This window comes from Lytechinus pictus, chromosome 9 (genome assembly GCF_037042905.1).
Source record: "Lytechinus pictus isolate F3 Inbred chromosome 9, Lp3.0, whole genome shotgun sequence".
In the NCBI taxonomy this organism is placed as follows: domain Eukaryota; kingdom Metazoa; phylum Echinodermata; class Echinoidea; order Temnopleuroida; family Toxopneustidae; genus Lytechinus; species Lytechinus pictus.
This window is the reverse complement of record NC_087253.1, coordinates 26,619,931-26,692,019: the sequence shown is the minus strand read 5'-3', so window position 1 is coordinate 26,692,019 and position 72,089 is coordinate 26,619,931. Positions and strand designations below refer to the sequence as shown.

Sequence of the window (72,089 nt, the reverse complement as noted above, 5' to 3'; positions counted from 1 at the left end):
TATTGAGCTGGAATATGGTGAATGTTGAAAAAATAATGAGTGTTGAAATATGACAACATTTTAGTACATATCTAGTCACAAGAATGTGCACATTTTTTTCTAAGCTTTAATATGTTCATGATGAAGTTCATTCAAACAGAGTTCTTCCTGCATTCTCTAAAAAGATGGTTGAGGAGGAGCAATGAAAAGAAATGTTTGCGGTATTCCTGTGTGAATAGTATATTTTATAGCAATCTTTATTCTGTTCTTCTACAGATCTTCCAGCAGGATGGCAAGAAGGCTCCACTCCTGATGGTCAAGTATATTTTGTCAAGTGAGTATTAAAAACATTTATTCCACTGAAAAAAAAAACAACCATGACAGTTGCGTATTTCTCTTGTTTCAACGGATAATTGAGTAAATTTTAAATGATTTATGATGGAAAATGACAATGATCCTGGATCTGCTGATCTGGGCCCTGTTGCATAAAAGTTACTATTATGATTACATTGTCATCCAATGGTAACTACCATGGTAACAATGCTCATCAGCCAATCAGAGAGCACTGGATGGTGAAGTTACCTTTATAATTAACTTTTATGCAATGGAGCTCGGGATCCATGTTGGAGAAAATCAAGAGAGTTGAAAAAAAAATCAGTGTAGTCTTAGGAATTGAATGCATGTTATAGATTCATTTTTGTCTCACCTGCATAGCAGAGTGAGACTATAGGCGCCGCTTTTCCGACGGCGACGACGGCGACGGCGGCGTCAACACCAAATCTTAACCGAAGGTTAAGTTTTTGAAATGACAGCATAACTTAGAAAGTATATGGACCTAGTTCATGAAACTTGGCCATAAGGTTAATCAAGTATTACTGAACATCCTGCCTGAGTTTCATGTCACATGACCAAGGTCAAAGGTCATTTAGGGTCAATGAACTTAGACCATGTTGGGGGAATCAACATCAAAATCTTAACCTAAGGTTAAGTTTTTGAAATGTCATCATAACTTAGAAAATATATGGACCTAGTTCATGAAACTTGGACATAAGGTTAATCAAGTATCACTGAACATCCTGCATGAGTTTCACATCACATGACCAAGGTCAAAGGTCATTTAGGGTCAATGAACTTTGGCCGAATTGGGGGTATCTGTTGAATTACCATCATAACTTTGAAAGTTTATGGATCTGATTCATGAAACTTGGACATAATAGTAATCAAGTATCACTGAACATCCTGTGCGCATTTTAGGTCACATGACCAAGGTCAAAGGTCAATGAACTTTGGCCATAATGGGGGTATATGTTGAATTACCATCATTACTTTGAAAGTTTATGGATCAGACTCGTGAAACTTGGACATACGAGTAATCAAGTATCACTGAACATCCTGTGCGAGTTTCAGGTCACATGATCAAGGTCAAAGGTCATGTAAGGTCAATGAACTTTGGTCACCTTGGGGGTATTTGTTGAATTACCATTATATCTCTGTAAGTGTATTGGTCTAGTTCATAAAACGTGGACATAAGAGTAACCAAGTATCACTGAACATCTTGTGCGAGATATAGTAGTTTTCAAAGTCAGCACTGCTGCTATATTGAATCGCGTGATGCAGGTGAGACAGCCAGAGGCATTCCACTTGTGTATATTATTTATTGATTTAGAATGACTGATTTATTTGTTTAAATTATATTGATTTACATAATTGACTTCTAAATCCATTTATTGTTTGATTAGCTTAATATTCATTTGATAGCTAGATCCCTTGTTCCTTTGTTTGCTTATTTGCTCTATCGTTTGGTAGTTAATTCAATCGTTCGTTTGTTCATTTGTTTGTCCATCGATGTATCTATCCATTTATTTAATGATTTTCAAAGATGCATTTCTCTGCAAATTACATTTCCAACTCTGGTTCAAAATAGGCCTTTATGTAAAGTCTGTCAAGGTAAAAAGACAGATGCATCAAAATTTCCCCTTGCCCAAATTGTCCTCTGGAGGGAGAAATAAAAGAATACTTTTAGCTTTCTCACACAGCTATAAATCATAAAATTAATGGCTTTATTCAAGAATATGCAATGTACCAACTTGTTCAAATCATTTTCCATGGTGATTTTATATCACACCAGGTGTGAGAGTAATTGAGTTGTAATCAGCGAGTGAATTTCACGAATTATGACAGTGATTGCTTAACCAGCCGAATCGCTATAAACGAGCAACGATTATTGACAGATTGCATCGGGTACAACAGTCAATGGTTCGACTCATGCATAAAATGGTATTGCAATGGCAGACACACTTGGTTAGGATTTGAACTACAAATGTAATCTGAGCAAGGATTGTTTGATCAATCAAAAGTCAATTCCATTAAGATTGCATTTGTAGGCAAATTTATCAAGTCAAGTTTTTGCTGTGAGCAGGTTATTTTCATGAATTTTTAAACGTCCTCCATGAAAATGATCTTTTCAATATACATGTAGATGCATATAATTGACACATCTGGTTTGAAAGATAATGAATATGCTAAATAGTGAAAGGAATCTTACAGATTCATGGAAATAGAATAGACCTTCATGTACTGTATAATCTGATGGAATAACACATTTTTATGGCACTCTGCAGGATTATATTATACATGTAGGCCCTACTATACATATGAGACAGTTTTGAACAGGTGAAAAGATAGTAAACCATGTAAACTTTCATGAATTCATGCATGAAATAGAAGAATGGTTTCCCATGTTACATTATGAAACCAATCATATGAACTTCTACCATATTTAGTGATGTACACAGTAAAATGTAAATGTAGGCCTAGCAGTAAATTGCCAATCCGTCTGTTGACAACTCATTCACTCATCACATGGTCTATTAAACTTCATTTACACATGTATTCTAATTCCATTCCGCCCATCACCATTTCGTCTAACAACCGTTTAGTCTCCATCATGATCATCATCACTTCGTCTAATCATCTGTTCGTCTATGACCATTTTGCCTCATAACCAGTTGGTCTAATACCCATTTTTATTTCCATTCATTTCATCCATTTAACACTTACATGTACATACATGGTATGGACTAAATGGCATTTAGACCATGTGGATAGTGGACGAACTTATGGTAAACGAGTTGGTAATTGGATGAATTGGCATTAGACCAATTGAAAATAAACTGGCCTAGCATCTGTGCAATCAAGGAGCTCCTTGGTGCAATTGCAGATAACTGTACCTACATGTACAGTATATCTATGAAGAAAATACACATGGAAGGACTGAACCCTCCAGAACTTCAACCACATTTTAACAACACAACGGTTTCCAATGTACATGTACATGTATCACATGAGATTGAAGGTGAATGTTATGGGAGCATTAAGGATCTGATTTCAAGCTGTCTACCTGACATCAGTATGACCTTCAGATTAAGATGGATCGGTATCATAGACCCTGTTCATACTTAATTTTGATACCCTTTCTTAGTTAACCATTGACTTCCCTAACCCCATACTACATGTACAATTTACATACATGTACAATTTCGGCGCTTTGTAACTTTTGAAGAAGCGCTTAATATTAAAGAAGTAATTATTATAATTGTACATGTATATTTCTCTTGCACGCACTGACCAAATTTTCCATCTTTACTCAGTAAAGGAAATACTTGCTGTTCTCGTATTCAGCTCTGACTGGACAACAGGGCTGGCTCTGTTTTTTTTTTGCCTTGGGTATAGGCCTGCATGGGTTACTGCCCTTGACTTGGCTGGATTTCTGTTCTCACGATAACTCTTAACCCTGAACTTTCAGGCTTACCACCGCAATCACCAAATACAGGGCCAGAGAGTCCCGACTATTGGTGCCTTTGTAGGGGTTAATGCACTTTGCAAAAACGTTATGAGAAGAAAAAATGGACTAATCTGAACCCTGGTAGTAACTTGCCATTTTCATTTGGGCACCTGTAGTACAAAATGAGAAAAATCATGCTTGTGAGAAAAGGGTAGTAATGTGAATACCCTGCATGTAGTTTAGATTTATTATTCACATGTGAACAGGGAAGTCTCTCATACTCTGAGTAGGAGATATATCAAGCAGACCCAGAATACCCATAGATTTATAAGACTTTGGTTGGGATTTGAACCCACAAACTTATTGAAAGATGAGAGTCATAACCACTAGACTTGTTCTCTAGTTTAGATTTAATTTACCTGTGTGAACAGGGTCATGACTCCTCTGAGGGTTGTTACATCACAACTCTCATAGTCTGATACCCCTTTCATAAACCCAATAAAACCTATCCTCCAATTAGCCGCCTAAGAGTAATGCGGATAATTCAATAAAAATTGCGTTCACAAACTCCGAAAATTATCCGCATTATTTTTTACGAGCGCCCGTCCTGAAAAAGGCGGATAATCGTCATGACAACTGGACACGCCCCCTCCGATGCGGTTGTGTTGGAAAAGGGTGACCTTGTGACTGCACCATTGCAATTATCTGCATTATTTGGAAATACGTTCATAAACTCAAAATCTTGTCCCGATGCTGCTATTATGCGGATAATAGCAGCATCAGAATAATGCGGATAACTCTTGTCCTCCTCTGATTTTACGACCAAATTATGCTGCTATTAGCCGCATAATTGTGTTTTATTGGGTTTTATGAAAGGGGTATGAGTGGAAGATCAGATAATGAACATTGACAGTGATAGCTTAATACACATGTGCTGATACATCCAAACAAATACATGTACATGTACTTCCATCTCTAGTCAAAAACATTGATACCGTAATTCTTTGCTTTTAATATCTCTCTATTACTATTTCAATTTAAAAATGAATAATTTGAACTGTGTTATTTTGGTTTAGAATCATGTTGCAACACTCCTGTCAAAAAAAAAAATCAGAATGGGAGTATAATTTTATACTCAAATTTTATACTCATGTACAATGTACATGTACAGTCGTATACACCTGTGCATGACTTTGTTACAGCATATCAACATGACTCATGAACAGTACATTGCCTACATATAGGTTTTCTGTACATTTGTTTTGAATGACATTTTTTTGATGTGGGAGTTGATATCCTCATACATCAATCCACACATCTTACTCATCAAGTTTACTCAATTACTACATAACCATCAGTGGGCGAGACGTAAACAAAAGAAATATGCATTTGAGCGTGGGTGTCATTCATTCCGAGAAAGAATTCCTCAGTTCAAGTATATTTCACTTCATGTCAAAAGGGCAGTTTTTCATGCCATAAATGATCACTGAGATGTTTGAGGTTTCAAGAACGGTATTCATACCCATCCAATCACAGAAATACAAGTAAATTGTTACAAGGAACTTTATGTTCGGGCATCAAAATTACCCCTCACTTTATAATTTTTTTCTAATAAGTTTCATGATTATGACTTTATCAGTTGATAAAACATACTTGAAGAAGATTACATTTACAGTTGAAATTAAAATTATGACCCTGTTGTAGGTACACAAAAATAACAGAAAAAACAAAGAGAGAAATACAATGATAGCATGGTATTGCTGTTCTTGTTTGAATGAAATAAAAACCATTCAAGTTTAAAGTTCAGCATCGTACAGGTGTAAATTACACTTTGTGAGGCTTTGTAAATATTCATTAATGCATAAAAAAATCACTCATTGCACATGTACATATAGGTCTACTGGCAGTTGTAGCAAAGTACATGTAAGCTTACACACCAAATAATACTTTGATTGATATCATGATAGATGGGTGAGCAAATATTATAAGAGCATGAATTTTCAGATAAATAAACACTCATAAACACCCATAACAGTATTGAGAATGTTCAGTGATTCATTTTCTTGGGAGCACTTTGCAGTTTGATCTGCATTTTTCATGACTGCTATACAAAGTATGTGTAACAAAGATAGTTGTTGATCTTTTTTTTTCTAATGACCCCAAATCCATTTAATAGATATCAATGGTAAGGGGGGGGGGGGCTCCTCCATTCCTCACCTGTACACATTATTTCATATTTAAGGTATAGACTTTACTTGGTACTTAAAGGACAAGTCCACCTCAACAAAAAATTGATTTGAATAAAAAGAGAAAAATCCAAGAAGCATTACATCGAAAATTTGATCAAATTGGATGTAAAATAAGAAATTTATGACATTTTAAAGTTTCACTCGATTCCACAAACAGTTAAATGCACATCCCAGTTGGTATGCAAATGAGCAGACTGATGACGTCATCCACTCACTATTTCTTTTGTATTTTGATATGTGAAATATGAAATATTCTAATTTTCTCATTGTCAAGTGAAACAATGATGAATTCCTCCCTGAACACGTGGAATTTGCATTGTTTAATACTATATGTATATGGTTCAGTCAAGTTGGTCCTTGTCAACTTGGTAAAAAATGAAATATTGTATAATTCAAACAATAAAAAAACTAAAGAGATAGTGAGTGATGGACATCATCGACTGACTAATTTGCATGTCACTGAGTTGTGCATATCACTGTTTTGTGAAAAATAAGCGAAACTTTAAAATGTCATAACTTTCTTATTTTACATCCGATTTTGATGAAATTTTCAGCATTATGCTAGTTTGATTTTTCTCTTTTGATTCAAAATCAACACTTTTCTTGGGTGGACTTGACATTTAATACTTCATGAAATAATAACTTTACAGGAAGCTATACTGGGATTATGAATAAAGTGAGGCAGAGTAGAACATGTACATGTACATGTAGGTCCATGGCCACTGGAAGGAGTGTCATCAAGTGAAGAAATGATGATGGGGAAAGATCGAAAATTTGTATAACTGCTATGTCTCTTTGTGTAATTGCTATTTGAATACTTTGATGTACACTGTAGGTCATTTGCAATCACGGCACAGATTTGTTAATGTACATGTACATACGCCTACTTGCAGTTTAGGTGCCTCATACAATACATGTAGGCCTATGTGAATTGTACTACGAGGGGAAAAAGTCTCTCTGCTCTTCCATATTACATGTACAGGGACGCTAGATTTCGAGGCTTTGGGGTTAGTTTTGATTCTGTCATCACCCACTCACTTTCAATCACAATAAAACCAAGCTAATAAGATCCCAGCGTGTTACTACAGAGGAACAGTATGTGCTCTAGCATTCTGACGTCCTTATCCACCCCCTCCCCCACTCCACATCCCCCCCCCTGTTAGTATGATAGTACTGAGGAACAGTATTCTGGCTCCCTTATCCACCCCTCCCCCACTCCATATCACCCGCCCCCCCCTCCCCCGTGTCAGGAGGAACAGTATGTGCCCTAGCAATCTGACCACCTTATCCACCCCTCCCCCACTCCACATCACCCCCCTGTCAGTATGATCGTACTGAGGAACAGTATGTGCCCTAGCATTCTGACCTTCTTATCCACCCCTCTCCCACTCCACCCCCCTGTTAGTATTATAGTACTGAGGAACGGTATGTACCCTAGCATTCTGATTTCCCTGTTCAACCCTCTTGCATCCCCCATTTTCAGTTTGAATGTAATTCTTTCAAACCTTCAGGTTGGCAATATATTATGAGCATGTTCACTTTCAAAATGCAAAGATAACAGAAATAGATGACAAAGTAAAATGTTAGGGACCAAATAGAAACCGAGGCTTGCCCCTTATTATATTACGAACAATATTAATGGGTAATGGACAAAATATTTCCGCAAATCAGAATTAATTCCTGTGATGGACATGAATGACTTGCCTCAACCCACAGGTTTGAGCACTGATGAACTGAATCTGAATCACATATTTGTACTGTTGAACATCTTTTTTAAAGGTCAAGTCCACCCCAGAAAAATGTTGATTTTAATCAATAGAGAAAAATCATACTCGCATAATGCTGACAATTTCATCAAAATCGGATGTCAAATATGAAAGTCATGACATTTTAAAGTTTTGCTTATTTTTCACAAAACAATGATATGCACAACTCGGTGACATCCAAATCGGGTGGTTAAGAGTTGGAGTCTGTTTCAGTGGTGAGACTATACATGTACCATCATCAGTATCCCTAGTCCTTGCTCTCATACAGTACCATGCTGTGTGCTATATCAGACTGGTATGAAGTTCTACATAGAGAGCCTGCCATCTCATTAGCTTCAATCCTGATGGACGACTGTCTGTATATTTCATGCCACATTTCCGCTTGCCAGCGTAGATGATGGACTCGTGGAAATACTGTCCCCAGGAATCCAACCCCCTGCCATTATTATCATCCTTTGTGATTTCAGTAAACTTTGATGAAATTCAGCATTCACTGTTGAGTAATTCAGTTAAAATGATACAATCCTTCACTGGTGTAAAGATGGTGGGGGAGGGGGGGGGGGGGCTTGGTTCCACAGCCAATAATAAACAAGGAGAAAACGATAGAAATGGAAAGGAATAAACAACAAAATATATTGTTTTCTAAAAAATTGTATAAATCTATTTTTAGAAATAGCTTTTTTATTATTAAAATAAGATGAAATGTTTGCCCTCTTGCTTTGCTCTCTCACAACTTTTTCAAAATTTTGACCTATACACCATGTTTGCTTCCTAAAAATTATTGACTCACTTTGATATTTTATAAATATTTAGATATCATTTGATAAAAATTAAGTGCACAGAGTTTCAAGCAGTTATTCAGAAGAAGAAATGGTTTTCATTATTATAAAATGATTTTTTTCTCTCTTGTTCATTTGTGGAACAGTATTTCTTGATACAACTAAAACGTTGAATGGTGTCTGACCTCAATTTAACTGCAGGTGAAGACACTGTGATCAGTGTAGGCCTACATGTTTTTAATCATTTAATTAAATTCCAACTTCTACATTTTTTAAAAAACAGTTCTAATCCAAAGGTCTCAGAAATATTTGAAATACATTTTATAACTTTTCATATTCTTAATTTGATAATGTTGTCTCATTAATGAGATTTACATTTATGTTTCACTGCAGTAAAAACTCCCTGAGTTTCTGAAAAAAAATTGAGATGATGAAATATCAACATCACAATCTTTCATACTAGCCCAATTCCTTGTCTGTGTGTTTTCCTGATTTTCATCGAGCAAGACTTGTATCAAATGGTACTTTGATGATTGTAACCTGTATTTGTATACTTTACTTCTCGACAAAAGTCAATAAAATAGTTTACCAAAAGGCTATAGTTTATTGCCCCAAGCAAATAATCTCTTTATTTATTCCCCTTTTTGATACGAGTTCTAAAATCACTCACCCAATACATTGTATCATTGCCACACGCTTTCTGTGGATATAAGAGTTGGCTGAGCAAATTTGTGTTGTATTATGTTTTGCTCATGTTAACTTGTGAACGTTTGTGTCATTAATAGATATCACTGACATGTACATTTCAGCTTTGAAAAAATCTACGTTTATTCTTCTCTCCGTATGTTCAACATACAAAATATTAAAGCTTTCAAACTTTAAATTTGGCCTAGATATAAATTCTGCATGTAGTGAACTTGTAAAGTAAAGGTCTAAGCCACTCTGTTAAGAAATCACCCTAAATTTTGAGACATCATATTCTGAAAGAAATTGTGATTATTCATGAAATTGAGCATGCCTCCATGCATGTAAATGTAATTCCTTATTCAGACCGATATTCATTTATCCGAGTGCCTTTTATAGCCCCAGGCTATCTGATATTTATTGAGACATGATCAGGTTTTTAAAATCATTCAGAAATGTTTTGCCTTGCTTCATAACTCCTAAAGGTCATTGTATAGATATCATCACAAAAGCCGTACCCCATGAAATTCTTCAAAAGGAGAATTGTATGGTATCTCTGAATGACATCCAATCAGTCACTGCGCACATAAAGAAAACAAGATCTGATAATAGTTGTTGGAGGAAGGATAAATATTTTGTAATTGAGCCTAATGTTGTTGCTTATGGCATGTTTATTGATAGCAGTCATGGCTGTAGTGTGAGATACTGTAACTAAATAGGTCAGTTTCTCAAACAAAGTTTTATAAATTCAAATTGTACCTCTAGGTATAGGGTGATGTGAATGACACAGTGGATGTTTGAAATACATGTTGTTTTGAGAACTCAACTAAAAAAGGCCCACCAGAAATCCATACTGGAAATTTTGAATATTTTATACATGATATAGGAATACAAATCTGTGCATAAAAAAGTTCTGATTTTTCGGCAACTGGGATTTGTAACAGTAACAAGTATAAATGCATAGGATAATTGTTCAAAACATGCAACTTGCATGCATTGTTAAGTCTGCAAAGTTATTCATGTGACACCCTTTAAATAGTTATTATTCTAAAATTGATGAGTAATACATAAAGAGGGGGAGAGAGAGAGAGAGAGAGTGACAAGAAAAAATGGCTCTCAAACCTTCAATTGAAAATTCAATAGGCCAGACCATGAAAAAGCCCAAACTCAATGGCATAGGCCTTCATACTAAATTGATTTTGAGACTCTTTATACTAGGCTCATGATCCATTTTTGAAACCAGATTGTATGAAATGGTTCCATGACATTTGCTCCGTCAACAATTGCTCCTCTCTAAAATCCACACACCAATCAAATGACCAACTTCAACCCTAGGTTAAACCTCACCCTAAATCTAATACCCCTTTCATAAACCCAATAAAACCTATCCTCCAATTAGCCGCCTAAGAGTAATGCGGATAATTCAATAAAAATTGCGTTCACAAACTCCGAAAATTATCCGCATTATTTTTACGAGCGCCCATCCTGAAAAAGGCGGATAATCGTCATGACAACTGGACACGCCCCCTCCGATGCGGTTGTGTTGGAAAAGGGTGACCTTGTGACCGCACCATGGCAATTATCCGCATTATTTGGAAATACGTTCATAAACTCAAAATCTTGTCCCGATGCTGCTATTATGCGGATAATAGCAGCATCAGAATAATACGGATAACTCTTGTCCTCCTCTGATTTTACGACCAAATTATGCTGCTATTAGCTGCATAATTGGGTTTTATTGGGTTTATGAAAGGGGTATTACTTAAGGCCCTATCGCAACCCTAACCCTATATCTTAGACAAAATAAATCCTGGATCAATTCTCGAAAGGAGCAAATGTTGCGTCACCGTATGAATTATAAAATTGATTGCAAACTTGTTTGAAACATTCGCAAATTTTTCTACCAAATTCCCTTTGAATGATGAATTAAAGGTCCAAAATATACAAATAATGAAATGAAGACATTGGTTGCTTGTTTCTTTACTGTATGAGTCATAGTATAGAGGAGTGTTAATATAACTTTGTGATATTTGAAGTGCTTCTCTCTCTTAATTATATTTGACTTATTGAGCTTTTCGTGGCAACCATGACAAGTAGTTGCTGATTTTAGATAGAAGATGGGAGTTTATCCACACCGTACATAGGACTGTTAGTTGGTAGAGGTATTTTTAGTGGAGACTATGACCCCGTTCTCATTACCGCCCTAAAACTAGTTTACTTGAAACTAGCTTAGTGGAAACGAGTTTTAACGTGTAATGAGAACGGTCGAAGCGGTCTTGGAAGCGATCTTTTCAAACCGGCTCGGAAAACCACTTGGTGATGCAGTTTTCAAATCGCTTTGCCTCGTTAAACTGGTTTTAGCATAAGTGAGGACACAACCGTTCTTCAGGAAGCAATCTTCACATATTTTGAACGCACTACTCCACATAGTGTGTGTAGAATGGCTTCGCTGCGGTTTTGAATTTCGTGGGAAACATGCCACCCCTCACTTAAAGTGTTCCCATAGCAACAAGGCCACTTCATGTGAAGTGGTTTTGAAGACCACTTTCGGGTGATCAAATAGGAACGCTACCAAAGCAATCTTCCAAACTGGTTTCCTGAACTGGTTTCCAGTAAATTAGTTTAAGAAAGTATAGTGAGAACGTTGTCTATTAAAGGAGAATGAGATCTGGGTCCCTACATTACAGCAAAGAATCTCAATTCCCTGATTATCATTATATTTATTATTATTGTTAGTATTTGTGTGGCGTCGCCTATGCCTGAGAGGTGAAAAGCGAACTGAATCACTATTACCCGCAGGTCCTCCTCCCGATATTACTGATTGGGGGAGTGCAGGTGGACCATTACACCGGGGTTTCCCCATACCCTTATACAAATAGTGCAATGCAAAGGTGGTGACTTTCCTCTACATGGGGCCTCTATTTAATGTCCTATCTGAGGGACAGAGTGTTTTCTACTGTAATATAGCCTGCGTCTATATGGAACAGGAGAAAGATGTTTACACACAACGCAGGCTTCAGTCATTCTCCTGGGGTGGACTCGAATCCACAACCATTGCTTCGACAGCAGACGCTTTTTTACCAACTGAGCCTACTTCGATTACAGTATACATTGGCAGCAAGCATGATTTATTCTTTTTTTTATTGCATTACCTTTCCAGGAGCACGAGCAAAGATCAATACAAAGATAATAGTGATCATTGCAATACATGTACCTTTTTGTGTACTGTGACCTTGTGCCTCAGAACCCAAAATAGTTCACTCAAAATGAACTTTGAGATTATTATCAAAGTTTAAAAAACACATTAAATAATAAAAAACAACGAGTATCTTATCAAAATTGATTTACATCAATCTTCACAAATACTTTGTTTGGTAGGGAAGAATTTCAGTGAGAGGTTCAAATAATAAGGAGAAAACAAGGGTTGAATTTTCTTTGAAGCTCTCACTGATTTTTCTACTTTTCATGATGAAATATCATAAAGACTGATTGTAATTGTACAGTGAGTATTTGAATACTGGTAGTTACTATTAGTGTGATATAGTATTTGAACCTGTTGACATGAAAATGTGATTAAAAAAAAAACTAATGATACATGTACACATTGTAGTTTGGTAATATGGTCCATTTATATAGTGCAGCTACTAGTACTATGATTGTATATACTCTACTGCGCTTGATACATGTACTTGGTATCATATTATTACCCCGGCTGTAGCTGAGCCGCTATATAGGCGCTAAAGCATTCAAGGCATAATTCGTACCGGATACCCATTCACCTCACCTGGGTTGAGTGCAACACAATGTGGGTAAATTTCTTGCTGAAGGAAAACATGATTCGAACCCAAGTCCGTCTGATTGAAAGACGAGTTGTAACCACTGGATCACGACGCCCCCGTCATGCACATTTGTACATGTACATGTAGTTCCCTTGAATAGAACACTGATGGATAAACCTATCTTTTAATCTCAATTTCAGGACTATTACATATTTATTTGCTTCAGCGACTCATCTTGATAAATTCAGAGTTTTTTGCACTGGAGAACTTATGAACTTGTTGACAAACAAGTCATTCTCATTGAAGTGCATTGATCAGAGTTAATGAAATAACTGGGCTAACCAGCTTCCCCCAAAAGAGACAAATATTTCTGACTTTTTGACCCTTTTTGTGAAGTAGTCAGGCTCTGAAATTGAATTGAAAGTAAGTGGGCTGGGTTGTTCTGTAAGTCACTGCTAAGGTCATGGATGATATTCAGCGTCTCAAATTACAGGTGCACATATTCACCAATACTAGTTTTGGTGAATATGTGCACCTGTAATTAATATTAAGTGACAACCTTTTTTTTTTGCTTGTCAAATTTTCCTCGGGAAAATGTGCCCCCCCTCTTTTGGAAAAATTCTGGATCCGCCCCTGATTACAAGATACAAAATAAGATACAAAATACATAAACTAAATAAGAAAGGGAGTATAGAATAGTGGGTTCTGATCACATGTCCCACCTCCCCCCCCCCCCGTTGCCATCCTAGTTCTGCCTATGGAAATTAAATTATGAATTCAGTAGTCACAACAAAAAGTGATGTAGGAATCTGAGAAATTTTTAATGTCAATGATTTTGATGTGGAAGAGGTTCATCGTGGTGAAGGGTTGAGTAGAAGAAATAACCAGTTGTCTCACGATGTAGCAAATGTAGTGGGAAAGCGACGTTTCGTCTGCAAGCTGCTAGACTTCGTCAGGCAATGAGCAAAGACTCTGCTGCGCACGGGTTATATAGCGTCGGGAGCTCCAGCGGGCACCAAGCACCAGCGCGAACCCTGATTGGCCAGCGGCATCGGCCAATCACAGCGCGGCTCACGCCCGAGTGGAGCCAGACAATAGCTCCCGACGCTATATAACCAGTGCGCAGCAGCGTCTTTGCTCATTGCCTGACGAAGTCTAGCAGCTTGCAGACGAAACGTCGCTTTCCCACTACGTTTGCTACATCGTGAGACAACTGGTCAATGATTTTGTTTGAACTTTAAATTCTAATTGAGACTTTAGAGATTGCTGCTTTGCCAAACCTTCTTATAGCTAGCATCATAAACTTGTATAAAGAATACATAGATAAAAATACTGTAGATATACATTTTATTTTCACATGGTATAAACCTAAACAGATGCATAGCCTGATTTGCATTGGGGCCATGCCATTAATAAATATACAAAGAAAAAAAGACTGTCAGACTCTGAAGGTTATTATATTAACATGAACTTGAGTACTGTATGGTTGTTTTTGTTGAGATTTCACTGCGTGGCTACCACGCGCTAGTTCGTGTTACATGTACATGTATATCTTTCATAACACACTCCTATAGAAAGGTGTGGCAGGAATGGTTCTCCCAACGCTTCGAGCTATATTGTCATAAATACCACAGAGATACCTGTTTTATGACTCTATGATACCAAGGCCCTGTCTTACAAAGAGTTACGATTGATCCAATCAATCACGACTATGGAAAGCCAGCAACGTCAACATCTAAAATATATGTTTGCTTAAAATATTTTCTAGATGTACATGTATATTTATATTTTTCTTTAAAATTCAGTGTGCTGCTCTTTGTTTACAAAGGACATTGTGCGAATTTTCCGAAGAAAAAGTTATGATAATTGATGGATTTCCATATACTTGAGGTTGATTGGATCAGTCATACCTCTTTGTAAAAGATGGGCCCTGGTTTTATTGAAACATACTGCAGACAGTATGAATATCATTCTGATCTGTTTTCTCTTATCTGTCACCCCTTATTCCTTCATACATGTATGATAATACTTCTCTTTTATATTGGCAAGTTATTACTCCAATTCAATATTGCCCAGTGTATTGTTACTAATGCCCTTTTCGTGCCCACTCGCCCATATCATCAGCATGTACGCTGAATACAAACGTGAACTCGTCTCGACTTTATGCCTTGAATGTGAGGTGTAACACACGCTCAGAAAGACGACAGATCCATTATTTACCAAAATGCTGATTTTACTGTAAAAGACCTCTACACCGTGGTTTTATCACAAAGCAAGTTTTTGCTTTCTTTGAAAAGAAGCCATTTTTGGATCAGATAAGTGATGACGCGTGTTTTGTACACAAAGGGATGAAAAGTTTATAGTTTTGTGTACATACATCGCAGTTAAGTTTTGTTTAGTGTATACAGATGTGGTTTAGCTGCTACTTTATCTGTCAAAATGAATATAGGCCCTGCGTAAACTGTATAAGATCATATATTAGTACAGTACATTGAAGTACAATGTACTGTATATGGTTGGAATTTGATTTATGCTATTTCATGTGTACTGTATATAATTGTAATTTTTTTTTTTTAAGAAGAAGCTACAAGACTGTTCGGACTATTGTATGAACAGCTCTGTTGTTTTCCATGCAATATCATCAAGTATAGATTTTATTTGCCTGTCTGACTCTGTCTCAGGTATGTCTCTCTGTTTGTCAATTTGTTTTTCTGTTTGTTTGTATGTTTATCTATTTGACTCTGTCATGTTAAATGATGATCATGATTTATACGGAAAGAATCTTTCCAAGCATGAGTTTACATGTACGCATTGTACAAATTATTTAAAGGGGAATGAAACCTTTGGAACAAGTGGGCGTGTATGGAAACAGAAAAATCAAAGAAAGTTTGAGAAAACTCTGACAAATAATAAGAAAATTATAAGCATTTGAATATTGTGATTACTGTTGCTATGGAGATCCTCCCATCAGCAGTGTGACAAAGATTTATGATGTCACATGGGAACAGCTTTCCCTTTGGTGGACTATAAATTATAAAATACCCTCAAAATGTCTCTTTCTGCTCTTTCTTATGGTGATACAAACTCTACATCAATAATGTATTCTTTGAAAATCTACATTACATATCCTCTTATAGAAAGAATACATGATCTACTGATAGATGTGATAAAAGAGGCAGATGAAGTGAAATATATATATACAAAAGTACTGGGAAAGTTTTTCACATGTGACATCACACATCTTTGTTGCATTGCCAATAGGAGGATCTACACCCGGGGGGGGGGGGGGGGGGGGTACTCGACCAAGAAAAAAAACGGGGGCCTTGGAGCGGGCTTATTGTAAAAAGGAGGGTCCTCGGAACGGGCTTTGCAACTACAAATGTTTGTGAAAACGGGGGTCCTTGGAACGGGTCGCCTGCGGGTGAGTGCGTATGCATCCCTATGGAACGTGCATGCAGCTAGCCTGGCGACACGGGCGCCGGGTGCGCTAGCGCAGAGGCGATGGTCGGACAGCGCTCTGCGGCCGCTTTTCACCAAAATTTGCGGCTCATTGTAGCAGATCAATGCGACCGGAATGGCGAAACGGAAAATATGCGAAGCTTTGGAGCGGATTTCTTTCTTCTTTTTCTCGATAAAAATGCTATGCTTTGGAGCGGCTTTCTTTGTTCTTTTTCTCAACAAGACAAATATGCTATGCCTTAGAACGGAAATTTGAGTGTAAAAATGGGGGTCCCCTCCGCGGCACATACCCACTATGCATTACATGTATATACAGAGTGCCCCCCCCCCCCCGGATCTACATTACAATAATGATCTAAACTTCAAATGCTCATTTAACTCTATTATTATGTATTCAATTTTTCTCGAACTTTTGTTTATAATAATCTGTTCCTTTGATTTTTCTGTTTTTGCACAAGCTATCTTGTTTCCTTTAATCCCAACCATTGACCACTTCTAGTCTCACTACTTCAGACTCTGCAAATTGTGAAAACCAAAGGGGTGTGCCGGCAGACTAACCTCTAGCCTCTCTAGTGGATCTCATAGGCATGTTCATATACAGTTCTTCTTTATTTCTTTATTTTCAGTCACTACGATGAATCAACCACATTCAGTAATCCAGTAACGGGAAGATCAGAGATGGATACAGATACACCGGACGCACCACAAATGTAAGTTATAAAGTATTATTTTTTTATTGGTTACTATGGAGACTCAGGGTAAATTGGTATAAAAAAGAGCTAAGCTCTGCTTTTTTATTATGTGGGGGCCGTTTCATAAAGCTGTTGGTAAGTTAAGAGTGACTTTAAGAACGACTGGTGATCCTTTCTTACGCGCTTAACCATCGCCAATGAACATTTTGGTATGTACTATTTACCACAAGAAATTATCATCAGTCGTTCTTGAAGTCGCTGTTATTACGATCAGCTTTATGAAACATCCACCAGAGATATTGCATTTTTTATCACTTTGTCAGAAGAACGATCATCTTATAGTCGCCAAGTTGAGGTTCATTACATTTTTTTTATATGCAGGGGTTATTCAGAAGGTGATTCCGTATCATAAAGAACCCCTCCCCATCTCTTAACATAGATGCCAACCTTTCCCTGTTTTGCTATGGATACCTAGGTGATTTTGGGTTGGAGTTAAATTGGCAATAAAAACATTAATGAATAAACGTTTGCTTCAATGTAAAAAAGGCAATCACTTTTTTTCAATGTTTCCAAGTTGATTTATTTCTTCTTTAAATCTTTATATCTCAAAATGAATGATGCAATCAACAAGCTATTTATATGATTAAACAGAGCAGCACAATACATTGCTTTTTTGTATTTACATGTATTATGTCATAGGAGGAATTGTATTTTTCCTGACACTTTGGGAATAAAAGAATTAAATCATTATTGCCAATTTGAAGATTACAATATTTTCCAGTATGGATGGGGTTAATAAAGAACTTTATTTACAGATTGATGCAATCTCCCTCTCCTACATTTCAAGACAAGAAACGTACCTGAAGGATGTAATCCATTCTACAAACAAAGCCGTTGATGATTCTAATTAAGTCTTTCAATCCTATCTTTCTGCTCATCTCTTTTTAGACAGTCATTTACAGACATATATCTTTAATATATGAGCAAAAGGGTTAATAATAAAGTGTCATCCAAATATTTCTGGTAGATCAGTTGCCCAACCTTAAACTTACATGTATACATGTGCATCTACTTGAAAAGTACATTAGCTGATGATGTGCTTATTCATTGTTCTTTGTGCGTTTTGGATGGTTGTGGCAATTGATGCATGCCTCATTTATTGGAGTTCTCTAAGGAATAGAGAGTCATTAGGAAGTTTATTCATTGCTTGGATTTTTATATTGGATACACCTTGTGATAATTGAAGAAGATTGAATCATTTGATGGTAAGCTATAATTGTATGTCTATGAAACAGAGTATGATAGAGGCAGAGCCGCATCTATTTAGACTTGTTAGAGGGAACAATTTTCCGGAATATCTTGGAGTTTAATATTAAAGTGAAAAGTTTGAGCCTTGACTTACTAATTTTGAATAGAGTGAAGATCAATATGGAGGGAGAAAATGATTTTGTAAACTAAGCCTATTCCAATGTCCTAGTTTTGTCTCGCCTGAACAAAGTTTGGCAGAGACCTAGTAGCTACATGTACTTTTCCTGTTTAATAGTCTGTTGGGCTGTTAGTCCGTTCAAAAATGGTAAAGTTTTTGTTCAACTTGCCCTCATTTCTTTATTTTTGCATCAATTATTTTTAATTCAAATACAGCTTTTGTGTTGATCCAATATAATTAATATGGATAAAGTATTAAGGGATACTTTTGGCATCTTTTTGATAAAATTCCTCTCCCCCCTCATCCATTCCCTGAGATGTCATTGTTATCTACTTTCATGCCTTTTCTGTGCCAGGTATGCCCCTAACAACCAGCAGAGTGCCCCGCCCAACTCCCATTACCCAGAATCCCCACAGAGCCCGACCCTCTCGGTGAAGCCTTCCTTCAAAGAGCGCACCATTCCCAAGACCGTGGCTCCCAAGGTGAAGCGTCGTGAGGGCGCTGTGGTATCTAAGGACGGCTGGCTGCAGAAGAAGGATAGCTCAGGTTTAGGGGTCTGGCGGAAGAGGTGGTGTGTCATCTCGGACTTTTGTCTCTTCTACTACAAAGGTAATGAGACAAAATATAGGGAAAATATTGGGCTGTTTCACATACATGTATAGTGTTGTGTAATGTAAAGTCGCAAATTAAACATGGAGTTCCAACAGATAGATATATAGATAGATAAATGGTTTATTTGATAAAAATCATACATCTCAAAATAGGTTTGAACAAAAGCTAACAAATTGACCACCAAAGTATTGGCACACATGATTTTGCTAAATGATTCTAGGAGAAAATACCTAATTGAGCAGCATAGAGATGAGCCTAGCTTCTAGCCTGAAGACAGGTCTTTTCCAAGCAATAAAAATACAATGTCTCACGTGCATATGCTTGTGATGGTGATCTCTAGTGTGCTTGGTATTTTCATGCAGCTCAGATTTCACCATTCCACAAGGTTTGTTTTATGTTTAGCTTGCTCCTAGATCAACAATGATATAACAATTAACCTACCTTGGTTTTAAAACTTTCTCATGAAATTATTGCATGCTGCGAGAATTTATAAGTTAAAGGGGAATCCTACCCAAATAAAAACTTGTTTTTATAAGAAAAATAAAAAATAGACAAGTTGATAGGTGAAAGTTTGAACAATATTGGACAAACAGCAAGAAAGTTATGAATTTTTAGAAGTTGTAAATATTGGTAATCACTATACTCATGGAGACTTCAAATTGGCCGCATATGGGATGTCTTAGTGATGTAAGGCAAGGACTACTCTTCCATTTACTCCAATACATATTATGGCTAAAATGTCATTTTCCCCTTAAGTTTTATTTCAAATCATATTTTCAAATTATATTTAGATTACTGCCCCAGGGTACTTTATAGGAGAAAACTACAAATCCCTGATAATAAAGTACATGGCCTATGGGAAAGTTGTCCTTGCCCCTTGTCATAATTTACTTACCCAGTTGCCAATTTGAAATCTACATACTATTAGTGATCTCGATTTTAAAGCAGCTATAACTTTCTTATTGCTTGTCCGATTTCTTTCTAACTTTCACCATTCTGTTTTATTTATTTTTCTCCTTCTCAACACTACATTTTATGGCCAAGCTGGATTCCCCTTTAAGCTTGAAATTCTAGCTGATATTGAATTGTTGAATTAAAATCAGTTTTCAGGGCTACATGTACATGTAAAACCTTGAATTATATTTTCAAAAAAATATTTGCTATAGCATCAACTCCTCATCCTCCTTTGGAAGTTTTGCTCACAACATTGCAAAATTGCAAATTCGAAGGACATTGCGCATGCTGTATACATTTACGTCTGAACCAAATTAATTTTTCCAAAAAATCTTAAGAGAACATTACCATGGCAACATGCTACACTCTCCCATAGGAATTTTACACCAATAATGAAAAGAAGAGGGAAAATGTGGATGCTGTCTATGATTTATTTTACCCATGAAATAATTATGAATCTTGATAGAACGTTGCCATAGAAACTCACTATAATGTGTTTTTAATCTGATTTTTAATGTTTATTCTCATCCTCGTAGGTGCGGATGAAGTCAATCAAGCGGGAACTGTAATGCTACCAAGCTATATCATCAAACCAGTTGAACCTAGGGATAAAATCACTAAGAAATTTGCTTTCAAGGTATGTAATAATAATTATAGCTGGATTTAGATTTAGTGCTTTTTGCCAGAGGATTCAAAGCACTGCTATTATTACCCTAGCTTTAGCTTGAGCTACCATCACCGGCGCTCAGTGCATGCAAGGAATTAATCCTGCCGGGTTTTCATTCACCTCACCTGGGTTGAGTGCAGCACAGTGTTGATAAATTTCTTGCTGAAGGAAAACATGCCATGGCTAGGATTTGAACCCATGACCCTCTGTTTCAAAGGCGAGAGTCAGAACCACTAGACCACGATGTGCCCACATGTATGTTAGATACCGTTATAAGCTACTGAAATCCTTGTATCTTATTGGCCCAGAGCTAGTTTGTCTGTTAATTTCACTGATAACATGCTTTATGCAACACTCCTAGGGAGAATTTCATTAAAATAAAAAGTATTGATTTTTAGTGAAAACTGTTATAATCTACTAATATCAGAGGATCTGTTTGGATTGGATGTTATTTTGATGGACGATGATTTGATGAAATTTGATACAGGAAATAAGATTTTATGTCGCATGCTTTTTACGAGAGTTGTAATTTTTGTTCCTGTACAAAATTTGGCAGAGACTGAGTAATCACTTACATTTTGCCTGTTTAGTCTGTCACAAAAATGTTATTTTTTTTATTTAACTTGCTCTCATTTCTTTATTTCTGCATCAATTATGTTCACACTTGGTACATATGATCCTTGGGTAATACCACATGTATGTTTATGAGGATGATGGTTTCATAGGTCATGGGGTCAAAGATCATATATTTTTTTTCATTGATCACTAAATCATGCGAGATTTGTGAAATTTTATGAAACAGGCTCTTCGTGACACTGACATTTTTTTTAGTTCGCTCTTCTTTCAATCTGCTTTTAACATGATATTACCTTTGCACTGGATGACGTTTATCTTTGTTTAATTGTGTAGTGTGAACACGATAATATGAGGACCTATTACTTTGCTGCTGAGTCTGATGATCTCATGCATCAATGGATTGACGCTTTAAATGACGCTTCACATGTCAACCTGGACAGGGGTTATGGGTGAGTAAACACAACAATTATAAGTCCTAAATAAACATACAGGGTTCCCGGCCCATCAGGGAAATCAGGGAAAATCATTTTACTTTTTCCAGTCAGGAATAATTAGGGAATTTGATAAAAATACCTCAAATCAGGGAATAATGCCTCAAATGAGGGAAAGATCAGGGAATTTTGATCAGCCCAAAAGTCAAAAGCACGATAGTCAGACTCTGTTATATTTTGTTGCTTATCAAAACAACATCCATTGAATGACTGGTTATGGTGGTACGAATTAATTTAACATTATTGGTTTTATGCTGAAAATACATGTAAACTTAGAAAACATGCGAAATCGGGAATGGCTTTAAATAATTATCAGGGAATTTTTAAACTTCATCAGGGAAAAATCAGGGAATTTCATTTTCTTGAAAAGCTGGGAACCCTGGTTTGACTCCTACCTTTATATCCCAAACCCTTCTGAGACACATTATTTTAATTCTTGAAATCCCCTTCTCCTCCCAAATCCTAAAAAGATACAAAAGCATGGGCACAGATATGAATATGTTCACATTCACTTTGTACTCTTTGTATGTAATGTAATGTAATGTAAAAATAACAGATTGAACCTACAACATATCTCCTCCTCAAACAGTCTGTAGAGATCTTGTTGAGGGATTTACAGCATTACACCTTTTATCAGCCAAGTAGATACATTTAGACATATACAATTAAAGGTAACTTCTTATACATGGTTTGCCATAATACATGACATGTATTCAACAATTGATTATACTTTTTTGTCACTGAGTCCTGGGGGCCGTTTCATAAAGCTGTTTGTAAGTTAAGAGCGACTGGTGAACCTTTCGTACGTGCTAAACCATCGCCAATGAATATATCATTTACCACAAGAAAGGATCACCAGTCGTTCTTAAAGTCACTCTTAACTTACAAACAGCTTTATGAAAAGGCCGGCTGGTAGTAGTTGCTCTGTAGTCAAAATAGATAGCCTTTTGTTTCATTGCTCAAGTGATCTCTCCTTCAAAGCTAGTTAAGTACATGATTGATTAATGAGAAGCATGAGATCACTGCCTCAAGCATGGGCCAAAACGTGTCCCCCTACCAAAAATAGTAGGGGGGACACAATATGAAATGTCCCCCCTACTATTTTTGGTCTTTTATGATGGAGAGAAATACATCATTCAAAACAGAAATAATACACATATTACATTACATTACCTTACATTTTGGGTGAAAACCTTTTTTTTTTGCTTGTCAATTTTATTTTGGTTAAATTGACGTTATGTAATAAACGGCCACCTAGTATATCCACATTTTCCCTGGTTTTCTTCAATAATTTCTAAAACAAATCAGCCAATTGAGGCAAACTGATTGCAATGTTACATCGTTTGGCAGAGAGTACCATCATCGTTTTGCGTTAGACCTAACCCAGTAAGTTAGGGTAGGCCTAGTCCATGCTATACTAGGGATGGGGATTAGATTAGACCGTCTTAATTGGGACAAAAAGTTGATTTGATTGACAGCATCCATATCTTAATTTGACCATTGATTCTTTGGAATCAATGTTTAAAGACTTTTACATGATTTGTTTACCATATTGCAAACTTTCCTGGGCCTGGCTTGGGCTTGGCCGTCAGAACGCGTATTTTATGCACACCCATATCAGCATATGTTTTTAAATTGTTTTGAGGTATTCGTTTTAAAATAGATTCACAATAATTTTGTTGTGAACTCTTGTTCTCCGAGAGGATATTTATGACATATTCCCGTCAACGTCAGACTGGAAAAAAACCAAAGTGAATAGAATAGTCACCATGCACATCTCATAATAATGCACAAACTATCAGGAAAGTTGGTTTGAGGTACGATTTTAATTACATTTCGTTGTGAACTCTTGTTCTTCGCGAAGAAATATGTACGACATAAAAGCTCAACGACGGAAGGGAAAAACAGAATTGAAGTAAAGAATATGCACTATTGATCAGCATATATACGATTTTAATTATTTTAATAAGACTTGTTCTCCGAGAATATGTTTGACACATATTCCCGACAACGTCAGAAGAGAAAATAAAAAATGAGAATTGAAGTCATCAACATCTTAGATTAATGCTCAATCTAGATCTATATGTTTTAAAATTATTGTGGTGTATTTGTTCGATTTAAAACATATTCAATATATTTCGTTGTGAACTCTCCATTCTCCGAGAAGAAATATCTATGACACATATTCCACAAAACGACGGAAAGGAAAACAAAACAGAATTGAAGTCTCATAATGCTCAATCTATCAGGATGTGTTTTGAAACTGTTTGAGAGGTCCTAGCGAGTTGAAATCAAATGTACACATTTTGCTTAATATACTCATGTTCTCCAAGAATATAATATATAGATACGCATTTCACCGCCGCGTCGGAAAGAAAAATACAACAGAATAGAAGTCCCTATATCAAAAATGCAGTCTATCATGACATGTTTTAAACCTGTTTTGAGGTGCTAAAACGAGTTAAATCAATTTCATATCCTTTTCATTTCTCAAGTACAAATATTATGGGAAGAGATTGAAATGACGCATTTTTCCGACAAGTTCGATTTTGGTGATACAAATTTAGACGGACTGTATTAAATAGGCCTAGATCTTTAAAAGGGAGTGATAGGCCTATACTTTTCCTGATCGCTCAATTTCTATTCCCTTTTTAGGGGGTATCAATGGTGTGACATCTTTGAGACAGTCCCCGGGAAAAAAGTTTGTACACGTCCCCGCTAACTTCAATGATTGTCCCCGCGGGCCGGGGACAGTCTTTTGTACATTCCCAGCAATGTCCCGGCTACACAACCCGGCATGCGGGGCAACAATTTTTTGTACATTCCCGGCTATGTCCCGGGACCCCCAGGGCCGGGAATATAATTGATAAGTGCATTACTATAATAGTAACTGAAATGCAAAGGGTCACAGATGTATAACGCCCTGAATAAAAGCAGAATTTTATTATTTTTGTTAAAGGGGAATCCAGCCTTGGCCATAAAATGTTGTGTTGGGAAGGAGAAAAATAAATTAAACAGAATGGTGAAAGTTTGAAAGAAATCGGACAAGCAATAAGAAAGTTATAGCTGCTTTAAAATTGAGATCACTAATACTATGTAGATTTCAAATTGGCAACTGGGTAAGTAAATTATGACAAGGGGCAAGGACAACTTTCCCATAGGCCATGTACTTTATTATCAGAGATTTGTGGTTTTCTCCTAAGTACCCATTCCCCTGGGGCAGTTATCTAAATATAACCCAGGTAGTATATTGTTTAATGTCCTCATGAAAGAAAAATATAATTTTAAATAAAACTTTTGGGAAAAATTACATTTTAGCCATAATATGTATTGGAATACATGGAAGAGTAGTCCTTGCCTTACATCCCATATGCAGCCAATTTGAAGTCTCCATGAGTATAGTGATTACCAATATTTACAACTTTTAAAAATTCATAACTTTCTTGTTTTTTGTCCAATATTGTTCAAACTTTCACCTATCAACTTGTCTGATTTTTCTTTTTCTTATAAAAACAAGTTTTTATTTGGGTTGGATTCCCCTTTAATGAATGTCATATTTTCATATCCTTAATCTATTTTTTCTTCTCTTCAGCAACCAAGATGAGATTGACTGGGGTAGCAATCCATTGAGGAGCCCCAAGTCACTGCGTCGCAACGAAGACCCGCCCACCAACGGCAACTACCCTAACGGTTCCGCCCACCCAAGGCAGCACTCCCCCAATCGGTCTGGTACAAGTCCACCTCGGCAAGGGGGATGGGGAAACTATGAGGATATAGAGTTTGGGTTTAGGCCAGGAGGCGAGACCAGTTTGAAAAATGGGCTTGGTCCAGACAGGTAGATTCAATATTTATTCCTAAAAGTTATATTTTTAATATGAAGATGTGTTGTAACCTGATCCAAATCAATCCAGCACAGAGCATAACCTTCTCTTGACCATATTATTCCAGTCAGTGTCACCCTAGCTTATTTCATGGTTGTCAGTGGAACCGATGTTACCTTCCAATACCAATGCTGAAGTATTAGAACCATGATTGTACAGTAGTTCACACTTTGGATATGAAATATCTTCTAAATATATTCAACTCTGCTTTCTCATCTGATTTTATATTCATTTCCTGAAATTAGTTGTTGAGCTACAAGGAAAAATGAGTCTCTCTTGATAATAAACTTTGTTTGGGCATGAATTTGCCTCTAGGTTCATCCTCCATTGATTTTTTACATCAAACTGGATCAGCGAGAATAATTTGTATCTTGTCTCTATTATTATAAGTGTGATGATTATTTGATAATTGTGACATTATATTGTAGCCAAAGAATCTGGACATTACATTCTTAGAAAAGTTCATTATCTTTTATCTTTGTTATAAACTTATTATCCACCCTATTTCAGGTCCCTCCTACAGCAGTCATCCAGGGAATCATGGGAAGGTTCCCAGCCCCGCAGTAACCATGACAATGGCTCATACAGCTCAAGCCAGGAGGAGAGACGTTCAGGACAGAACAGCCATCTGTCGCCCCCTAGGTCTCCGAGCTTACACAGTTCATCGTCAAGAGATCATACTAATATGGAGGGTAAGGAATGAGGAATGCTCTTTCAAACATTTGATGGTGATGATGATGATGATGATTGTGATGATGATGATTATGGTAATGTTTATGATGATAATGATTAAGATAAAGATGATGATGATTATGATTATGGTTATGATCATGATGATGATGATGATGATTATTATATTGATGAACAGCATTACAGCGCCAGTGGTCTGAAAACACTCAAAGGCATCGACTGCAAAAATATGTCATACACTATTAAAACATTTGCTGGAAAACAATGAGGTATTTTGTTCAGATTCGAAGGTGTTATTGTTGTTAAACAATAAAAGTTAGTGTAGAGTAATTTAATGATCTTAATGATTACAAATGAAGTAATCATTGATTAGCACTTGTTAGCACATATGTATGGATGCAAATTCTTCACTTTCCTTGATTTAATATATATTTTTCACATTGCAGACAATCCCAAAGATCCAAACGCAAGCTACAACTATGTAGATATATCTGAGATCAAAGAGCGCAAGCGACAGAACCAGCTTGACTCTCAAGGCTCCTACAACGATGACCCCCGACTAGGTGACCCCCGATCCGGTCAGCACCAAAGACCATCGTCCAGGCACCATGATGACCGGGGCTCTGTAGGCAGTGGTCACTCAGGATATAGGAACGGACGAGATGAAATGGACGGAGGACATCCATATCATGACCCACGGGTTGAGATCAATGTCTCCATGGCATCGGATCCTGACCAGTCCTGGGGTCAAAGGTCGGAAGGTCAGAGGTCAAGCAACCCCAGGAGGTCAGAGAGTCGTAGATCAAATGCAAGCCAAAGGTAGGCGAGTCTCCAACTGTTAAGTGAATTTGTCTTTGCTTTTAGTGATATATATATAATTTTGGTGTTTTATATTGGGGAAATCATTTAAAATTAATTTTGATTCATTTTTTTTTCATTTTATTATGAATAATGAGATTGTTGAAGTAAGTGAATGAAAGTAAGAAAACTAGGGGTGGGGGTAAACATGGCAATACATAATTTAACTGTGTTTATGGAATGTATAAACACGTCAAATTTTTGCTTTAAATTATTAATCTACTTCATGATGCATTTGAGAAGGTAGTTATTGTAAATCTGAATAATTCAATAAATGAAAAAAAAATAATTAAGTACAAGAAAAATTCAGTGCATTTTTTAAGATCAGATTAGCTCTTCTGCATGTACATCTGATATTCCCTATGTCAGTCCTACCTGTCTGATGTGTTTCAAGAAGTCTTAATTTGGTTATTTGAAAAAAACATATATTTGAAAGTGAGTAAAGAATCAAGCTAATTGCCCGTATTTGGTTTCTTTTCATGTTTTTAGATCTATTTCTGAACCAAGTCAACAGCGAGGCCTGGCACCAATGGAAGAAGTACCAGTGACCAGGGCGAGCACCGAGAGACTGCACTCGGCACCGCGGCGTGAAGAGTCTTCCTACCAGCAGAGTACACCACCAAGGGGTAGGGAACCACCAATGCATGACAGGGTACCTCCTCAGCATGGTAGAATGCCACCACAGCATGGAAGAGTGCCATCAGATTATGCAAGGGTACCGCAAGGGCATGTTCGCTCACCTTCTGAGTATAGTAGGTCGCCATCTGAATATAGCAGGTCGCCTTCCGAATACAGTCGGTCACCTTCAGAGTATAGTAGAGGTCCGCCTCAACAGGGGCGTGGATCTAGGGGACCACCGCCCCAGCAACAACATGGGAGGGGACCAGCCCAGCATGGCAGGGCACCGCATGAAGCAGGCATGGCACCGCATGGCAGGATGCCTCCACCAGGCCATGGTAGAGGGCAACCACGCCAGGGACGTGCACCACCACACCAAAGGCAGGATCATGTGCGTGTACCGTCCCATCCAGGACAAGGACGGCCACGGCAAGGTCAAGGACGAGGGTACCCACCTCAAGGCGGTGCACCACACCACCAAGAGAGAATGCCAGTTCAACAAAGCAGAGCACCACAGGAACACAGCAGGGTACCACCAAACCAGGGTAGGCCGCATTCAATGCATGGTAGACCTCAGCCACAGCAAGATAGGACACCCTCTAGAGCTAGTACAATGCCAAGGGATATGAGCCCCTCACATAGTCCAGCAAGAGGATCGGGTATGAACACATAACATTGCACTAATCACCTTTTGAATGATTATAAAAAAGTTTTCAATGTTTCTTTCCTTTGAAGTGTCACCATAATCCTTTAATATTCTGCATGTACCAGGGGTCTGATTCATAAAGATTTTGATTGGCTGCTGTGTCCTGTTACCTTGGTAGTTACCAGATTTCAAAGTTAACATTATTGTTAGTCCTTTATGAAGTGGACCGCAGTTTTTTTGTTTCTTTGCTGTTTCACTAATTCTTTGCATTTTTTCTGTGAATATGAATAAAAGATCCATAGAGTAGCTTAGCAGTGATGTCATTGTCATTAACTTCAAGAAATATATCATCATGAAAGACTTTTAAATCCAAACTTTTATCTTTTCTAACATTTTGAGTTCTTGACACTATCTAAACTATCTTTTCCTTATCATTTTCTTGTGTACCTCTGAATAGTATGTTTCTAGTTGATGGTTCTATATCATTGTTTTTATTGTCTGCCATTAATAGAAAGCAATGGTTCTAAATGAAAGATCCTTGTGCCAGTCATTCATCAGTCAAACTGATCTGGGGAGAGGTATTGAATAGGAACTTTCTTTAGACACGATCATGGCTAATTTCAGTTTCCATGGGCTTATATTACTATGATGCCATACTTACAGAAGCTCTGCTAAAGCCAGGGTAATTACGCTGCATTTCTTGTGGAGTGCTAAAGGGACTTCTGAAAAAGAGGTTTTTAAGTGCTTTATAATCAAGTATAATCAGTAGTATTGCCTTGAGCCATACCTTGAATAAATATTTATCTACTGGTTCTGTTACATAAATCCTTATTTTTTATTCATAGACCGTGATTCAATCGATGCTGCTCCGACAAGACGAACCTACTCCGCTTCGTCGACGAGTGTGAATCGTAATGATACCCTCAAACGTCAGGAGCTGGAGAAGGATGATGAGGTCGCTCCTTTGCAGCCATTGGGAGCTAGGCAGGTAAGATGTGTTATAAGCTACTGAAATCCTTACTTCTGATTTGGTAAGGGTAAATGTGTGTTTGAAATACCTGACAAGATGCTTTGTGATATCCCCCCCCCCCCCCCGGGACAGTGATTTTCTGTTTTACAATGGCCTTTTCTGTTTCTGAAAACATGTTATTCTATTAAAAACTTGATCTAATATCTGTTTTGCAAAGGTGAACTGAATGAATTTTCAGATGATAAGTAAAGAACCAAAATGTTTTTTTTGTATTTTCGTATACTTGTTAACAATATACAAATAATGAATGTTTATGAGTGCAATGGACAGAATACTTCATGAGGTTAAAGATGAAATAATCCATTCAAGGAGGAATGGATCATTATTTCATCTTTCACCGAATGAAGTATTCTGTCCATTGCACGAATGAAAAAACATTCATTATTTGGTTTATATGACACCTAAAAATTGATTTTTTTTTTCATATGAAAGTTAAGAATTTCGATGCAAAACATGCTCATGCAGTGCGAGTTCGGTCTGTTGATTGTTACGTCATTACATCATGCGCACTGCTGCCTGCAGCTGCAGTCTCGGTGCGCGCGTGCAATTTACAAAATGGCACGATGAATGGATCCAAAATTGCACTGTTGATAACGTCATTGCAAATGGGCTGAATGAACGATATCAAACGACCAATCAAATCACAAGGATCTATCTAGGTGTCATATAAAACTCACCATCCCTACCCTTTTAATGTGTACAGTGGCACTCAAAAGTTAGTGAACCCTACCAGAAAATGAATATATTTAAAGTGTTCAAGTTCTGCCATATTTTAGATATTTAGTTGTGAAGTCAGGTGATAAAATGTTACATTCAATGAAGTTTGTTGTTTCTCTGGGCTCCCTCAACATTGTAGTGTTGTTGTTTACATTCTACACTCAGCATATGAATGGGTGCATTTCGTGGTGGGGTTCACTAACTTTTGAGCACAATTGTAGATAGGTTTAAACCAAGGTAGTATGTTCATGTAAGTTTATTTGATTTTTCTTGTTACCTTTGAATCAATATGGTACTTACATGTACCTTATTTCTTTGCTGACCACTCCCCTTTGTCCCACTCCATCCAGGCTGCTCCAAAGACTGGTAGATATCGCAAGTGGCAACAGAAGACTCAACAGTTCGTTGACCTTTCAACAGGCATTAGGCTGAGACTGAGTATAGCTGCTGGGGACCTTGTTGGAAAGTCGGTAAGTATTTTTTCTTTAGTATTGTTTACATAATATACAGTGAAATAAAGAGATAAATAACAATAATTATAACAATTATAGCGATAACAAACACAACAATAATAAAGGCAATGATGGTGATAATGATGACGATGATGATATTTTATATTAGCCCTTAAAATAACAGAACAACGTCTTAAATGGAAAAAAATCTTTTAGCAATTGGTGTCACAATTGGTTTTCCATAATTAAACCACAACTTTAAACCAGAGTTTGAATTGAACCCCAGTTTATAGCTACATGTATGATCATCAGGCTTGTTCACCATTACTGCTCTGCTCCTTTCCTTTACACTTCAGTATTTTCACTTTACCATTGAAATATTTATTCTATTATTTCATGTCTAGCACGAGGAGTTGGTCCTGTTCCTGATTCAGCTAAGACGTGACAAGGCCAACCTTCAAGAATGGTTAGCAATGATAGACAATGAACTAACGCTACTCAGGGATCCAAACAGTTCCAGTGCTAACTCCTCTAGACTTAGACCAAGGTAATACAACATAGTGCTTTGTAAATCAAAAGAATGGCTAGCATTATACAAATTGCAAATAGAAATGAGTGTGATTTTACAAGATTTTATTGAAAGCAAAATTTTGTATAATAGCATGGATAAGAATATTCATGTTGTACAATATAAATAGTATGAAGAATGATCGAGTTTGCTATCATAAAAGGTTGAAAGAATTGTATAAAGCAAAAATTATAATCCATTAGTAGCAGTGCGTATTTATCCAATGTATGCCTTGCGATGGTAAATTTAATTGTGTACAACAAGCTGACTAGGAGTATAGGTACCCAGCAGGATGTGAAAGCCTATATGTAGTATGCCTAGCAATTGAGTCTTGGAACTCTTGTTGGAATGCTCCCCAGGGAGTGGAGAAGGGGGCATACTTTGTATGCGGGCATGCAAGGATCCGATGACCGGGGTAATAATATGTCTGTATTAGAGACGTTGTTCCGATGTATTAAGCGCTATATAAATGCGGAATATTGTTATTATTAGAAATATAATAGACTTACAGTGCTTGGGTACCAAACCGTTCTAGTACTAACTCTCCTGAACATTATAGTGTTTGCAGGGAAAAAAACTACATGGGGGCTCGGGGCAATTTTGCCATTGAGATCCTGACATTAGTGTTCAAAGCTCTTCACGATGCAACACCAACTTACATCAAGGATCTTCTTGTCGTGAAGCAGTGCCACTATTCTTTACGATCTTCCACATCTACCACCCTTGTGATTCCCCGTAGCAGGACCAAGCATTATGGAGATCGGGCTTTTAGCTATGTGGCCCCAGTTATGTGGAATAGACTGCCAAGTACTATCAGGAATATGAACACTCTTAAGACATTCCAATCAAGTGTCAAATATTACCTATTTTTACAATCATATTAGTGAAGGCCATGTCTTTTCCTCATATGAATGTTATGTTGATGATTTTATTTGTGATTATTTCCAATGTTTTTGTTTATTTTAATATGTAGCGCCTCGAGTAATAATCCATTAAAAAGTGCGCATTAGAAATACTTATTATTATTATTATTATTATTAAATGCTCCAAAAGCCATGGAAAAAAAAGGGCTCCTGGAAACCCCCATTCACTGCAAGGTTAAAGCTCATACAATGTTGCAGATTTAGTAGCCCCTTATATAATTTTTTTTTGCTTCTATGTTTAGGAGCAATGAGTCTCTGCGACGTAGCCCACCAGACCTAAGCGAGGATGACAAGGAGTATTACCAAGAGATACTAACTGAGAGAGAAGACATCGCAAGAGAACTGGACATCAGCGCACCTCTTATAAACCTGGTTGACAACCTAGTTAGGATGGGAAGTCTGTATGGTGGAGATAATCATATGATTGCCCAAGAGTTTTATGGGGTAAGTGGATGGATGGATGTCTTGGTGGTTGTGGTGGTGGGGTTGGTTAATGATAGTGTTGTCAATGATCTTGATGGTGGCGATGTGGTCGTAGTGGTGGTGGTGGTGGTGATGGTGGTGATGGTTGTGGTGGTGATGATGGTGATGGTGGTGATGGTGGTAGTGATGGTGGTGGTGGTGGTAGTGGTGGTAGTGGTGATGGTTGTGATGGTGATGGTGGTGGTGGTGATGGTGGTGGATGTAGTGGTAGTGATGGTCAATAACCTAGTCAGGGTGGTAAGTCTGTATGATGGAGATAATCACATGATTGCTCAAGAGTTTTATGGAGTAAGTGAGTAGTTGTCATTGTGGTGGGAATATTGGAAGGGGTTATGATGATGATGATGATGATGATGACATTATTTCAAATCAAATCAAATTGTTGATATGATAGTATTGATAATTGCTAATGTGATAATTTTGATATTGATGATTGGAATAATGCTGCTGCTGATATTACAATTGCTAAATAATAGCGATGATGGTGAATATGATGATTATGCTTATAAATGATTTATTGGTTGGATTGCTTAACTAAGCTAGTCGTACAGACTGTTTCACCCTAAGGCTCGTCAGCGACTGATTAGTATGAAGAACACAATTTTGGGACAGAATAAAGTATACAGAGCATGTGCATTAGGGTATAACATTGGGTTGACAGAGATGAAAGGGGTTACTAAAGGGGTACATGTGTATTGTTTATTACATCAGGGGTACTTAGGGGTCATTACTACATGGTTACATGTGAGGGGGGGGGGGGCTGGTGGGGCTATCCATATCCAGCAAGGAGGAACTTTTTCTTATGTCTACAGGTAGATATGAGTTCAGTTCGAGAGTTCAAATTGTTGTTTCTGTTTGCGGTGATGATGAAGTATTTCTCCCATAGGCAGAGGTTGCAGCGTTTTTTGAGTGGAGAGTAGGGTTGTGCATGGCGTACGATTCTCCAGGTTATCTTGTGGGGTGTGCCCTCATCTTTCAGTTTCCAGATATTGCTTACTGAGCTCGGTGCTGTGCCTCTTCTCTTTATCTTTAAATGACGCTTTGTGAGATGCATGTCTGGTTTTGAATGTGGTGGCGGTCAGTCCGATGTAGGATTTTTCGTCGTGGGGGGTGGTAACTTTGGCTTCGTAGATCACGTTTTTTGTTGTGCATTTTCCTGGTAGAGGGCAGTCTTCTGTTTTCCGGCAGTTGCACTTTTCGGTTTCTCAGCTTTTTTCTGTTGTCGATACTTTGTTGTTCTGTGCCTTTATGGATTTGCCCATGTTATCCATGCAGCTGTAGCTTATCTTTAGGGTGTTTCTGTTGCAGATTTTATGGAGTTCATGTTCCTTGGGGAAGTGTTGGTCCACCAGGGCCAGAAATCTTTTCTCGATGTTTGTGTTGACATTTTGGCTATATGGCGGGTTGAACCAGGTTATCGTCCTTTTCCTTTTCTGTTGGCTTGGCCTTGTATCCGTGTTGTTCTTGGGGTTGTAGGTGAGGGTAGCATTGTGGCCGGCTTCGTTCAGGGCTTTTTCGTATTCCGGTTTGGCATTGTTGAGTATTTCCTCGCTGCTTGAGATATTGGATAGTCGGGTTTCTATGGATTTGGGTATTCTTTTGGTGATGCTGGGTGGGTGATTGGATTCAACATGAACGTACGTAGGGGTGTTTCCTGGTTTGGCGTATGGCTTGTATTCCATCTTGGTCAAGTCGAAAGTGACATTGAGGAAGTCGGTGACTGTTGAATTAGCTGTGGCTGTTATTTGGAGGCCTAGTTGTTGAAATTTGTCGCAGAGCCGTTTTTTGATGCGTTCAGCTATGGCTGGTGGTTTGCTGATCACGGCTAATCCGTCGTCTCTGTAGAGGCCGATGTTTTCTTTGGGTATGATGCTGTTGATTTCGGTGAGGATATACGTTCCCACCATCTCGCATGTTTCTGCTCCGTCATATGAGCCCATGGTGACGTCAAACAAGTCTGATGAGTTTGTCTTTTTCCATGGTGTGTTGTTGTGGAACAGCAAGGTGTTTTTCGCTTTGATGATGATGTCTTTTGATTATGCTTATATAGACCATTGTATAATATAATAACTTTGATATACAGAGAGAAACAAAAGGGTTCCTATGTGACTTCCAAATCATGGCGATTGATTTACAGTCCGTCTCATCTTCCATCCCTTCTCTTCATTTAGGATAAAGTCCAGAAGGGCCTTCCTTACTCTCCTCCAAAGAAACTCATCGAGTTCTCACGGCGTCTTGAAGAGGAAAAACTTGTTCAAGATCTAGAGGATGAGCTTCGACAGCTTGAGACCGCTGAGGACGTTGAGCTTCAGGTAACTGACAAATCTTTCATGATTTCATTGACCTGTTAAATAAAATTACTATCAATAGCAAGTTGCAATTCACTGTTTTAAGCTAAAAATGAAAACATTATGTTCACATTGTATGGGCCCTACTTCCATTGTTTACTGTGCACTTTCCTCTTGATTTAATCTTTTTGAAGAAAACTGCTTCACTTAATATTACCAGACAGTTATGGATATAGCACTAAGTGTGCTGACAGATCGGACCTCTAGTGTTAGAGATTATTGTCACAACTTGTTATCCGGAGTTAAGGGACAAGTCCACCCCAACAAAAAGTTGATTTGAATTTAAACGAGAAACATCCAACAAGCATAACACTGAAAATTTCATCAAAATCGGATGTAAAATAAGAAAGTTATGATAATTTAAAGTTTCGCTTAATTTCATAAAACAGTTATATGCACATCCTGGTCAGTATGCAAATGAGGAGACTGATGACATCATCCACTCACTATTTCTTTTGTATTTTATTATATGAAATATTCTAATTTTCTGTTCATTGTCGAGTGAAACAACAATTAATTCCTTTCTGAACATGTGGAATTAGCATTGTTTAATACAATATGGTTCAGTCAAGTTGGCCCTTATTGTCAAATGTGTAAAATATGAAATATTGTATAATTCAAACAATAAAAAACCAAACAAATTGTGAGTGAGGGACATCATCGATTCTCTCATTTGCCAGTGACTAAATTGTGCATATAACTATTTTGTGAAAAATAAGCGAAACTATAAAATTCCATAACTTTGTTATTTTACATCCGATTTTGATGAAATTTTCAGCGTTAGGCTTGTGAGATTTTTCTCTATTGATTCAAATCAACATTTTTCTGAGGTGAACTTGACCTTTAACCACAAATGTGGACCAGATTTGAATTAAACCTGAGTTCAGCATACATGCCACAGAATATTTTTTTTTATCTTCATGTTCTAATTATTTTCTCCTAACATCACTGCCAAGAAGCACAAATTTTCAATTACTTTGATAAAAACATAAAGTCACTATTACAAAAATATGGATGGTCTTATACAACAAATTAGAAATTTTGTGATTTCTACAATAAGAATAATAATGATAATAATAATGATAATGATAATAATAATGATAATAATGATAATGATGATAATGATAATATTAATGATAATGATAATAATGATGATAATGATAATAATAATAATAATGATAATAATACATATGATTTATATAGCGTCTTTTCCATTTTTATTAAATGCCCAAGGCGCTTAGAAGAGAGCAAAATATAAAAGTAAAGAGAATTACAAGAAAGGGAAATATAAATGAGGAAAAATGCCCTTATTCCAAATCTAGTACCTGCTGGTGAACAAATGCAATTTTAGGTTGATTACAACATGACCAATGGGAGGGGTGTTGTTGTATCGTTGCCAACTGAAAATGTGACCTGCCACCCCAAAACCAACAATAAGTTGACCAAAATGAATTTTGAGATTTTTATTGGGCTTGAAAATTCACTTTTTAAGCTTAAAATGATATATAATACGTTAAAATTGACCAACAATAACCATTACAAGTGCTTGATTGAATGCAGAGGAAATTCAGCAAGAGCTTTAAAGTTGAATTAAGAAGGGGGTGAGTTTCCATAAATATAGGTTCTACATACAATATATAGTATATATAAGTTGTTCAAACACATATCATGTCACAATAATCCTCTGCCTTCTCGATATTTTGCTTTGAAAGTCTATGAAATTAGCCACCTGTCAGAGCCCGAGAGACGAGTGTACAGAAAAGTCACTCGGAGTGTGACGTCACCGGGGGGAATTTAGTATAAGAGGTGCCTGAATGTCATACAGAAATGCTATGCAGAGAGAGAAAGATAATTTACTTTTTTTTTTCAAAGCAACTCAAATCAAACAAATAGGACTGATATGTACAAATCTTTACTTTCCCTGTATAAAAAACAGTATGAATAACCACCATGAACTCTTCAATCATGATGTAAGATAGCAAACAGTGAGTTATTGAATGATATTTTCACTATTTCTCATTTATTTTATCACGATGTTCAATCAAGTGAGTAGCTGGAAAGTAATTCCGGCGGCTAGCTCAGCGCGCGCTGAACGCATAATACTAGTACACACAATACCCAGGCATTGAGTGTACTGTTATGGTCTGGTATGTCGACTTAGTTCATGGCCGTGCAGCGATCCCCTGGCGTTTTTTCTTCTTTTCTTTTGTCTTTGACTCCACTTTTATATCCTCTGGATCATTTCCACTCATAGCTCATTCCACAGAACAATCTTGAACCAAACGTATAGTATTCTTTCTCGGCCTTCTGAGTTGTTTTCTATATTTAATTACGCTAGGGGTCACCGTCACACATACAAACGCAATTCGGAAGTGAGTTGAAGACAGAAAGAATTAGTATACATCTCTATGGTTGAAGACAACAAGAACGGTACCGTAGCTCGACAGCTAGCTGCGCCGGAGCGGGCGGCCGGTCGGCACAAAGCAATTCCGCAACCAACTGTGTTTTTTTGCAAGAGCCGCGTCACACGCGGATAAATATGTCATAATAACACGTCTGCTACGTTATCGACTGGTGAGAAGATCTCGATCAAATTTCATATTATTCACCTTGAAATTATTCCTTTAGGGTCTATGGTATCATTCTGAGGGAATTCACATATTTGGAATAATAGTACGGCCACAAATATTTTAATCATTTCCTCTTTGCAAGTTCTATGGCTCGCAGATACAACTTCAACTGCAGTTATTCCATAGTAGTACACAAAACGGCACTGCCTTGTTTACTAAACCGGGACCGAATACCCCCCGGTGACGTCACACTCAAAGAACACCCGTCTCGGTAGGCATTGCAGGAGCGAACTCAGGGAAAATGGGTAGGGATAAATCGTTCAAATTCACTATTTTGAAAAAAGAAAATGGGGGGTCGAATCACCTATTAGTGTTTGGGGGGTTGTAAGGTTGCTATTAATGTAAATATCTCAATATTTGGAATCGTCTTCTTAATTCAACTTTAAAAAAATGAGAAAACAAAATTTGAAGTTAAGGGTTCACTCAAGCATGAGATTTGAATACTGTGTCATCTCGGTGACACTTTCAAACAGTCCGAAAAAGCAGTGTCCAAGAAACTCTGGTATCTTTTCTTTTATTCAACTTCACGACTTTATATTTTCACAGTATGAAGAAGAAGAATTGCTCTTTCAGATAAGCTATATTTTTTGGGGGGGTTTTGGAGACTAAATAACTATTTTTGCTATTTACAGAGAAGCTTACCTGGCGACTTATTGGTGGTTTTGGGGTGGTAGGTCACGTATATTTTGGGATTTATCCGCCTGTACATCTCAAATAAAAAGGTATAGTCAGTTGACGTCAATATGAAATTTGTATGTACATGTATTGTCTGTTTATAGGAGAAGTTAGATCAGCTTTACGACCTGGACAAGACACTTCAAGAGATCTCAGCAAGAGTTAGTGTTTTGAAAGACGAGAAGGTGAGCTCTACACTTGATGAAAAACATTTACTTTCTAAAATGAAATGTAACAGCAACATATTTTTTTGTGGACATTTTGTATTAATTTTGCTTTGATGTATTTTCCCATTGCAACATTGCATACTCCTCAGTTATAAATCTGTATATAGAAATGGAGAGTAGAGAATTTTGACAGGAAATTAAAAGGTAAAGAAATCAAAGAATAAAAATTCATATGCTCATAATCATTACCATTTAAATAATTTCAAAGATTTTTCCCGTTTCTCCTGTGTGGATGAAATGCCTGTTGCCAATTTGAGAATTTTGAAGATTTTCCATGTATTTTATTACAGATTTTACATGAAAACACACTACAATGACTAGATCAGCAGATCACACATGATATAATGATTTAGAAATGCCTTATGTTAGTTATAATACATGTTTTTTTTCTGTTTTAGAAGAAAATTAAAAACACACTTCGGAGGCTAGATCAGCAGATCAAACATTTAGAGATGCTAATAAAAAATGCCTATTGCCAATTAAAAGATCTTAGAGATTTTACATGTCTTTTTTTCTGTTTTAGGATAAAATTGAAAACACTCTTCAGAGGCTTGATCAGCAAATCACACATGACTGGGATGATAAAGAAATGGTTGCTAAGATTGAAGAACAACAGAGACAGTTGGAGAGGCAATTAACAAGAGTGAGGGCACAACTAGCACAGGGTACCAAGGTGAGACGTCTCTTTGTCTCTACTCTTGTCTGTTGTATGTTTGTTTGTTTTTCTTTTGGACTGGACCTACAGATGCTAAGATTGAAGAATACCGGTAACACAAATTACTATAAGATTTATGTTACAAGTTGCACAGGGTATTAAAGTGAGACATCTGTTTGTGCTTTTCTTTGCATATTTTTGTCTGTTGGACTGAAAGTGTGACTGCTAATCCAGAAAGAACAAGAGAGATAACTTAATATCTGAATAAAAGCCCAATAACTTTAAAGTAGAACTATATTGAAAATCGTAAAAATGGAGAATCATATATCAAATTAAAGGAGAAAATAAGGAGAACACGATGGTGTAAATCATTTATCATGGAGACCGATGGAACTCAGTTAATTGATAGTTTAAAGTTCTCTCTCTGAATGCTTCAAACACGCAGAATTACATCCGCGAAATTGGGGATTTTTTATGACGTCACTTTCTGTACGAGAGGCGTGATTGGCTCTCCAACATGAAGCTCCACTTGCATGCAAAACCTGTTGCAAGGGTACGTTTTCTCTACATTGTCACTGAATACTTCGATCCCGAAATGAAAGAAAACCCAGAAGTTTATCTAGATTTGGATTTTCAAATTAATGATTATGAAGATGAAGAGAATGATGATGAAGTTTCTAGCTCTAGAAAAACAAAGTGACGTGGATAGAGGTATACATTAGGGGAATTACGCCGGTGATTATGAGTCGGATAATTCAACTTGCATGCCGATTCGCTACCAACACATGCAGCTGATAGCTGCTCCGCGGGTCAAATCCGTGAAAATGAATTCCATCACGACCATCCAGACAGAGTCTCTTTCTTCTATCAACAACATAATGAGAATGAAAATAATGATATAACTGTACTTACAAACAAGTGAATATATCCGAACCTAGGCTGAAGGTAAATCAACTCAAGGAATAACAGCAGACGATATGCACCGACGATGAATTTCACGTGGCTGGGAGATTGCGGGGGAGATTGTCACTCGTTCTGTTAGATAAAATGTATATCTCAATATTTTGACTAAATTACGAAACTCGGAGAATTAGTATTCTACATAAAAATTAAGTAACACCTGGTACTATATTTTTTGAATTACGATAAAACCTTTTTGAAGCAAAGAAAATGAGGTGAATTAAAATTAGATATAAAAGATCATCCGCCTAGCTCGCATTCGATTGTAAACAATCAGCAAGGCGAGCACATAGAGTTGGATAAAGCTACGCTTTATCCAACTCTATGGGCGAGCAAGCCACTGAACTGAAAATACATATTTTCAGTTCAGTGGAGCAAGCTGGCCATGTGCTTTTGATTGTTTGTTTACAATCGCATGCGGCTAAGTGGATGATCCTTTATATCTTATTTTAATTTACCTCAATTTCTTTGCTTCAAAAATATTTTATCGTAATTCAAAAAATAGTACCAGGTGTTACTTAATTTTTATGTAGAATACTAATTCTCCGAGTTTCGTAATTTAGTCAAAATAATGAGATATACATTTTATCTAACAGAACGAGTGACAATCTATTCCAGCCACGTGAAATTCATCGTCGGTGCATATCGTCTGCTGCTGTTCCTTGAGTTGATTTACCTTCAGCCTATTTTCGGATATATTCACTTATTTGTAAGTACAGTTATTTTATTATTTTCCTTCTCATTATGTTGCTGATAGAGGAAAGAGACTCTGTCTGGATGTGGTCATGCTGCATGGAATTCATTTTCATGGATTTGACCCGCGGTGCAGCTAGCAGCTGCATGCGTTGGTAGCGAATCGGCTTGCAAGTTGAATTGTCCTACTCATCATCACCGCCGTAATTCCCTTAATTTACCACCATCCACGTCACTTTGTTTTTCTAGAGTTAGAAACTTTATCATCATTCTCTTCATCTGCATAATCATCAATTTGAAAATCCAAATCTAGATAAACTTCTGGGTTTTCTTTCATTTCATGATCGAAGTATTCAGTGTCAGTGTGGAGAAAACGTACCCTCGCAACAGGTTTTGCATGCAAGTGGAGCTTGACGTGGGAGAGCCAATCACGCCTCTCGTACAGACAGTGACGTCATCAAATTCGAGTCAATTCAGAGACCGATGCGAGGCATATTTCGGAGAGGCATTTTAGCGCTTTTTAATTGGCGATTTCCACCTTATGTATTATTTTCGTTATTTTTGAATGACCTAATGGTAATCCTCACATCATTACCTCTCCACTGATATATAATAAGGCCATATTCATAATCAATACATTTCTCCTTTAAGCTAATCTTTAAAGACTCTAAATTGGCAGCACAATGTAAAAATAACAAATTCTGTTTAAAAATTAGGGGTGAACTTATTCTATTTGACTCTGTCATATCTATATCACATTTTTTAAATACAAAAATGAATAGAAAATTGTTTATGTTTGCTAATTTGAGGGGCAAAAATGATTTGATTTTGACATTTATGGGTTAATAATGTTAATGTTTTTATATTTGTAGGAGCTTGAAGAGATCACAGCTGAAAATAGTAGGATAGAACATGAGGTAGCTCTGATGAGATCAGGAATGGAAGGGATTCATGTTCTTGTTGATGTTTTTATATTTTATTTGTAGGAGCTTGAAGAGATCACAGCTGAAAATAGTAGGATAGAACATGAGGTAGCTCTGATGAGATCAGGAATGGAAGGAATTAATGACATCAATAGACAAAAGGTCAGTATTTCAATAAAATTTTTAGTTTTGAGTAGTAACAGTACACCTTATGATGAGAATGAGAAACAGTAATACATTAGACTATGATAGGATGTTTCCTGGGCCCCATCTTACAAAGAGTTACGATTGATCCAATCAATCACAAGTATGGAAAGCCAGCAACGTCAACATTTTAATACATGTTTCTTCAAAAATATTTTCTATTTATGAGGTATATTCATACATTATGTTTTCTTGACAATTCAGTACGCTTCTCTTTGTTTTCAAAGGACATTGTGCAAATTTCCTAAAGAAAAAATTATGACACTAATGGATTTCCATAGAGTTACAATTGATTGGATCATGATTGGATCAATTGTAACTCTTTGTAAGAATGGGCCCTGGGCCCCATCTTACAAAGATATACCATTGATCCAATCAATCATAACTATGGAAATCCAACAGTGTCATAATTTTTTATACACATTATACACAACTTAATTTATTGTAAAAAACACTTTGAACCTGAAGGGAAAAGTGCAGTTAAGATGATAATAACCCTGTTCCTTTTCATTGATTGTTTATTTTTATGTAGTCATTTGACTAAATTATTGCAAGGAGAGATCACATGTGTGTGTGTACAATCATGCCAAAGTATTTTTTAATTTGCTTCATGACCCTTTTCAACGATCATTTTCTATCTTTCTAGTCGGCTGACTCGGCGAAGGAGAAACTACAGATGGAACGAGAGGTGAACCACGTCCAGTCCGTCATGAACAGTCTGGAGCGTCAACGGACGTCGCTGGCCAATCAGATGGACACGCTCCGTCGAACACAGGCTACAGGTGATGATGATGAAGGGTGGAATGGTATCTCATCTTACGGTAAGGGGGATGGGTTGATAGGTTTGCATGCTGCATGAGCTGTGTTGATAAACTGATCACCAGTCTCTCTGTGCTGTGTCGTCTGCTCAGTGGTTACTAATGCATTAATACTGCATCTCCGGGTTGAAGGAAGAATGGTGTTCAACTGTCTTTGGTTTTCAGGAATGAGCTACAGGATATTTCTTTATTCTTTGCTGACTGGCAAGTAGATTTTGTTAGTAGGGGAAGAGGAATGTTTTAAGGGAATGGGCTCGTTGTTTTGCATGCTGCATGAAAATGTAGAAAAAAAAATGGTTACCAGTCTCTGTGTGTTGTGTCTTTGCCTCAGTTGTACGTAATTAATGCATTAAACCTACTTGGAGAAGGGGGAGGGAAATCCCTTTGTTAGAGAAGGTATGGTGTTCAACTGTCTTATGTTTTTTAGAATATTCTCTTTATAGATTTTTGTTCTGTGCTACTTACTGGCAAGTAAATTTTGTTATAAGGGTAAGGGAAATGTTTTAAGGATGATGAGCTTATTTTTTTTGAAGGTTGGTGACAAGTTTATCTAACCCTGTTCAGAGGAGGGGGGGGGGGAGCATCTTGTTGGAAGAGAAATGTGTTTAACTGTCCTTTGTTTTCAGGAATGAGCAGGGGATATTTCCTTTTTCCTTGCTGTGCAACCCTACTGGCAAGGGAATTTTTTTTCATTAGTAAGGGAAATATTTTAAGAGGAGTGATTCATAGGCTTGCATTGTATAGTATGAAAGGGGGGGGGGGGGGGTGTGTAGGGAAATAGTGATTTTTTAACTATCTTCTTTATTCAATACAATTTTTTTCAGAAGTATTGCTATTATTTGCTGTGCTGCGAAAAGTAAAAATAATGTTTTGACTCAGTATTGCAAAGGGGTTTATAGCAGTTGAATGGTTTTCTGTGTTCAAGATTTATCTGTTGAAAATATCTCTATTCTGTGCTGTGATGCTTAACTTGGTCATTTAGTGTTTCAAACCTATTCTACTTTCCTGCAAATTTTTTTTCAAAAGTGCATTGAATATGACAATTTGCAGACAATATTTTGATGGACAGAGGTTGAGTCGATGTGCATGGTCTCTTAGCGTAGCAAACCTTAACTACTTTTCTGCAAAAATCTTTTACATTGAGCATAAAAAATGACAATTTGCAGACAATATTTTGCTGGACAGAGGTTGAGTCGATGTACATAGTCTCTTAGCGTAGTAAACCTTAACTACTTTTCTGCAGAAATCTTTTTAAATGAAAAATAGCAATTTGCTTACAATATTTTGCTTGACAGAGGTTGAGTCGATGTACATGTAAATTTCTATTTCACTTGCAGCCATGGATTGGAAGGGGTTAGGAGCATATTAGTATCAAGGACTCCTGTCTTTCCCCCATTGTAAACTGAATTCTCAAATCACAGGGATCACTGGGCTCTTGATAATGGTTCTTGATTTTCTTTTTTTTTTCAATATGAATTTTGTTTTGTCTGCATGCATCGTTTGATGGAGGCAAATTTGGGGCGCATTTATTATTATTATTATTCATTCTGCATTTCAAAATACATGAATTATAGTACAATACAATTCATCTAAAATATTTATCATCTCTTGTCAGAGGTAGAATTTTAATTTTAAAACATGCTTTAGGGTACATTCCCTTATGATTAAAGCAAAGATGCTTTGATGATGGGGTTGAAAAACCCAGCTAAATTGCACAAACTTGTGTGTAATCCAATATGCGGTTTCCAGAAATACGTTTCTGCAAGCTAGATAAATGCAAAGGAGTTGAGGAATGTGTTACTTTACACTTCGATTGCTTCTAAACTGTTTCTGTTTTCAGTGAAAATATGAGCGCCATGCCAAGTATACTGCCAAGAGACAAAAGACAAAATAAAAAGCATGGGGCTTACATTGTTGTTCTGCAAGTAAAAGGGAAATATTACACTGTCGATTGTAATTAATGATACCAAATATTCTGTCAGAAAATGTAAGTATGAAAAACTATGTTTTTAGATGATATTGGCCATATTGCCCTTTTATTTGCCAAACAATAACACGACCCTTCCCCCTCAGGTGCGCAGCGACAAGGCCCGTTTCCCTACTTTGCAATGAGATGATGATCACATATTCAAATTCAACCTTAGGAAATGCGTTTTGATAGTGGATATAGAAATGTGTTTTTAACTGCATGGGAAAAGTTAATAAAAGCAACCCTAGAGACATTGTTTTCATTGTAGTAACTCAGCCCTGTATTATTGACAAGAGTAAAGTTTCATGTAGAGTGGTAGTAAGGACGTGTAACAAAATGCCTAACATTAAGCTTTGTGAATGTTTTATGCTAAATGAATGCTAATCAGTCTTGGCATGCTTTTTGAAGATTGATGCAATTGAGTGTTTCATTGACCTTGAAAATGTTTTTAAATTTTGTTCTTTTGTATGATTATTGAAACTTAGAAATATCCACATCGAAGCAGTAAATGAACACTTCTAAAAGATGATTTGAATGAAAGTCCTTCAGGATTGAGTCAGTGATGGTACTGACTAGTGATTTGAATATAAATGAATATGAAAACATTGTCATTGGGTCTCTGTTTTATGTAGGTTCCAAAGGCAAGGTGGTCCATCGCAAATCATCCAGAGAGGCACTTCTCTCCGGTCCATACGCTGTAACCGACCTTGACACCCTGAAGTCGGTTGACATCAGTGCCCTACGCATAGCGCCCTCAACCCATGAGACGAACAACAACTCCACATTCGCAGACACGACTCTCGATGGGTACAGCGATTCAAAGCAGAGCTTCAACGATCCTATGCAGAGTTTTACCGATACGAAGCAGAGCTTCAGCGAACCTGAACAGCAGTACTTGGACACCAAGCGAAGTAAGCTGGATTCGCCGATGACTCAAGCGATTAGCCCTGGGGTGTATCCAGCGCAGAAGGGGCATTATAACCAAGGTGATACTATCTTAGGAAGTGGGGACCCCTTCGCAAGGTACAATGACTCTTATGACCCTGCTTTGGGAGAGTACTATCAGGGAAAGGGTGTTCCAAGAGAGGATAGTCTTGCTGGGAGGGGAGATCAGGTTGGGTATGACCAAAGAGAGTTTAATCAAGACCAGGAAAGGTATGACTCGGATATGGAGAAGTATCAGGGTCAGGGTTACGAACCTGATTTGTCCCATCGGAGTGACTTTGATAGGAGCATTGGTGATGCTGGCGGTAACGACGTGAACAATCTTACCAATGATTCCAAGGTATTGGATGGACAAACCCAGTACAACATCCCATCATTTGACGATGTGAACGATCAGTTGTTTGTCAGCCCAGCTAGGGTCGATGTCAATGTCTACAGTGGCAAGAGCAACCTTGAGCCGAGGGTTGCAGAGCAAGGTCTCGTCCAGGCGGAATACAGCAACCCAGTTTACAGTTCACCAAGCTTCTCAAACACCCCGCCCCAGGGATCAGCATCGACAGGGAAGGGGAAAGGGTTCTGGTCGACGAATTTGGATACGAAGGAGACGCACGTGTACCCAGAGTCTGGAGAACCGCTGTTTGGGGTGGAGAAGGAGGAAGAGGTGAAGAGGAGTATGGAGAAACCTGTGATGGAGCCGTTGCCTCATCCATACGATATGGATGAAAGCTTTGAACAAAAGGTGAGTCATGTGGGTACCATTGAAAAAAAACTAACTATGGTATCTTGACCAAGTTGATAACTGTGTACCATGATAGTTATATGTAGCATAATGGTAAAGTCACCATTATAGTAGGTTTAATACAATATGATCTGAGTGTTTCATATAGTTCTTCATAAGTTATGAATGACTTTAAGCAAGACTGATGACCCTTTTTTGTGTTATAATTATGATATATACCTGTGTATCTGATTGAACACTAAAGAACATGTTCCCGTAGTGCGTAAAGTCACCGTAACTGTACGCACAGCTTTGTGAAACATCCAATTCGAGAGTTTCACATAGAGTTTAGTCCATTTGGAAACAATATTTTGATAGATAAGACAAACTTTTTAGTGTATATTGTAAATCTGTAATCTTTTTATAACAACTATTTAACACTTATATGACACATATGTGTTAGTGCCATTAAAACTGTAATAACAATCATTCTATGTCTTGGTTTACAGTCTCCAGAACCAGTGCAGCCGCCACCTCTGAAATCACCTGAAGCAAACTCAGACCTCACACCAGTAGGTCTCTTCCACTATACCTCTCTATCTCCTAAGAGCTTTGATCACCAACCCACCAAGAAACAATCCTCTAAGCAATCTCTCGACCGTGCCCATAATGCCTTGCCCGACTATGCAACACAACCCCATGATGGTTATACGTCCCCTCCGAACACTATGAGCAACAGTGCCCCACAGGATAGGAGCTACTTCACCGATGTTCCTTCGGGAAACTCTGTCGGGGATTCCATGAAGGTCGACGGACCTGCTACTCTGCCGTATACGAGTAAACAATGGGATGACTATGCCAGCCAGCCGCAGTGGGATTATGGTTTCCAAGACAACCAAGCCCCGCCCTCTGAGTCGTCCTACAGATCGGATGACAGCAAACCAAAGGAACGCAAGACATCGCTGTATGGACCAACGCCATTTAGAAAGAGTAAGGCGAGACATGTCTTATTGCTTCATGAACTTCTTTTGATACATGAAGTTTATTTTTCCATTGTAAGAATTTTTTTTCAATCAATAGCTGACTTCTTGTGAGCTTTTTGAAGAAATATAAATCATTTTTGGGGGGTTCAATTATAGTATCTAATGTTAGTCACAAGAACAGAAAAGGTTCACTCTTCAAGATAACTGTTAATAATAGTAATATTTAGATGTGATTTATGTGACAGCTTTTTCGGTGGGAGGGGGGGAGATTTCATATGATAGAAAAGTAGAAAAAAAATTGTTGATGAATTGGAATCGGACCATGTGGCATGACACAAAATGGTTAGTAGACGAAGTGGATTTAAATCATTTAGTAATTTACCGATTCTACTTTTGTTGATTAATCCATTCTCCCTTTGTAGCATCCGCTGTCGATCCTCTTAACAAGACTATCCCAGGTTTCTCATCGGTGAGTGGAGTGACGAGAAGACGGAAACCAGGAATGGATGAGGAGAAGAAGAATAGGAGAAAGTCAGCGTCGGTAAGTCAAAGAACCTAATAGCTTCTTAATAGTTTTGGAGAATCACCCAAAGTGCATGCCATTATTCTAATTCATTACAAGATTATCATCATCTTCATTACTGTTATATCAGAAAGAAAAAAAGTCCATTACAAGATTATATGAATGCATGTACTCTAAAATATTTATGATATGAAGAATACATAAAATAAATGTAAGAATGTTTTTTATTGAATGAATTTACCAATTATACAGAATTGGAACTTACCTCTGTCTGTTCCTCCTCCCCCTCCTCATCATAAATAATAAATAATTTATCTCTTGATAGGTCATTTATAGAGGTGTTGTGGCTCAGTGGATAAGTCTCTGGTGTTGTGGCTCAGTGGATAAGTCTCTAGACTTTTGTACCATAAGGTCCCAGGTTCAAATCCATTGCAGCACTCGTGTCATTTTGGCAAGGCATTTGTCTGCATTTTGCCACTCTCCACCCAGGTGTAGTAAATGGGTACCCGATAGGAAGGAATTCCTTGAATGCTCGAGCACCCGATCAGGGAAGCAATTCTAAAGTTGGGATAATAGTTTGCGACACTTCGAAATAGTGTATTAAGTGCTGTATAAATCTTATGTGTATTATTATTAATTTCATCAGGAGCGTTTATTAAATTCTGGAAGTCGGCCTCATTCTGAGCCTCAGCGAGATGCTTTCTCTGATACTGAGATGGAACCTTCGCCTGTTATGACTATCAAACCTGGAAAATCACCAGTGGTACGTACAAAAAAACATATCCTAATATACTAATATTCATATCCTTTATATCCTTAACAGGACAGCTCCCTCTGAGGACAACTCCCACAGATTAAATTGCCCGGTAAACATTTCTGTAGATTGTATTCTGAATCTATAAAAAAAATTATCTCTTTGGCCAATAAGGGCTATTTGTGGAGCACTAAATAAAAAAATTATGAATAAATGAAATTAATAGAGATCACCTTGTTCTCAAAGCATATCCTTTAAAGATAAATTCAATTAAAGTTACTGTGGAGCTGTCTTCCGGGGAAAGTTGCCCTAATACCCATGCATATACTTTTAGGTACTAATCATTTGATGAGTTTATTTTGTTTTAGCCTGCACATGCTAGAAAATATGATCCTTTATTTTCATCAGCAAGGGTGATTTTTTAAGGTCTCGTTCAGATATGACACAACTTCATTATGTTTTCAAAATCATGACATGATATGATATCAAGAGTTTGGCAGTGCAACTCTGTGCAAACCAATATTGTGCTTACGTTACTACATTATTTAAAAAAAAAAATCTTGTTGAATTTGTACAAAACGAGACACTGAGATTTGCTGTGCCATATCTGAATGAGCCTATTATATTAGAAATGGTTTGAAAACATTCATAGTAGGGCGATTCCATGCTGGAAAAATCAGCCAACATTTTTCAACCTGCTGTCCAAACGAATGAAGAACTTCACTTTGCTTTGTGGTAATATCAAAGTACTGCTGGGTAGACATGCAAAAAACTGACAACCAACAAAAATATGTTGTCCATAGGTGAATTAGAGCTTAAAATGTTGCGTGTCGTACGGGACATTTCTGCGTCCCGTGCGACACAACATTTTCAACTATAAATCACCCATAATCAATTTTTTTGAGTTGGTTATTAGTGTTTCACATGACTACCCACTATAGCTTTATCTTGACAAAAAATATTTTTTTGCCCAAGCATTCTGCTAGGAAACTAGAAAATGTTGTCAAAATATCCCGTACGACACGTATGGAATCGCCCAGTAATTGTAGCGGGGGCCGTGGAACTGGAAGGCTGGGCTCCCAAATTTTTTCAATAAATGTAAAAATACGTAAAAATGGCAATCTGATTGTGTTTCTTTACATGGTCAGCTCCAGCCCCCTTCCTCTTTTGGCTCAGCCCTCCCACTTTCCAAACCATTCCGCGGCCCCCATGTTGGGGTAACTAAAAATGGGAAAGGGTCGTAAACAAGGATTTGTGGTCTGTGATATACATGACATAGTTACACAGCAACATATTGGTGGATTGGTTTTATATAGCTTGGTACTAGAATAACAGGTGGATGTTATTAAACATTATCAGCAAGGGCACCTAGGGCAGATTTAAATAATTATATAATGGAATAATTTTACATTTATTGGCAAGAAAAGCACAGGGTAGAAAGTTTTTAAAAGAAAATGAAGATGATTTTCTCCAGCCAATCAGCAAAATAGGTGAAGGATATGATGATGATTGTGGGGGGGGGGGGGGGGGAGAGAAGGAGTAGAAAGAGGCACCTACTTATAGATCAGACTTCTTCCAATTCAAAATAAAACATATTTGCTTATATATCCTGAAAATTTTGAAGAGAACATTTGATGATATTTTACGCATGAAAATTCTTTTGATAATGAGTGTGTACTTTCTCGTTCATTTGCAAGAAACCATGTGATAAGACATGATGTTCTGTGCAAGAGCCAAGTGATTGATTTTTCATTGCATTATTAATCCTATTTTAAGTTTTGTTTGCTTGTCTGATTGTCCCCCATTCATGGTATTGAACTAATTCATTTCATGATATTGATTTTCTTCCCTCCCCCGCCAACGTCTCGCCCCCTCCATTGCCCCCCCCCCCTTCAACGTAATCTCCTAAATATAAACGACTCCCTTGTGTGTCACGATCCCCAGTCACGGCTCAAACGACAAACCAGTGCTTCTCAACGGCTAATCCGATCGGCACGAACAAAGTCATTGCCCGGAAACATCAACCTCCCCGCGTCCGAGAATGGAACAGTCCAGGCCTCACCCTCCAATCACGAAACTGTCCCTGCCCCCATCCTGTCCCCCTCCACCTCCCTCCCGCCCCCGTCCCCCACGCGGGACGATGTTTTCGGTCGGAAGAAAATCCACACTTTGGACGGGACGATAATGTATAAGCCACCGTCACCCTGGGAAAAGGCATGCATATTTTGGTTTGATTATATCATACTGCTTTGCCGGACTACCATTCTTCTCGTTTCCATTTGCTGTGCTTTTCTTTGCATGCTGAAATATCGTACTTAAATATGACTTGCTTGATTTCATCATTGAAAATGGGTTATCAGAAAGCTGTGTGCTGTGTTTATACTGTGCATTGTTTCAATTCACTCTTTGTGTATTAACATGCATGTTAGATCGGGGCTTGCAGGAAATCAGGGCTTTTTGCATTGTTGTGTTTCTCTTTTTTTCCTCAGTCGTTAAATTCATTTGTCTGTACCAACTCACCGAGCATTGCTATCCTACTGTAAAACTGTCCTCGACTCTCATATTGTTTGCTCTTTTATATGCAGTAGCATCTTTTTTTCCACGTTGTTGCTATTGTAATGAGGATTCTTTTGTAGGATCTGTTGAGGGGCATGTTGCAACTTAAAACTCAAACACAAATTAGATTTATTATTATTATTATTAGTTTTGTTTAAACACAACTAAATTTATCTAATATACTGATCGGTACAACAATTGGTGATACAATTAAATAATCTTGGAAAGTTCTATCAAAACATGTCATGCATAGAAATAAGTAAATTATTTTCTGCTTGTTAGTGAACATGTAATGGCTGCAGGCCCAATTGCTAGGTTCAAACTACAAATACTAAAGAAAAAAGTGTTTCATAATTGTCCACCACTATTTTAAAATGAATTGTATGTTTTGCTTTTTTATATATTTTAATTTTGTGGAAATAAATGAAATGAAAAAATGAAATGAAATTGCATATTTTTTAGATCTCAGAAAATATTAGTCATGTAAATTGGTACCCACAGTGCTTTCCATTCTGACTTTCATTTGGCTGTGTGATCACTAACCTTTCTGCCTTTTTTTTGCATAACAAAATGATGTGTTATTAATGGCAAATAAAATATAAAATTGGCTACATGCTAGGGGAATTTATGACAGACATATATTAGCCGGGCTGATAAAACCTCGTATCATAAAATTTAAATATTTTGATGACAGCTCAGAATAAGGTAGATTTTAGAGTTATAACATGGGTAGCAACCTTCGTTTGCCTCAGAAGAGTTCTTGACAGGTATCAGGAGACTGTTTTCAGACAATATGAGACTGCCACCATTGCTATATTTTCAAAATACAGCCTTTTCTAAGCTGCCGTCAATTTTTTTTAATTCTTTGATATAAGGTTTCATCAGCCCAGCCACGATATATGGGAATTGCATGGTGGCAAATGGTGAATTTGAAATGTTAAAAGTCAACGCTGATCCATACCTTAAGCAAACAAAGACTTGCAAATACCATCTTATTGTTGGTTAACATTGGCATATCAGGCATTTTTACATCACATTGTATTCTTCATTATCAAATTGGTTTAACATGGTGTGAAAGCACATTATTGAATTAATTCAGTCATGTCTGCAAGCACAATTCATATGCACATTCGCCATTCCCTGGGGAATATTCATTATAATCCAATCATTTAAGATGTATGATATCAAAATCATATACAGATTATTACCCCCGGTCAATGGATTTAATTAATCTTGCCTGCACACTCTTTGCGTATGGACATTCATCATTCCCTGGGGAATATTCTTATAATAAATTTTGTTGGAACTCATGGTATCAAACCGCATACAGATTATTATCCTGGGTTTTTTAAATCATTGTCTGCTTACACTATACATTTATGTACATTCTCCGTTCCCTGGGGAATATTCGGTATAATCCAATCATTTAAGATGTATGATATCAAAATCACATACAGATTATTACCCCCTGTCATTGGATTCAATCAAACTTGCCTGCACCCACTGTATATATGGACATTCGCCATTCCCTGGGGAATATTCTTTATAATCAAATTGTTCTTGACACATGGTATCAAAGGGCATAAAGATTATTATTATTTTTTTTATCATTCTTGTCTGCCTGCACTACTCATATATACATGTTTGCCACTCCCTGGGGAGTATTTATTACCTCTTACTGTATCAGTGAAAAAAGTTGCTAATTTTTTTTCAGGGCTTTATTTCAAAGTCCATATTTTGCTCTCAAAGTGGTGATTTTGTGGCTAATAGTGAGTTTGGCATATTGCTCATTTGGGTTCATGTTCGGAAGGGGAGCATTTTGTGAAAAAAATATTGTTTGGCAACAAAGTCTGCTTTATATAGTTACAATAGCAACATTCACACATGTAAGTTTAGCTATTCAAAATCAAAGAAAGTTGTCAGGTTGGGTTTTATTTTGAATAATTTTTAACTGGGGTGCTTCAAGTGTGTCTAACAAAAGATAATTCCCGCACTAACCTAGCAGCAGAGCTGGCTCATTGTAAAACCCATTGAAAGTGCTTTTTATTCTTCTTTAGAAGCCCCCCCTCTAGTCATGGATGCAATAAAGAATGCTGCAGTCACATTTCCCCTACGGTGCCTGCACAGTGAGTCCAAAATACCCTTAATATGTAATTTTGTCTGAACAACCTGGTACAAAAATGATTGATACAGCTGTCTTGATTCGGCGTATGGCCACTGTAAAGGGAATTGTGACTGTGCCATTACAGTGCACTGAAGTTGGATTTATCTAAATCTGATTGAGAGATCTTGCTTTTTCTTGGTTTGACAGGCTTTAGCCAATGATCTACCCATGGGTGAACTCCAGAGGGCGCTAAAGACCAAAGACGAAGAGTTGGAAGAGGAGGAGCAACGGAGGCAGTCCAACTATGTCTACAAGAGTGATCTGAAGAATGTGGAATTTGATGAGTCAACTGGAGGAGGACTAGTAAGTGATTCATTGTGAAGGTTTGACAAGAGTTAACACCTGGGAGAAAAAAGATGAAGCCGTTTAGGAGATGATGAAGTGAATGGGGACAGAGATTATTTAAGTAGTGATAATTGTGGTGGTTATGTTCATGGTGATGATGATGAAGACAACGACGAGGATGATGATGATGATGGTGATGATAATGGTGTTTATGATGATGATGTTGATGATGATGATGACGGTGATGATGATGATGATGGTGATGATAATGGTGTTTATGATGACGATGATGATGTTGATGATGATGACGATGATGTTGATGATGACGGTGATGATGATGATGATGGTGATGATAATGGTATTTATGATGATGATAATGTCAAATGATGATAATGGTGATGATGATGACGACGATGACAACGACAATGATGATGACGACGATGATGATTATGGTGATGGTAGTGGATGTGGTGATGATGGAAATCTTGATAGCAACAATGATACTCTGTCTAATCATGCAAATGTGTTATTCTCAATCAAAGATCATGTTTCCATCTTTGTTGATCTAACATTCAAATAGGGAAGATTTTTAAGATGATAGATTCAAATGTTGCTTTAAATTGATAATTTAGGTGTTGTGTTGGTTACGACTATCAGTCGATAACAATAGAAGCCAACATACTTGGCTTTTGTGCTGCTGTTAGAGCTCATGTTGAATTACTGTACGTAGAATGTTGAAGCTTTTCTTTCATCCTCGATCTTCTTTCTTTCAAAAGACTTTTACCTTCATCTCCTCCTCTCCCCCTCTCTCTCTCATCCTGTTCTTTCTGTGTACATATTTATTGATATATCTCTCTCTTTCTCTACCTAGATTTTCTCCCTCTCTTTTGTCTTTCTGTTGTTTCCAATTTAGCAGTCTTCCAAACCCTCCCTCTCCCCTCTTGTCTCTTTCATATCATTTTCTTCTTTTGTGACTCTCTCTCTCTCTCTATCCCCTGCCTTTATCCCCCCTCTGGCCCTGTTAAACCTCTTTCCCTTAGTTTGTCTTTTATTCTTTCGTTTCCTTTTGTCCTATTTAAAAAAAATCTCTTTTCTCCTTTCTTCTCATGTTACAATGTGGGAAAGCTTATTTTTAGCATAAAGTTATATGTATAGCAGAAAATAATTTTTATCAGATTACACATTTTTAGTTAGCAGTCACACTTTATTTAGAAGCATTAATTTGACAAATATATGAAGAAAAGTCATTTTTTGCTTGATATATAGTATTGATGTATTTTGATAATCTTTTGCTGTGTATAATTTCCATTTCCTGTTGAAGTACATCTACTGTACGATGCCGCATGCTTACCGCCGGGCCAAGAGCCGCTTTCTGCGAGGTTGTTTTATGATCTCAGCAGACGAGCTCCACCTACCAGCGCACCTGTTCACGGTTAGCCGCTTGACGCACGGCATGCTGGGATTGTCGTGAATTTGTTTGGTTTACTATGTTACTGCAGTGAATTTATTTTATGCAATTTTTTTTTGTGACGGTCAAATTGCCAAGGCTCTGTCAGGGAAAAAATCCATGGGGGCTCACAGCTGAAAAGAGCCCTGATCTCTTTTAATTTGAAAGGTCAATTTGAAGAAGCTTGAAGATAGCACAAAATAAACATACAGGCATGCTAGGTTGCTAACTGCTACTTTAATTCATTTGTCCCTTTAAAGAAATTAAGCATTCATTGGTTTTGCAGAGAATATATTGACATGATTTGTGACAAAGAAAATATCCCCCATCGAACATCACTTCATAAATGCAATTAAAATATGTCATTCAAAACAAGATAATTATATATAATGGGCATGGAATTTAGGAATATGAATTTGTTGTGCCACAAACACTTTCAACCAAAAGATACAATGTATTTTTGTTGTTGTTGTTGTTTTTTTTTTTTACTTCTGAGCTGTTTTCTCGAATACATTACCCAATTCTCTTAATTTATGTCAGTATTTAAATCCATTCAAACAAGAAAGTTTTCAGGATCAAACATATCTCAACAAAGGTGTCCTTACATTGTAATGACCCCCCCTCTCTCTTTGATATTACTCCGATTTATGATATGATTGTATTATTGTAATTGTTTTCATGCTTGTTATGGTAAACGGTTTATGAGGCCAAGTTAAGCATTATACTTCTGTGCCCCTCCATATTATGGGCAATATCTTTTTCATCTAAATGATTTTGTATGTTAACATTTTTATTGTGGAAAGCCTGGAAATAAAGTTTAATTTAATAGGCATGCACACAACAGAGAATGGTTTGAGGTGTATATTGCACCTTGAATTTATGTATCAGTTGATGATACAAAATGATGTTTGATTTGGTATAAATGCATGATGTGATTGTTGTCTTTGTGTGTTTATTATGTTTTTATTTTCTCAGGAGTAATTCAGCAAAGTATCTTAGAAAATATATGAAACGTGACCCATATGAAATGGGTTCGATTTGAATTCTGGTGCATATTCTCTTGCGTGCACATGTGTAATCTTTAATTGGAAGGAGAGATCGATTCAAATATGTTGTAATATACATATGAGATTTAAATATAAAAAAAAAAGATATTGTTGTGACATTTGATCCTTGAAATTTGGATTGAACATTGCAGTTTATAGTTCGTAGAAAATAACTGCTAATTAGGTTCTGTGTATTTTTCTAAAGCCACAGACTCAACAATGTGGCACATTAGCTATTACGTGTTGTAATGTAAAATCATAATGGCCCGTATTCTGAAGTCGGGTTTAACTTAAACTCAGGTTTAAAGATGTGGTTTAAGTATGGGAAGCCAAAAGTACCAAAATTTTTATTAAGTTGTATGTTTCTTATGTTTACTGTGCTCTTTCCTGATTCATCGATGGTGAAGACAATCATCTATTTATACTTCCTACACAATTATGAATGATTTGAGAGCCGACTGAGCTGAAAGTATGATATCTCTACTGTTAGTGATTATGTAACAATTGGCTGTCCATACTTAAACCACAACTTTAAACCTGAGTCTAAGTTTAACCTGACTTCAGAATACGGGCCATTGAGTCTTACTCTATGAATATGAAGTGTATCTTTTGCACTCATCTCAGTGTATCCTATATTGAAATGAATTTGTTAGACATATTGAAACATTTATTTTATTCAAAAAGATGTATCATAGTACATAATTTCAAACAGCACTATTGACAAAATAAGGCCTACGATATATACTTATAAATCAATGTACAATGAGGAAATATTTGTGTTGTTCAGACTTCGATGCCTTTATTCATATTCAAATTTCAAAATCATTATTGATAATTTTATCTTTGTCTTTCAGCTTGGTATCCCGGCGAAAGTCCATATCCCAGAAAGATACAACCCTGCTGATGAAGACATGAATGAGATTGAGACTGAGACACCAGAAGAAAGGGCTCAGAGGGAACAGAAAGCTAAGAAGATGGCTAAGATTCTATCATCACAGAGTATGCAAGAATGGCACCCTAGGGAAATGTGAGTTATATAGGAAGATAGAGAGAGAAAATAGAGATGGGAAGATAAGAATAATTGGAAATGAGAGTCGCAAAGAGAGAGAGGGGGAAAGAGAGAATGAGAGAGCGGAAAGCAAAGAAAATGGCCAAGATTCTTTAATGGCATCCTAGGGAAATGTGAGTTATATTGGAAGATAGAGAAAGTAGAGGAAGGGGGATAAGAAAGAGAAATGGAAAGGAGGCTGGCACCCAGAGAGGGAGGGAGAGAAAGAGGGGGGGGGGGGGGCTGGAGAGAGTGAGAGAGCAGACAATTAAAATGGCCAAGATTCTTTAATCATAGAGTATGTAGGAATGGCATCCTAGGGAAATGTGAGTTATATTGGAAGATAGAGGGAGAAAATGAAGAAATTTGGGATAAGAAGGAAAGGAGGCTGGCATGCAGAGAGGGCGTGAGAGGGAGAGAGATAAAAAGAAAGAAGAGGGGGGGGGGGGCTGAAGGGGAGGGCACAAGAGAGCAGAAAGCCAAGAAAATGGCCAAGATTCTATCATAGAGTATGCAGGAATCCATCCGAGGGAAATGTGAGTTATATTGGAAGATGGATAGCAATCTGTGCTGGAATACTCCCCTGAGAGTGGAGAATGTGTGTACATTGGGCACAGTTTAGCCATAATGTGTAATGAATTATGTGAAGTGCTTTAGAGACATTATTCAGATGTATTGGGTTCTATTATTTGATCCCTCATCCCAAAACCCACAATGAGTCATCCAATATGAATTCAGAGGTGTTTATAAAGTTTTAAAAATCAGAACCGAAGCTGTAAATTGAGTTTGTCTTAATTGATCAATGATAACTCACACAAGTTCTTGATTAATAAAGAAGAATATTGAAATATGACTATGTTAATTTCTTTCCGTATACTAGCTTGCCAGAATGGAACGGAGGTGAACCGTCTGTAGACATGAAGCAGCGTGTAGAACGAGAGAAAGAACTCCGTCAAGAAGTACTTGTCAAGCGACGAGCCCTTGCCCACGAAGTATCCCAACAGACCAAAGTTCTTGCAGGTACGCCTAGCGATAGCGATGATGGTCATAAGTACCGTCGCAGCGATGACGATCGGTACAATAGTAAATTTGATAGCGATAGATGGGATTCTGATGAGGCTAGAGTGTAGGATATGAAATGTTATTGAACTTTATATACTGATTGGCATGCTTTAAGCAAGGCATTAGTTTATACTATTGCCCTGCTAAAAATAATTGGTATATCTAACAAATATTGACTACTCTGTTATCTGGGCAATAGCAAAAAATATTGCACTTCATCGATCTTGACACTAGGTGTACTAATTTTTCCTTGAACATAGGTCTCAAGGAAGAATAGGCATAATAGTCCCAAGATAAGTTTTGGGCAATGGTTTTTACCTTCTCCCTCATGACCAGTCAATACTTGGAACGATTAAGGCATGTTATAAGCAATAACAGCAATGTTGACTTTACTTGCGATGATCATTGTATAGCAATTATTCATATTTTTTTTCACAGTAAAGATGATGAAAATCCAGTAAAAATCAAAATCTTATCCAGTAGGCAAAAATTTCAATCTCGGGGACTATAAAGATTTTTTTTTTTAAATATTTTAATTGGGTTGGGCTAGCAGTTTAAAAAGTACTTAATTTCATACTAGTATATCGACCAGTGAAAACAAGTTGTTTCTCAGTTTAGCATAGAACAACAAAGCTAAGGTTATATTTGTATTTTTTGTAAGATTCGACCCTCTTTCTTTTTATCATGCGTAACAAACGGGTTTATAAAAAACGCCCGTGCTATACAATGCCCTAACATTGGCTTTATTAGTTTACTCCATTGACTATCGGATCATTAGAAACAGGGCTTATACCTGTAAGGGTTAGCTAGTAGGTTTCAATGTATCATGTCTGTACAAAGTTGAATATTTGTGTCTGTTAATTTTAACGATGACCATGTTTATTTGATTCTTCTTTTCCCTTGACAGATTGAATGCCCTTTATAGGTATGAAAAAAAGGGACTCGGTCTGCACAGAATTAATGCATTTGCACGATTTTGAACAGAAAACTTAAATTGCATTTCAGATCCTAATTACGTTTCTGTTTTTTTAGAGCCATCATTTTTATTTTAAAAAAGGCATGTGTTGAAACTAATGTACTGTATCTTCTCAGTTTCTTATTCGATCTTTAAAAAATAATTATGTTCATTAATTATAGTTCTTGAACCAAAATTTTATTAATTTGCACATTACTTTTTTAAAAGTGTATAAATATCTGTACTCAAATAATTTTGCTTGCATTCAGGAAAACAAAAACAGATTGTTCTTTCTCATAGACCCAAAAATATGAAATTGCTGAACTCTTTTGTTGCCTACTCTTAACACAGATTTCTGCTGAAAAAACTACAAATTCTGCACTATCATTAGATTTAACATTTAATAATTTATTTCATACCAATTACATGTAATCCTTTTAACTCTTATTACACAGTGTAAATCCATATAAATAAAAATGTAACAACATTTTATCAATTACATTAAAAATCATGTGAATTATTATGTAATTAATCATGCACAATTCATTTGAATATTTATAATCCCCTTAGATAAATAAAATATATATATTCCTGTCAAATTTCTCCTGTCCTACAAGATATATGTATCTTACATCATTTTTAATTTAACATATATTATTATGAATATTGTCTTCCACATGCTACTTTTGAAATGTATCCATATTACATTATTTCCTCTTATTATGAATTCAAATTATCTTATTTAATCTGACTTTCCTTTATTATTTTACTTGCTTATATTAAAAATGCATCCCATTCTGACTTTCTTTTTCTTGAAAAAAAAATTGAATAATATATATTTAAAAAAACTCTCAGAATTTATTTGGTTTACATTTACTTTGAATTAGCGATTAATCATACGCTTGATTTTCACGATTGATTGTACATTGTAGTCAACGGAATCAATTGTAGAAAAATGTTCTACGATCATTGCTATTAAAGCTTTGTGTTACGGGCCCCGGATCTAAATTTGTTGTATTCAGTGATTTTCATTACTGCTAATCACTATGAACTGTACACCATTTTCAGACCCATAAATCTCTAACAAACAGTGACTTAACAGCCCAAATTCACAAGTGAGTTGTAAACCAAATATCTAAACCCTGAACTTACATGTACAGTATGCAGAATTTTCATGTATACATTTATTTCACTCAATTCTGTGCGTATACTGGGAAAGGTTGAATAATAAACCTGCTCTGTTGTCACGGTTGTTGCTATGGTTTTAGGTCAAGGTTTATGTAACATCATTTGTGAAATTGGGCCAAAATGTTCTTGTTAGAATGATATTTTCTTGAATAAAGTAACTTGCCAGCAACAAATTCATATGAATTTTGCCTAAGTTCTGATTCAAACAGATTTTGAATATAGCGAAAAGACCCCATAGTAATAGTGATGCCTAGTTAGATATGAATAGCTATACAAAATCATTTCGCATGAAATATGAAATAAACAAGGATGATAAGTAGAACTATGGATTAGTGAGAAATTCAATAATTTTGTAGCAAAATAACCCGGATGCTTTTTGAGGCAGTTGAATGGTTTACAGGTGGAGGAAGCTGTGTTGTTTCGTTGAGTCTTTTATTTCGCTGTTCTCACTTTTCTAACCAACTGTTTCATGATTTCATCTGCACAGTTTTCATTTTACTTGTTTATTCAATTATTCTGTTATTTTTATGGCATTTTGAATCTGGTGGACTAACCTTGTTTATTTTCTTCCTCTTTATCGTTCAAATTTTTTAAACAATCGTCTTCACCGTTGCTGTGCTGCCTTTCGAATGGATGCTCAGCCCAAATGAACGCCGTAGCATAGACCCAACTCACGCACATCATGCCAGGACAGCTAAACACATCCATTTAAACAACCCTTCCTACCTTCCCCTTTGGTGTTGGATGCTAACAAAATGTCATCAGCAAGCAACAGAAAATGGAAATATCGATGTTAAGGTGGTGTTTCACAAAGATATGTTACTAAAAATCAATTTTAAATGCCCAATTGAGTGTGGTATATATTGTATACTGATACTTGGTCATAGCAATACTATAACATGGCATTACAATCAATTGCAATCAGTTGCAAGTCAAGTTTGGGTCCCAAAATTGTAAGTCTGGCAATCAGTTGTAATTTTGGCAATCAATTGTAAGTCTGGCAATCAATTGCAAGTCTGGCAATCAATTGCAAGTCTGGCAATCAATTGTAAGTCTGGCAATCAATTGTAAGTCTGGCAATCAACTGTAAGTCTGGCAATCAATTGCAAGTCTGGCAATCAATTGTAAGTCTGGCAATCAATTGTAAGTCTGGCAATCAATTGCAAGTCTGGCAATCAATTGTAAGTCTGGCAATCAACTGCAAGTCTGGCAATCAATTGTAAGTCTGGCAATCAATTGCAAGTCTGGCAATCAATTGCAATTTCACATTTGATTGCCATTTCCTTGCTGCAAGAAGTGTGAACTGACTTGCTCCAGCTAAAATTGATTGCAAATATTTTCTCGCAACATCCTCCGAAGTCATACTTAACTCTTTGTGAAACAACCCCCATAGGAATATTAACAAATATCATCATAGCTATGTATGATTTCATACAAACCACTTTCATCCTGCCATTCATATTAAAGAGTGTACTCATTATATTGCATTTTAAACCTCATTGGATGGTATTCTGATAGCCATGGTTTAGTTAAACCTGGGGCCCATATTACAAAGAGTTGCGATTAATCCGATCAATCGCAACTATGGAAGGCCAGTAATGTCAACATCTAAAATGTTTGTTCAAAATATTTTTTCTAGAAATGATGTATATTCACACATTCAATGTTTTCTTGACAATTCAGTATGCTTCTTTTTGTTTTCAAAGGACATTGAGCAAACTTCCTAAAGAAAAATTTATGACATTGGATTTCCATATACTTGAGGTTGATGGGATCAATCGTAACTCTCTGTAAGACGGGGCCCTGGGTTAACTTAGACAACACTTTTATGGAATGCCAGTTGTTGACCCATTCACCAATTATAAATTATTATTCTGCTGCAAAAAGATGTCAAAATATTTATTTAGTTGTGAAATGGAAAGAATAGGAAAATACATAAATATAATGAATCTTAATAAATTTATTGGAACAATTATAATTGTAATGAATATGGAAGAAATATTATGAAGCCAAGCATTCCATAGAAGTATGGTTTAAAATTCCAGTTTAGACTAGGGTTGGACCTAGGTTTAATTACTAGTATCGGAATACCACCCATTGAACTAAAATCATTCTTTATTGATGTCATCTGCTTGTCGCTTTGAAGTCTGTGTGTCAGTTTTGTGCATGGATGCAGTATTGAATGTCTTACCATTCTACAAGGTCTTCATCTTGCTTTATAAGGGGGAGTATTTCATAAAGCAATCAGTCAGTTATTTTCAATAACTATTTGTTATAAGCTACTGAAATCCTTGCATCTGATTGGCTCAGTGCAAAGTTGTCTGAAAATTAACTGATTGTATCATGAAATGCTCCTTTGTTTTTGTTTCATTTCATGAGCTGGTGTTTGGGAAACTAAAGGAATTCAGACTATCATTTTTCTCTCATATATTTCTTTCTTGTGTTTGTTGCTCATTCATGTTTGACTTATGTAGAGTTTTCCCCTAAACTTTTAGCGTGCAAGATGACCAAACAAAAGTTATTTGCTGTGTACGAGTGCTTGCATTCATATTGCACTTTTTCCAAGAAAATAATCATGAAATTGCAATCCCATACATGTCAATATCTAGGTCCCATAATCAGTCTAACATCTTGCAATGAATTACAAATCAATTTTTTAATTGATTACTGTTCTTCTCTGTAAAGGAAGTTTCGATTGATTTGGTTCTATGAAAATTGATCTACCAGTTGCAAATATGTATGTGGAGTTTGAACTAAATTGCAAATCTAGTGCAATACACCCCTAGATTGTTCTTGATCTTTTTTGTTTTAACTGTGTATATATCAGGACATATACAGATACAAATTTTGTACATGTATATCACTCAGTTGATTAAATATATTGAGAGAAAATTTGTGAGAATGGTGATTTTTTAGTTTTCCCAAAGACCAGCTCAAAAAAGTAATCATGCACATTGCAAAATCTTTTGGAAATCCTTACCACTTTGGCAATAGCCAGTATTCTGAAATCTGATGTAACTATGGTCTAAAGATGTGATTTAAATATAGGGAGCCAATTGTATTTGCATTACAAACCTTTTTAGAATATGATAAATACTAATTTTCATTTACACCATTAAAAACATGGGAAATGTCCCAGTAAACTCCAGACAAGAAGCACAAATGTCAACTTGCTTGACAATTTTAGCTTTCCATAAGTTTTGTCCAAACACTTATAGCTTCCCATAAGTTCAGCCCAGTCTTAGACCGTGGTTAATAGACATCAGACTACAGGCATGTGTGTTTTATTTTAAGATTCAATTAGGATTTTTCCCATCATGCCCCAAACTCATTGCAAATTTAGATATTTATGTTTACTTGTATCATTCATCAAACTCAATGCTTTCCCTTTTTTTTGCTTGAAAAAAAAATGGCGTCAATGAACGAATCTTGTTTTGGCCATAGTGAACATTAATAAGAGTATATATAAATGTATAGATAAAACATTGGCAAAGAATATATTATTTTTTCACGTTATGCTCCGGGGGGGGGGGGGGGGGGGGCACTTACATTGACGAGTGGATACCATGCGCAACCAAAAAAACACATAAAAAGGATGTCTTTTTCAAGATAGGGTAATAAGGGTGTCAAAAACGCTAAAATAATTTCGCTAGGAAAGCTATGTGTTTTGGGTCAAATATGAGAGGGTAAAAAGACTAAAATGTTTTATAAAGGATGTACGTTTTGCCCCAACAGTCAACACTACGTGTTTAGAGTCCGATTTGCGCGAGGTGTGGGAGGTACTAGGTGGGGCTGTACTAAACCCAATGATGTAGGTAAAGGTAAAACCGACGTCCCTGACATATAATAACAATTAAAATATCACTTTACTTTAGGGGTTCAATTCAGGGAATCATTTTGTTTCCAATATACTTGTTTAGGGTAGGGTTTCACACGCCAATACTTGTTAATGGGTACATTTTCAGAATGTGGAAAACACTTGTTTAGGGTGATTTTCAAGACACAATAGTTGCACATGGTATCCACTCGTCAATGGAAGTGCCCCCCCCCCCCCCTCGGGTTATGCTCTAGAAACATGGCTATGAAAGTAGTGCAATGCAACTTAACAGTGGAGAAAGGCAACTTTAAAAAACAAAAAAAACTCTTCATGCTGCTTTACTATAAACCTTTTGTCCCACAAACATTCACAATGCAAACTTTAATCAGGTTTTTTTCTCCTCCATGAATCCAAGTGAAGGTTTTTTTTTTTTTTTCAATTTTAAAATGACTTTATTAAATACAATTTTGATATAGCTAAATATACTTCTCAAAAGGCTACCACTCCCCCAATCCTGCCAAAATAACAAAACCTTTGCAAAAGCAAAATTAGTGCAGCTTTCTATGCTAGACTTTTGTATTTGTTAGAACAGGATTGAACACATTCTTCAGCTCTTCATTCTGTATGCTCTGATAGCATTTTTGTGTGGTGTATTTATTAGTTCCATGAACAATATATTCAGTAAATGAATTCATGTTTCATGAAAATGTGATTAAAAAAATATGCTCAACCTCAATGATTTGGTGCTATACATGTAGTTGATGATCTGTTTGGTATTCATTAAATTCATGAAGATTTCATTGACTGCATTCATATGCATTTGAAAACTGAATTCTAGAAATATGATGAATGTATTCTCTTTCAAGAACTTCTGAATGCATTTATGAATGTATTCATATTGTATTCAAGAGACCTACTGTGTGCATGTATTCAAGTTCAAGGCATGCATTCACATTTTTAACTAATTTGTACTCAATTTTCAATGTATTCAAATTCATTTGTATTCATGTTCTAGGTCAGCATTCATATCTTCATTAAGCTTCTGCTGTGTGTATGCTCTGAATGCATTCATTGTTGTATTCAAGAAACTGATGTATTCATTCTCATTGGATGTGTGATGTATTCAATGACAAAGTACATGTTCGCATTCCTTCTATATTGAAATATTTAACTATCAATCAGCATAGTTGTATATTCACTTAATAACTATGGAATGAAATCATTTTATGAAATACATTCAATTTAGAATCATCCTGTGTATGATAAAGATCATGTCTGTAGATAGGAACACTGAAATAATGATTGGAATTCAGCTAACCCTATTTTGTATTTTAATATCTTCTCTTGAAAAAAAATACTGTCCTCCTTGCTTTTGCAAGAATAATTGTTTTCTCTCTCTCTGTTTTGCAATACGTTTAACCATTTCATCGTGTATCCATTAAGTTGAATTCACAAATGTTTTGAGAGAAACCCCACACAAAATTTAATGCCTGGGACTGACAAATTTGAATTGACCCTAGTTGATTTCCCTTGTAAAAAAATATTGAAGATATGAGGTCTATTAGTTATTAATGGGTCATATATATTCCTTTTTAAATCATTTTTTCCATGCATATTTAAATAATTTTTGAAGGGTTTTTTCTGAGTACATGGGCTTCCACATTACACTTTGCTATGTCATATCAATGTTGTGTAGCTTGGTAATGAAATCAAAATCCAAAGAGAACACTAATGATTTGGTACAATGTACAGTAATAGTATGTACAGTACTATGAAAAAAAAGGTACTAGTATCAATTGTGCTATGAAAAAAATCTGAAATCAACAATACAATACATATACAATGTGGTTGCTGATTCCTGTTTATAAGCTACTGAAATGGTGCAATCCCATTGGCTAAGAGGACATTTGTCACATGATTTTATCATCTTTTATTGACATCAAGTTTGATGAAGTAGCTAGGGCCCTCAATTTCAGAGAGAACAATATTGTTACCTGTGTATATTAACATACCATAAAAGACATGTGATATTCTCATATTTGCATGACATCAAAGCCTGTGTCAATGTTATATGTACCATATATTTCTGTATAATACATGTATGTAGAACTGTATTTCTATTCAAATTGTAAAATAGATTAATATGCAACAGCAGTAAGTTTTCAAATCATTAATGTGTATTCAAATTTTCTGGATTGTCTGTAGATAAAAAGATGATTCTTTTGTACATGTGTAAATAGCTCATTTATTTACCAATTTCTAGCCATCTCTATAATTATGTAAAGTACTTTTTATTCAGAACAGTAGTTAATATACCAAATGTACATCTTATTCAGAGTACTGTACTTTCTATATTTATTGTACTATATACATTTATTAGCTAACTAGAGAATTATGTATACCGGTAGCTTATTTTAGAAACCTTTATAACCCACTTTTTAAAAAGAATTTTCAAAGATAGGTTTTGATCTAAATGAAAATAGAATAATGAAAAAAAGAATATAGGCCTGCTTTGATTATGATACATATGAGAAGTACAAGTAGTATTTTGATATGATCTTATAAAAATTTACGTATGTTATGAAAGTTAGTGTACAAGTTTGGCCTTTACAGTGAACAGAAATATTAGGATATTTTTCATATCTTAAGCAGATTTTATTTTGTGTAAAACAAGAAAAGATAAGTGATTTTTTTTCAGCAAGAATGAAATTCAATGTAAAGTTGAAGAATGCTACAGTCGGGAAGAAATATTTTATTTGCAATTAATTTTATTGGTTTATGATCATTGTGGTAATCATATTAGGTCAGCATATATCAGACTTAAAAAGCAATCATGCAAACGTTTTGTTATCAAGTATTGAACCATGAAGATCATTAGTGACTCCTGAATGCTTCTGCTATGTCGGTGAACTCTTAGACAATTCAAATCTGGTTGCAGTGAAGGGAGATGGTGTGATTGAATTGTATGAGCTTTTGTCTCTCATATAGCACCACTGGATCCTCAGTAGTGTTATATTGGTTTTAAAGAGAAATAAAAATGTACCATATTGAAGTAATGAATTGTTCATTGAATTTATTAGGCTTTTGAATGTACATGTATGGTTATGTGGTAAATTCAAATTATTCGTATTGGTATTATTATAGAGCAACAGGCTTGCGAGAGCTCTTATTTCAATTCCAGAGGACAGTTAATGCTTTTTTATCATTTCGTTTTTGCAATTTGAGTATTAAATGTGATTACATTCTGGGGCCTGTCTTACAAAATGTTATGATTGATCCAATCAACCTCAAATATGGAAATCCAGCAGTATCATACAGGAAATTGGCCCGATGGGTGATTGATTTCAAGTCCGGTGTTGGCGTTGGTGTTGGAATTTGGATTGCTTCCCCTAGCTCCAAAACATATTCTGAGTTTGTAAAACTGATCCAGATCACATATTGACATCTCAAGAACCAGTGAGTGACTTTTCATGAGCATCTTAATTCTATGTTTGGTGTTATACTCGTGTAAAAATAGACCTAACACCAACACCAAAAGGTCAACACTGAACTTGGAAATCGCCCAATGTTCCTTTGAAAGCAAAGAGGAGCATACTAAATTGTCAAGACACAAGTTTGAATCATGTATAGAAAACACTTTGAATCGACTTAAATTCATTAAAGATATTGGAGTCACCGGCTTATCATACATGTAGTTACGATTGACCGGCTTTTCATAGTCACGATTGATCAGATCATTCATGACTCAATAAGATGGGCTCAGTTCATGTTGTGAGTGAATTTAATAGTTTTTATCAAACCAAGATGTGCCTTATCCAACGCCTGAAGATAGCTGCATATTTTTGTCTTAATAGAAAAGTAAGGTGGTGTCAAACATACAAATGCATCAATGCAAGAGAGAGAACTATTTCTATGAATATTTGCACCGATGTGTCCGCAGAGCACGATTGATGTCAAATCATCTTGTATTCTCAGATGATCATGTTTGCGTGCAGTGCATTATGATTTTGTTGATATAAAGGATTTGTGTGGTCATTTTAATTTGCACTTTTTTGGTATGTCAACAGTCAATACTTTTCTTTTAGTTATTTTGGGGGTGAATATTTATAATTCCTATTGTCTACAAAGACAACCATTAAGATGAGCCTTAAGGTTATTTTTCTCTTTGAAAAATTAAGAAAATTTGGGGGAATCAATGCTTGATGCCACCTTCCAAATCGATAAAATATGTAAGATATTGAACAGCAGTGCTATGATAGGAATTTCTTAATCACTATTCTATTGATTTTATGAAAATTTTAAAATCCTTTTTATCTGATTAAAAAAACGCTTATGAACTTTTAGGTAACTAATTAATTCATCATTTAAAGGTAAAGTCCACCTCAGAAAAATGTTGATTTGAATCAATAGAGAAAAATCAGACAAGCACAATGCTGAAAATTTCATCAAAATCGGATGTAAAATAAGAAAGTTATGACATTTCAAAGTTTCGCTTATTTTTCACAAAATAGTTATACGAACGAGTCAGTTACATCCAAATGAGAGAGTCGATGATGTCACTCACTCACTATTTCTTTTGTTTTTTATTGTTTGAATTATACAATATTTCAATTTTTACGAATTTGACAATTAGGACCTCCTTGCCTGAACCACAAAATGTTAAAATAATGGAATTCCACGTGTTCAGGGAGGAATGAAACTTCATTTCACGTGACAATGACGAGAAAATCAAAATATTTCATATTTCATATAATAAAATACAAAAGAAATAGTGAGTGAGTGATGTCATCAGTTCCCTCATTTGCATACCGACCGAGATGTGCATATTACTGTTTTGTGAAATGAAGTGAAACTTTAAAATGTCATAACTTTCTTATTTTACATCCGATTTTGATGAAATTTTCAGCGTTATACTCGTTGGATTTTTCTCTTTTTATTCAAATCAAGTTTTTGTTGGAGTGGACTTGTCCTTTAAAGCTGGTCAGTTGAACTTTTGGACATGCTTGATATGCAAAACTTGTGATTTTTATACTTTGCTGAGTTTTGTTACGTGTGAATTATGCGATTTTGTATTTTTTGTTTAGCATGAGGCAATTATTATACCTTTTTGTTCTATGAAATCAGATATTAAAATGGAAATTGAAAGAAATTTGAGGAAAAAATAATGCAGTACTTCATAGACAGATCCAACATGAGAAGTTGACTATCTAGAGCAATGGTTTCTTCTTCTTTGTCCCAATTCACGGGTTTTAAAATCAATTATTTACTCACAAAACGCCATTAAATTATATTCATTAAATAGCAATTTGCAAGTATAATTTTCTTGTTAACATTTGTATTCTCAGTGAATTCATTCAGTAAATGAGTACTTTGAGTCTTTTGCAATTATTTTTGTCAACCTATATTTGTATTCTGTGTAGATGCTTCATCTATTATGGTGATTGATTTTACATTTGTCTTTTGTAATAAATTGCTATGCCTTCCAATAATGTATAACCCCCATTTTATATTTGTTGCATTTAATTTTAGGCCTTTTAAAAGAATTATTTGATATTTTGTGAGCAGTGTGAATAAAAGGATCTAAGATTTGCATCAGGATTTCATTGTCTTTGTGATTTTGTTGATTTTCTTCCTGAATATCTGTTGCACTGACCTAGGAGTCATAGGCCCGTATTCTGAAGTCAGGTTTAACTTAGACCATGGTCTAATTCTGTGCTAAAATTATGGGAAGCCAAACGTTTCAAAATTTTGTTTACAGTGAATGCTTCTCATGTTAACCGTGCTCTCTACTAATTATTTACAGGTGAAGACAATTGTCATACCTATCCTTCCCAGGCAGTTAATAATGTTTTTGGGAGTCAAATGAGCTGATACATTGAACCTCTACTATTAGAGATTTATGTAACAATTGGCTCTCCATACTTAAACCACAACTTTAAACCTGAGTTTAAGTTAAACCCGACTTCAAAAACGGGCCATATAGTCTGGGTGGAGGCTACAGCTATATACGTAACATAAGTGACGCATCAAGGTCCCGTAACATAGGGTTAAAAAAATATCAGTTTCCACAAGACTACCCACGAGTACTTTAATATCACCCCAAAACAAATCCAAGTTCCTCATTTCTGGACAGCACATTGAAAATTGTGAAGCCAGCTGATATTTCTAGCATGGATTTGGCCTTCAACAATTTGGCCTTCAGCAATTTGGCCTTCAGCAATTTGGCCTTCAGCAATTTGGCCTTCAACAATTTGGCCTTCAACAATTTGGACTTCAACAATTTGGCCTTCAGCAATTTGGCCTTCAGCAATTTGGCCTTCAACAATTTGGACTTCAACAATTTGGCCTTTTTCGTTTGAAAAATAGCCACCTGACATTTGTCAATTAAAAAAACAACTACTAAAGCAATACAAGAGTGTATAGTCTAGTCAAATCAGACTCATAAAGGAGTATTAGTTGAAGCCTCCACCTAGAAACAGGCGAACCTTGAAGGGGCTCAAGCCTGTAGCATGGGCCGACGTACGCCTAGCAAGCCGAGTCTTGAAGGTTTTAAGATTTAAAATTTGTTAACCAAAATTATTTATTGATGTAAAAAAAAATACATGTAGGATTAGACGATAAAATGGCTCACCAATCATAAACAAGTGGAGCGCCTCTGGCAGTCTCACCTGCATCACACGATTTAATAAAGCAGCAGTGCTAACTTTGAAAACTACTATAAAATAATCTTTCACAAAAACACCATTCATATAATGACAAAAAAACCACGTTCATTGACCATAAAAGACATTTAAGACTTGTCAACTACACCCATGTCCACATTTCATTCACTCTATCCATAAACTTTCAAAGTTATGATGGCAATTCAACAATTACCCCAACATGGCTTAAGTTTATTGACCTTAACTGACCTTTGACCTTGGTTTTCTGACCTGAAACTCACAGGGGATGTTCAGTGATACTTGATTACTCTTCTATCCCAAGTTTTATGAACTAGATCCATAAACTTTCAGAGTTGGTAATTCAACAAATACCCCCAACACGGCCAAAGTTCATTGACCTCTGACCATGGTCATGTGATCTGAAACTCGTACAGGATGTTCAGTGATACTTAATTAACCTTATGCCCAAGTTTCATGAACTAGTTCCATATACTTTCTAAGTTGTCATTTCAAAAACTTAACCTTAGGTTAAGATTTGATGTTGATGCCGCCGCCGTCGGAAAAGTGGCGCCTATAGTCTTGCTCTGCTATGCAGGCGAGACAAAAATTGTAACCAATTTGGGTTGCTTACGAACATCGATTCTTGACATCGAGAAATAGTATGTGATAAAATAGCTTGTCATTTGTACGTTGGCCTCAGCTCCTGAAAAAAAGTTCTGAAGATTGAAAAATAACATAAGGTGTCACATTGTGTTTTATGTGAACTCGACTTATTAATCTACTCAGGCTGTTTGACCACCCAAGAATTAAACTATAAGATAGGATTGTACAAGTTTTGGAACAATCTGTCTCAATTCAAATTAGTATAATCTAAACAAACCAAGTATTGTGACCTACAATTCCTATTCAAGGAAAGAGCACAAACTGTGTTTATGAAAACGATTAATATGTACGTATACCGACTTTATATTATGGGGAAAGTTCAGTTTCTCAAGTCTTCGCTTATCACCCGGTGTCAGACGTCAAATGCATCAATGTCCAAATTGATCATGTGATCCTGAAGAAATGGAT

The 72,089-nt window shown here is 36.4% G+C and overlaps 1 protein-coding gene across 1 annotated transcript; it reads left to right on the top strand.

The window, feature by feature from the left end:
* Positions 1-17,102: 17,102 nt before the first annotated feature.
* LOC129268061 (uncharacterized) lies at positions 17,103-61,270 on the top strand. Its single transcript, XM_064104992.1, has 26 exons — positions 17,103-17,189; positions 18,953-19,206; positions 20,700-20,800; positions 21,740-21,855; positions 25,490-25,732; positions 26,289-26,470; positions 26,915-27,287; positions 27,816-28,603; positions 29,436-29,578; positions 30,688-30,807; positions 31,194-31,336; positions 32,523-32,724; positions 34,935-35,075; positions 38,521-38,601; positions 39,167-39,316; positions 41,938-42,036; positions 42,725-42,860; positions 45,498-46,549; positions 47,038-47,518; positions 47,934-48,052; positions 48,681-48,797; positions 53,656-53,811; positions 57,141-57,313; positions 58,215-58,354; positions 59,304-59,321; positions 61,181-61,270. The coding sequence occupies exons 1-25, from the start codon at positions 17,158-17,160 to the stop codon at positions 59,306-59,308; spliced, it is 5,547 nt and encodes a 1,848-aa protein (XP_063961062.1). The 5' UTR covers positions 17,103-17,157; the 3' UTR covers positions 59,309-59,321; positions 61,181-61,270.
* The last annotated feature ends 10,819 nt before the right edge of the window (positions 61,271-72,089 follow it).

Coding starts and splice junctions, on each gene's coding strand:
- LOC129268061 (XM_064104992.1), top strand. CDS start 17,158: ATGGATACAGATACACCGGACGCACCACAAAT. Junction 21,856..25,489: donor AACCTGGACAGGGGTTATGG/GTGAGTAAACAC, acceptor TCTTCTCTTCAG/CAACCAAGATGAGATTGACT. Junction 28,604..29,435: donor TAGTCCAGCAAGAGGATCGG/GTATGAACACAT, acceptor TTTTATTCATAG/ACCGTGATTCAATCGATGCT.